Here is a 72,089-nt window from a genome sequence, read left to right on the forward strand (position 1 = left end):
ACTAATCAGAGGGTACAGAAACAGTATCCTAATTAATAAAATCAGAAATGAAAAGGGAGACATAACAACAAAACATATCTTAATATAATTATCCTGTCTGTTGAATATTAACAGTTGAAAATATTAAAATCATGTTTGACAAACATGGAAATATTAATAATTTTTCTCACTGTGCTTGAAATTAGCATTTTTCTTAATGTTTAACTTCGAAGAGCTTTTGCTATTTTGAAATTTCTAAAATATACTTACTGATAAAATAATTTCTCTCTTAGAAACACTGATAATCTTTTTTAAGTAAATTTATAGTTAGACAATATACACAGATATATAATGCATTTTAAATACTTTCTCACTATGTCAGGTGGTATCATATAAGGGCTTTTGAATATATTTCTTTTTTTTTTTCAGAACAATTTCCTTTATAAAACATTGAGAACATGTGTACATATGAAAATACTCAATAAAATATTCACAAACTGATTGAATATATTTCTTAATGATTCATTTTTAATATTTTATGCTCTTTTACTATGCTTAATTCCCAAAGAATATTTTGTGTATGTTTTGAAACAATTTTGTATTCAATATTAGATATAGGATCATCAGTTATGGATAATATTAAATGTTCATTAATAATATTTTTAGGGTATGAAGGATATAAATATAAAAGTTGAACACATTTTTATATATTTTTTGATTCTCAAAATACTCAATATTATTAATGTTTGATGTATAAAATGCATTTAAATAATAAAAAATTTAAGAAAAAAGAGAAAATATTCACAAAACCATTAAAATACATAATTTAAAAAAAGAGCACGCTGTTATCATCTACATGGCTTTGGTGAAAGTTTAATGATAAATGGCATCACAATTTCAGGAGGGCTATCAGGCTTGTTTGCAGCAGCTCTTTCTCAGCAAAGCAAGGTGGTGCATGCCTATAATCCCGCTACTCAGAAGGCAATGGAGGAAGACTGCAAATTTTGAGACCCAGTCTCAAATTTTTGGAAAGAAAGAAAGAGAGAAAGAGAGAAAGAGAGAAAGAGAGAAAGAGAGAAAGAGAGAAAGAGAGAAAGAAGGAAGGAAGGAGGGAGGGAGGGAGGGAGGGAGGGAGGGAGGGAGGGAGGGAGGGAGGGAAGGAAGGAAGGAAGGAAGGAAGGAAGGAAGGAAGGAAGGAAGGAAGGAAGGAAGGAAGGAAGGAAGGAAGGAAGAGCTATGGAGTTCTGTTTTAATTAGGGTTTCCATTGTTGTGAAGAGGCGCCATGACCACAGCAGCTCCTATAAGCATTTAATTGGGACCATCTAACATGTCAGAGGTTTAGTCCATAGTCATTGTGACACTTCCCTGTGAAAACAATTAATACTTTCCACCTAGCCTTGAGAACAACATAATAAGAGAGACCTGCTATCAATCACTTCCCGTCAATATTATACTAGAAATTCACTGTGGAAGAAATAGCTGCCTATCCTACATTGTTTACAGGACATTAAAAAGCATAAAATAACAAGCACTGATAAACTACATTGAAAATAATAACCTACTGTCCTAGTCAATTTGTATAGCTATAGTGAAATCCCAGAGACTGGATAGTTTATAAAGTACATTTTATTTCTCAGAGTTCTGGAAGATGGAGAATCCACACAAGGCATTGGCAGGTTTGGTGTTTGATAAGGATGTAGTCTCTGCTTCTAAGACGGTACCTGTTACTGTACAGAAGGAAGGAACAGTATGTCCTCGCAGGGAAGATGGGACTAAAAGGCAAAAGGAGAGCAAAACACCCTTCGTCATGCTAATTAATCCATGACCTACACAAGTTAGTTCCCCAAGGCCTCCCTCCTTAATGCATTTGCATTAGCAGTTGTATTAACACATGAATTTTGAGGGATACCTTCATGCCACACACTAACCCAAGACAAATTCACTGATATTTAGATAAGACATGTATAGAATTGAAGTTTAAGGAAAGTGGTGGTGTCCTGTAAGCCCTGGATCACACCTGCTACATGAGTACCCTACCACCAAGCTACATCCACAACCCAGATGTGGTGTTTCTTGAAAGAAGTCAGCCCATATCAACTCTGTCAACCAATCCATTCACAACACATGGTGCAGATGTGGCTGTCAACACTTCTGGCCACACTGAGGAAGCAGCATCAAAAGCAACTGGCTGTCCAACATGACCTGTGTGCGGCCATAGTTTAATTCTCTGATTTCAAGATAAAAAAATTTTACACTAACTTCCTCAAAAAAATGAGATTAGCTCACTTTGCCAATATAATGAATGGGTTGCTATTTATGCTAACAAAGAATATGTGTATAATCCTGTTATAAATGCATATCATGAATTTTCAAAATGTTTTGATAATGGTTTTTCACTCTAGTTTCCTTTGTAATCTGACTTCTGTTGGTGGCTTTTTTATAAATGTGTTTTTGTTGCAGTTTCCCTCTTAAACCAGGTAGCTCTGAAATAAGTGAGACTGAACTACTATATTTATTTCACAAGCTTTAAAGGCACAACAACTAAGCAGTATTACTCTAGTTTAATCCTCTAAACTAATCTGACTACCTCCCAGTCAAAATCCCAGTACTTTAGTACTGATCTGGCTCTCTGGACTCCAGGGGTTTTCTCATGGTGTCTTCTGGACTCTCTCCCCTTCCCCGTAGTAGTGAATCCCCCATTCCCCACTCCTCTCTCTCTCTCTCTCATCCCCCCCCCATCTCTGTCACTCCACTTTACTGGCTGGAAGTCCAGCTATAACAACCCTCCAAGTCATTGGCTGATCAGCTTTTATTGACAAATCAGAGAATAAATGGAGAGCAATGTTTACACAACATTGGAGCAGGAGATTCTCAGACTAAGAATTGCAACCAGATATGAAGGCACAGGAATTAGCATTTGAATAATACAAGGATAATCTTTACACAGTGTACAATAACACTATGCCTACATATTTCTTTTACTTGATTCATTTAAATTAGTGTTCTGAAAGTCTTCCTCGGGCTTCATCAGACTACCAAAGGCTGGAGCCAGCTCAAGCAATCTCAAAAGCTTATTTGTGCTGACTTTCTCATCACAGCATTCAGAAGGGCACCTGCTGCCACTTGTTTCAATACAAATGCCCTAATCTGTAATTAGACCATGAGTCTAGGAATCTACCTACATCCCGTTGTGTGCTCCTAATGGGACAGAAACCGCCTTTTTTCTTTTGAGGCAGTGGGAGGCTGGAATCCTTTTTTTTTATGGAAATCTATGATTTGCTGTTAAAGTTTGTTCTCTTTGGAAGTGAGGAGACTGCTTAGTGGTTAAAATGCCTGAACCTAAGAATCTGATATCTGATCCCCAGGTCCAATATCTGACCCATGACTTCCAGACAGGCATGCATGGGCAAGCAGACACACACACATACAAATTGTATTGTCTGCATTAAATTAAGCTGAACTCATTCAATTAGAGCTTTTTGTTGTTGTTGTTGTTGCTTGTTTTTTGTTTTTCAAGACAGAATTTCTCTGTATAGCCCTGGCTGTCCTGGAACTCACTTTGTAGACCAGGCTGGCCTCAAACTCAGAAATCCACCTGCCTCTGCCTCCCAAGTGCTGGGACTAAAGGCGTACGCCACCACGCCCAGACAATTAAAGCTTCTTTTAGCTTTAACATTACATGAGTTGCTCCCTAGAGTGAATAAGACTTTGCTGAATCAGATAATAGTTTTCAAGCACTAGAAGAAGATCCTGGCAGGTGCACTGCCATGGTAGAGACCTTGCCTAATATGCATATGTTCAATCCCCCAATGTTAACACTATCAATTAAAATCAATTAATTTACAAAAACCCACAGAGCAAAGAACCAAGATATGGCTTTAATCCCAGCAACTGGGAGGTAGAGGCAAGAGTCCAAGGTCAATATCAGGAGCATCGGGAACCTGAGACAAGCCTAGACTGCAGAAGACTTTAACTCAAAAAAAAAAAAAAAACTACTAGAGGTCAAATTTTTGTGTTGCTACCAATGTTATGTTGTTGACACTAAACCCCTATAAATTCATGATTTGCTCTTTATTGACCTTCTGTCCATTAGCTGGTTGAGCTACCACGTGTCATAGAGAAATCCGTGGAGAATATTTTGCTTACTTGACTTGAGAAATCCATGACTGACTAGCAGTCTTATATACACTTAGTTTCACCCGCCTGCTGCACTGACTGCTCTCAGGGGCACCTCACGGCCTCTAAAGGAGACCATAGGTTGTGGCTATGATCACTGTACTAGATCTGTCTGCGTGGCGTGGAGGCCAGACAAAGGGGATTTTAAATACCTGGCCAAAAAAAAAAAAAAAAGATCACATTAAGGTGAAATTTTGAGACTTGTCTGGGAATTTAAAGAAGACACTGTCACTACTGTCTGAGCAGTACAGAAATGTCCTGTTGACCTGAAGGAGGCAATCAAGGCAGCCTGGGCACGGCTAGAGGCAGGCAGGAGTAGCTTGGAGAGGAGGGACTTCTGAAAGGTCCTTGAGAGGTAAGGCTGGCTGGGTAGGGTGAAACCTTTAAGGGCTGGATTAGCAAGCTTGAACTTGTTCCAACAAAGAACCAAGATATGGCTTTAATCCCAGCAACTGGGAGGTAGAGGCAAGAGTCCAAGGTCAATATCAGGAGCATCGGGAACCTGAGACAAGCCTAGACTGCAGAAGACTTTAACTCAAAAAAAAAAAAAAAAAAAAAAAAACTACTAGAGGTCAAATTTTTGTGTTGCTACCAATGTTATGTTGTTGACACTAAACCCCTATAAATTCATGATTTGCTCTTTATTGACCTTCTGTCCATTAGCTGGTTGAGCTACCACGTGTCATAGAGAAATCCGTGGAGAATATTTTGCTTACTTGACTTGAGAAATCCATGACTGACTAGCAGTCATTTTAGATCTGCGTGCAAACATAGTTTAGGGATGACAAAGATACAGAAGCCTGGAAACAGCAGAGCAGGAATTTCAGAAAGGGTTACATGACCTAGTTTCAAATATATAGGTGACCGGTGAAACGTTTTTTTTCAGTGAAGTTCTGGCCAGTCAAGCTTGAACCAATGAGTGAAGATCTCCAGCACTCACATTTTAAAAAGCTATGCAGTGGGGCTGGAGAGATGGCTCAGACGTTAAGAACACTGGCAGCTCTTCCAGAGGTCCTGAGTTTGATTCCCACCAACTACATGGTGGCTCACAACCATCTGTAATGGGGATCTGACACACTCTTCTAGTGTGTCTGAAGACAGCATCAGTGTACTCACATACATGAGAAAAATAAATAAATAAATAAATCTTTAAAAGACTGTGCAGTTGTACACCTGTAATCCCAGTACTAGGAGATGGAGATAGGAGGATGCCTGTGGCTTCCTGGACAGCCAACCAGCCAAATCAGCAAGCTCTAAATTCAGTAAGAGACTTATATCCAAAGAAGGCATGGAGAGGATGATTGGGGAAGACATAGGACATCACACAAAAATGTGCACACCCTGGAGGGATCAGTGATGTCACATTTGTCTAATGTATCTCAATACATACAACACAGAGAAGGCATCTCCCCTTCGTGGTGTCCCTGCTAAACCTGTCCTGCTTCAGTCTAATCATGAGGTAACCTCAGACAAGCCCAAACTGAGGCAAAGTATACAAGTATCCAAGTACCAATGCCCTTCAGAAACGTTAGTTTAGGGCTGGCTAGATGGTTCAGTGAATAAAATTGCCTGCCTCCACGCCTGATGATCCTGACCCCTGCGTGTGGTTAAAGAGAAAGAACAGCTTCCTACAAGTTGTCTTCCTCCACAGACATACTAAATAAATGTAATTTTAAAGAAATTTTTTTAATTAGATATTTTCTTTATTTACATTTCAAATGCTATCCCGAAAGTTCCCTATACCCTCCCCACCACCAACACATCCCTACCCACCCACTCCCACTTCTTTTTTTTTTTTTTTTTAGAAGAGGCATCTTTTTTTTAAAGATTTTATTTATTTATTATATGTAAGTACACTGTAGCTGTCTTCAGATCTCATTACAGGTGGTTATGAGCCACCATGTGGTTGCTGGGATTTGAACTCAGGACCTCTGGAACTCACCAGCCCCCCCTTTTTTTTTAATTACGTATTTTCCTCAATTACATCTTAATGCCAAAGTAATACAAGACAAAGGAAGCTGAGAAAGTATGACAGGTTAGAGGAAACTAAAAACGTGAGCAAACTGAATATGCCCATGGATTGCATCCTGACACAGAAAAAGGGAGGTTAGAGGGGTACCTAGTGAACCCCAAATGAAAATTAGAAGTATAGTTAATAGCTTTACATTCGTGTTGTATGAGTTGTATGGGGAGGGGCTCAATCACTAAAGTCCTTGCTGCTCAGACCTGTGTTCGAACCTCGGTGGCTACACAAAAGTCAGGCATGACATCAATCTCCAAGCACATGTGCAAGCACACAGACACACACACACACTCTCCAACACACACACACACAAAGACACACACTCTTCTGTTAAATGTGGGTTTGGTTTATTAGCATTTTTCTCTTTTAAAATAAAAATACAGTAAAACTAAGCAAAACAAATGATGGTCCAGGCTGGTAGGTATTCTCTTCCAGTAAGCCAATTCAAGCCAAATTAAAATATAAAAGCAGGTTTATTGCAGCTCTCGAAGAAGTAGAAGAAGTACAACAGCCACACAGGAGGGGGACAGTCACACAGAGGGAGAAAAGGGGAGGGGGAAGAGAAAGCTAGAGAAAGATGAAAGAGTAGAGAAAGCCAGCCGTCTGGATTATATAGGGAAGAGCCTCTCTGTGAGAGGAAGTCCAGTCCCTGGGTTGGGAAGTTCACTTTAGAGGGCAGGGTAGGCTGGGAGACCCTGGGGGCTAGATTTGCCTTGGTAGGTTAAATAGATTACCTCAGCCACTTGCCCTGGCTCTGAATCCCAACATCAGCTTCCAGAAAGTCTGAAAGGAGCAGGGCAAAACCTTGCAAGGTCTGATCCCCAGAGGGTGTTACAGAATTGGTGTCTTGTTGGCACCAGAATCTATAGTGACTTTCATGCACGGGGATTGACGTTTTCTGAGGCCTAAGCCCCGTATCTGAAAGTACGGTTGTCAAGGATGACACTCCAGCAAATAGAACCTGGAAAGCTATATGCAAACAATAAATCAGAAATTTTTGCTTTATGTCATAATAAAAATAAAAATGGATTGCTGGTCTAAATGTGAAATCCAAACAAGCGAACATTTAGAAGAGCACAGGGGGATGGCCTCCTCCTAGCGTCGTATTTGGCAATGCTTTTAAAAATAAATATTTATTAGAACTTTGAGGGGTCCCGCTTGTGCTTTTATAATAAAGATGCTGTCACATCTATGTAGTTTAAGGCTGTTGGCCTTTTGGCTGGGGCAAAAATAGTCTCTCGGCTTCTACTAACTTAACCTGGCTTCTTTGCCATTGTACCCCACCATGTGGCTGTCACTGTCCCATCTCCCTGCTCCATTCTCATCCATGCTTCTATCTCTCCTCCTCGTCTGCTCAGTTCTGGCCCCAGCCACTAGTTCTTCATTCTACAAAAAGCCTCCTCTATTTCTCATACAAAAAAAAGCAAATAGCATGGTGGAAGAGTTTCCAAAGCATACGCATTCTAAATTGATCGGCAGCAGAACTACACCCAGTCCATATCTTAGTGCTGCCTTTTGGGCCAGATTGAGGGTAATGTAACCTTCCGTGACCTCCCATGGCAGCTTGCTTTTTAACCCAATAGTCTCAGAGAACCCTCTTTTAGGGCAGGTGAGGAAGTGACAAACATTTACACGTAGAAAGTAGGTGAATGGGCCATAGAAATGACTGCAGTGCTGGCTCAGCAAATTAACAATTGAAAATACAGCGGTACACCTTCATTTGATACAATATGTGTGGGTGTAGGTCATCCCAACATTTGTCTCATTAATTTCATGTATTTGTGTGTGCACCTGGATGTATATATTTACAGTGCATGTGTACAGGTGACCAAAGAGGCAAGAATAAATCATCAGATCCCCTGGAAATAGAATTACAGATGGCTGTGAGTCACCCTATGTGGGCATAACTGAACCCAGGTCCCATGAAAAAGCAGCAAGTACTGTTAACCACTGAACCATCTCTCCAGACCCTTGCAATGATTTCTTGGATATGACACCAAAAGTACATTAAGGAAAAGGGAAGAAAAAAATGGGTGTGTGTGGGCAGGGGTGGGGGAGATCAGACTTCTTCTAAACTGAACCTGTTGGAGCTGATATGCAGCTCAGTGGTGGTGCATGTGTTACGAATCCATAAGGTCCTGGGTTTAATCGCCAGCACTAACAAACTAAACAAACAAATAAGTAAGTAAACAGAAGCACTTGTGCATCCACATTGTGTGGTTCAGCAGTGAAAAAGAAGCCAGGTCTTTGTAGCATCCACAATGTACCTGTGTCCAACATGGCAGTGTTGGGGTAGGTTATGGAGAGAGAAGAAAAATGTCTGGAAGCCCAGGAGCCTGGCATGGCTGTCCTCTGAGAGGCCCTACTGATTGAGCAGCTGACTAAGACAGATATTATTGAAGAGATATTTACACCCAAATTGAATTGAAGTTGGGGATCCCCATGATTGAATTAGGGGAAGGATTGAAGAAGCTGAAGGGGAGGGCAACCCTATAGGAAGACCAACCGTTTCAACTAAACCAGACCAAACCCCAAGGAGCTCCCAGAGACTGAGCCATCAACAAGGCAGCATACGCCAGCAGGTCCAAGACCTGTCTTGGCACATATGTAGCAGAGGTCTACCTGGTCTGGCCTCAGTGGGAGAAGATTTGCTTAATCCTTGAGAAACTTGAGACCCCAGGAAAGGAGGAGGCCTGGTACAGTGCAGGGGAAGCACTCTCTCAGAGACAAGGAGGAAGAGGAGGAATGGGATGAGGAACTGTGGGAGGGGGGACTGAGGGAGGGCAATGCCTGGAATGTAAATAAGTAAAATAATAAAAAAAGAAAAGGAAAAGAAAAAAAATGTCTGGAAGCCATATGTGAGATGTAAAGACTGTTGAAACTTTATGAGTTGTGGCTGAACAAAGCAGGTGGACAGTATCCTACCACAAGGGGCCAGATAGAAAGCCACCCCAGAGTTCCAGCAGGCTCTGTGGGATACAAAGGTCCAGTGGTAACCGCTGGACCAAGGCGCACATTCTCAACCCAGTGACAGTGAGCCAGCCTTATCTTCATAGCGTTTTGCTCCACCCTGCTTACTTTAGGAACAAGAGTTTTATAAGTTGGACTACTCAGGCTGTGACATCACTAGCTTAGCATGCCAAGGGATCGCTGACTTAGTATACATGCAGGAAGTAGGTTCTTTTCTAGATAACACTAGTTTGCCCCAAACCCAGTGTCTTGAAAGGGAGTCAGTGGACCTCCAGATAGCCCTTATCAAAATGTTCTTCCTTCATCGTTTCCTTGAGTGGGTAGGAGAACTGGGAATGTTGATGCTCCATTTCCCTGCGTGATCACACACCACTGAACGTTCAATAATATCTTCAAATTATGTATTTGCATATTGTGAATTCCTACAGACTTGAGGATGTAGCTCGGTTGGTAGAGTGATTGTCTGGCATACAGGAAGCCCAGGGTTCAATCCCCACTAGTGTGTGAACTGTACAGTGACACATGCTTTTAACCCCAACACTAGGAAGACAGACGCAAGAGAACAGAGCTCCAGGTCATAGTTGACAGTATAATGAGCTGGGGGACATCTTGAACTGCACGTAACCTTGTCAAAGAAGAAGAAAAAGATTTCTACAGTTAAATTAAAACAGATGCAAAGGACAGGGACAGAAGGACAACAAAATGGCTTCATGGGTCAAGATACTCGCAAGCTTCGTGGCCTGAGTGTGATCGCTAGAACTTACATTGTGAGAAAAATCTGCCCTGAAAATTGTCTTCTGATCTTTACACATGTGTTATATGTGCACACGTATACACACACACACACACAATTAATACATAAATGTAATTTTTTTAATTGGGGCTTTCCCCCCTCCCTTTTTTGAGATAGGGTTTCTCTGTGTAGCCCTGGCTATCCTGTTACTCATTCTGTAGACCAGGCTACCCTCAAACTCAGAGATTTGCCTCACAAGCACTGGGATTAAAGGTTTGTGCCATCACCACCAAACTAATAAAAAATTTTAAAGGAAACATCTACAAGAAAGGGCACAAATGGTCCATAAGTTTCTATTTGTGCTTCCCAGTTAGTTTGACATGCTGAGTATCTTTCAAACCAACTGGGAAACACAAATAGAAACTACAGTGAGATATCACATGTGCCATAAGGTGACTATCATTTAAGACAAAAAAAAAAATAGAGTTGGTGAATATGTGCAGAGTCTTTTCATTGCATGTGAGAACAAGCAACATAGCAGGTCCTTACTTCACCTCCCAACTAAACTATTTCATCAGCCGTGAACCCTGGTCTGATGATTCTGGTTTCACCCCTTATGAATAAGCTGCTATGAATGTGAGCATTCAAATACACACCTAGTGTGAAGTGTTGGCCTTTGAAAGAAAGGAAATGCTGACACACTGAGTCTTGAAGGCATTGCACCAAGTAAAACAAATTCCGTCAGAAAAGAACAACTATGAGGTCCTTAGAATGATCAAATCTATACAAACTGGTAATACAATGTTGATTGCCAGGGGCTGGAAAGGAAGGAAATGGAGAGGTGGTTTTGGTTGGTTGGTAGTTTAGTTTGTGTTGTTGTTGTTGTTGTTGTTGTTGTTGTTGTTGTTGTTGAGACAGGCTTCACTAACTCACTACATGACCAGACTGTTTTCCTGCCTGGACTCCCAAGAACTATAATTACAGGTGATTGCCACCGTGTTGTGTGGGAGTCACTGTTTAATGAGTTTACAATACAATCTTGGAAAGATAAAAATGTTCTGGGAAATGAATAATGGCAAATATCTGTAAACTTAGGACAGTACACGGTAATGCACATCCTGTATATATGATGTATATTTTATTGCAATTGAAAAGCAACTTGGTTGTGGGTGAGATAGGGCCTCACTATGTACCCCAGACTATTCAAGTACTTTCAACTCTCGGTCTTCTGAGTGCTAGGATTACAGGTATGCCCCAATGTAATGTGCGTGCGTGTGTGTGTGTGTGTGTGTGTGTGTGTGTGTGTGTGTGTGTGTGTGTAACAACGCAGACCTGGTGCATTCTGGAGTTGTGTGGGCATTAGATAATTTCTATGATGACCAGAACACACGGGAACCTCACTAACACTCTTTCCTTTCTCAGAACTACTAGCGTGTTGACTATACTTCATTAAAACACAGGAGTTAATCCATTAGACAGGGAATGTGTGCTGTGGCGATTTATATTTAATGATTTGTTCATAACAAATATGGATCCCCACTATTACTGCTAAAAGCTTTACACACACACACCACAAAAGGTAAGGGAGGCAGCGCCCCAGAGTAGCTGTCAGGTTTACCCGCTAGGATCCGCCTTAGCTTTCGGAGCTGGCCCTGTGCCACCGCTGAGAGTCCCAAAGATTGCTTGGCTCCTGAGATTCCAGCTCGAATACGTGGAGCGGTTGCGTCCTCAAACCTAAGTAGCGTCTCCGCCCGGTGTGTTCCGGTCTCACTGAAGCAACCTCCCAGCGCACCTCCCAGGCAGGCTCTGGACCCCTCTCTCTCCCACGTTCGTCTTCCTTTCCTCCCCCCAGCCCTTTCTTTTTCGGCGACCGAGCCACAGAGCAACACAAGCCGCTGTACACTCTTCTAGAGAAATCGGTGTGATAGAGAGTGAGGATCGGGAACGCTGCCTCTGCCGTTGTCACCGCCGCCCGCCCGGGGACTGCGGCACCCAGCTTCTCGGACCTGCTCGCTCACCAGGCAAACAACCTCCTCTCTGTTCCCTGCGGGCTGCGTGTGCTGGGCCAGAGGCTCCCGAGTGCCCCGGGTGCCAGGGTCGCATCGGGTGACTCCAGGAGTGTGTCTGCTGGCGGGAGGGCCTGGGGCTGGAAGAGGCGGGTCTGTCCCCGCCCCGCCCTCCTCTACTCCGCAGTTTAGTAGAGGCCCCGGTGGCCGGTGCTCACCGGGCTCCGGGCCAGTCCACCCGCTCAACGCGCTCTAGCCAGCCATGCGTCCCGCGGCCGCTACGGTACCCAAGTGGCTGCTTCTCGCACTGAGCGCTCTACTACCACTGTGGCCCGCAGCCAGTGCCTGGGAGCTCACGATCCTGCACACAAACGATGTGCACAGCCGGCTAGAGCAGACCAGCGATGACTCCACCAAGTGCCTCAACGCCAGCCTGTGTGTGGGCGGCGTGGCCCGGCTCTTTACCAAGGTGCAGCAGATCCGCAAGGAAGAACCCAACGTGCTGTTTTTGGATGCCGGAGACCAGTACCAGGGCACCATCTGGTTCACCGTTTACAAAGGCCTTGAAGTGGCACACTTCATGAACATCCTGGGCTACGATGCTATGGTAAGGAGAAAGTTCCCGGGGTAGGAGTCCCAGAACCAGAGAGAGAAAGGCTGGAGAACTCGCTAGTGGTCTGGTACAGATAGTGCTCAAAGATGTACAGGTGGAACTCGATTCCGGGAGTTCCAGGAGTTCTTAGGTGGCTCCAGGCCACCTAAGGATACACTAAGTGAGGGCGTCTCTTAGATTATTTTCTTAAACTGATGTTATTGGGGTCCCATAGCGATCTGGGACAATTAGAAGAGGGACCCTACTGCCTACAGGTGCTTCAGCTCGAGCACTGAAAATTATCAAGGGCTGGAGACCCATCCCAGTCTCCTCCACCTCCCCATCTGCTCTGTCTTCCAAAGAATTCTTCATCCTTACTTTACTAAAAGGAAATAGGGTCAAAAATTATTCAGGTCACCAGCCCCCAAGGAGGAAAACACATCCTACTGGCTCTGAAGTCCGGGCACAATGAACTCACCTCCTTAGGTCGATTTACATACAGTTCAGCTACTTTTCTGTGACCTTATACTAGTTATTTATTAGACCTCGGTGGCCAAATCTTCTATGAAATGGGAAGAAGAATGTTGACCTCAAAGCACTGTTATGCACATAATATAATAATATAATAATATAATCTCTGTAACTGTTAGTTCTTGTTGCTCCCAGGCACTGCCTCAAAAGAGCAAGTTTTAAAAAAAAAAAAAAAAAAAAGTCAGAGAGAACCCAAACGCGGAAAAGCTGGGATTTCAGGGGCTCAAGAAAAACCGCTTGGCTGTAGAGATTCCGAAAGAGCCTTACTGGAGAGATAAGGGGGCTGGGGATGCAGCTCAATTGTTAGAGTGCTTTCTTAGAATTCCAAAGGCCCTGGATTTGATCCCTGGCATCGCCCAAACTAGGCTTGCAGGGCAATCCTGGTAAAGGTTGGAAGATTCAAAGTTCAGAGTCATCCTTGGTTACAAAAGAGAGGCCAGTCTAGCATGAGAGAGAGAGAGAGAGAGAGAGAGAGAGAGAGAGAGAGAGAGAGAGAGAGAGAGAGAGAGAGAATTAGTCCTCACTTCCCAACACTCTGTTGGAGGTGACCCCTTGCTTGTTGAGAAGGGATAAAGAATAATCAAATAAAACATAACTGAGATGTAAAAATTAAGTGAGCCACCACTCACATTCAACCCAGTGTGGATGCCTCGGGTAAAAGATTCTGCCCTGTTATGGGGGAAAAAATCAGAGACAAAAAAAAAACAAAAAACAAAAAACATACGGGCTTAGCAAGAGAAATAACAGGGCGGGTTCTCAGAACTCTGTGAAAGCAGAGGGCGTGGAAGGGAAAGTAAGGTGCAGAAGGCAGACTACCCACTGTGTCCAGGAACAGCCCAGAGGTCAGAGAAGGGTGAGAGCTCCCTTCCTACTGAATATTGGCTTAGAGACTCTCAATGCAAGGAAGGCTCTAACAGTCCTTAAGCCTCCAGAGTTGACTGGGGAGGGCCATGCTCAGCAGCAGCTTGGCAGAAGAAATTCTGGCCTCAAGAACTCTGCAGTCTCTCAGCTTTCTTTTTCCACAGCTAGACCTACTCGAAGCTTTGCAAGCGGTCGCCAGCAATACAAACATTTACATATTCGGATTGTTAACTAGCTCGCGTCTCTATTTCCCCTCAGAAGGGTGGATAAACAATGGCTGAGTTTGCTTTGATTTCACATATAAGCCACAACTTTACAGCATTTTCTTTTTCTAACACTTTTTTTCTTCTCATGTGGGTAAATATTCTTTAGTAAAAATGTGTCCCTCTTTAAGACAGGATGGGGCCACAACAATGTACTACAAGTTGGAACCCATCACCCCTGAATGTTTAGAATACTTTTTGTGGGATGGAATTGCTTTCTTACAAATTTCTATCCAAGTCATTGAAGTGGGGCCTGAGGAAAAATAAGCTACACTGGCTGGTGTCAAGAGTGGGAGGAGAGGGGATAACAGAGTCTATAGCTCCACTTTCCGGAGCGGTCTTTAGAACATATGGGTGGGGTGAGTCGTGGGTGGGGTTCAATACACATGATTTGGCCTTTGTGGACCATAGCTTTCATGGCTGTAGCAAATGGTTCCGCTCTGCAGCCTTCGTATCTCACAGAGGGTTTACACTGTCGTGTTGTTTGTATTTTACTAAGCCTTGGGAGCTTAGTGATCTTCTACTATAAAAAATTCCCCGTCTCAGTTCCCTGCTGTGTCTTAATTCTGCGATGCTGGAGACCCAGATCAGCGTGAACAGCTGCTGTAGAGGGGTATCTCCAGTTCCCCATCAATGGAAGCCAGTGTAGCCTCGGAAAAGAGAGCAGGAGCCTCCAAGACATTTTGTACTCTCTAGACCTGCCACACTCCCGAGAGAGTTGTTCTGGTGGCTATGGAGGGCCAGGATGAACTTAAGACCCCCTTGGGTTCTGCTGCTAGGCAGAAACGGAGAGATGACAGAAGCAGCCAGGGAGTGTAGCTGTCTATCCTAGTGGAAAGACTAATGTGCCCTGAGGGATGAGGAGAGAGACACACCAAGCTATTACACAAACCAGCTCAGAGGTCAGGAAAGCACTGTACTGGGTTGGTTTTTTGTTTGTTTTGTTTTGTTTTGTGCCCTCTCTCTCTCTCTCTCTCTCTCTCTCTCTCTCTCTCTCTCTCTCTCTCTCTCTCTCTCTCTTTAGAATCCAGGAGAAAGGCAGACAGGAAACAAACTCGAGGAAGCTCAGCTGCTTGCGGATTCTCTTATTCTTTTCAGCCTGGTTATTTCTGAGCCTCACGTTCCTTAACTGGGAAAGGTAACCCCCAGCCTATGGACATGGTACAATGAGAAATCCCTTGCTCAGTTAAAGCTTAGTTCTCTATATCTTGGGTTTGGGAGGAAGAGGACATGATAGCTGTCATTTATGTGGGTCTGACAGCCTTCCCTCCACCATCTTTTCTAAGTACCACTGTCTAAACTGTTCCTTTTAGAATGTTTTTCCTTCTTAAGTTCTCAGATATCCTAAACTGGTCTCTAACTTGCTGTGTGGTAGAGGATGTCGCTGAACCTCTGATCATCCTGCCTCCACCTCCCAAATGCTACTTCTGTGTTCCTGTCTGGGTTACTTTTCCATTGCTGTGACAAAATGCTATGACTAACTAAGGCAGCTTATTAGAGAAAGCATTTAATTAGGCCTATGATTGCAGAGGGTTAGAGTTCATGATGGCAGAGCAAAGGCGTGGTATCAGGAACAGCTGAGAGCTCACATCTTGATCCACAAGTAGGAGGCAAACAGAGAGGGGTTCACTGGGAATTGTGTGTGTCTTCTGAAGCTCCAAAGCCCTCCTCCAGTGGTACATCTCCTCCAACAAGGCCACACCTTCTAATCCTTCCCAAACAATTCTGCCAACTGTGTTCAGACTACGTGTTCAAACATAAGAGCCTATGGGCTGTTCTCATTCAGTCCACCACAGTAGCCTTGCTTTTATGATTTTCCCACCTCGTTCTACATGTGCAGTGCCCCTGTGTGTGTGTCTAGGTACACAGTGACCTCTTCATACCTCATTCTCTGGTCAATTTGGAGATGGCCTCTAATCAAACCCCCCTGCCTCATGAATTCAACTGTTCTAAATATCTTCTGCTGATTCCATTGTGAGAATTTTCATATTCAAGTGCAAAGTTACTGGTCTCAATATGTATGCTTGGTTCTTCCTTTCACAAAAGATTGCCAGCTGCCTTCCTGAAGGCTTAATAACCACTACCCAGGCAAGAACATTAATCTTTGTATCATTACTCCTTCTTTTAAAAAAAAAAAGATATTTTTATTCTCATGTATGTGTACCAGATGTGTGCTGGTGCCTGTGAAAGCCAGATCCTCTCTGGAAATGGAGTTATTGGAAGCTGTTAGCCATATGATATAAAGGCTGGACACCAAATTCTGTCCCCTACAAGAGTAGCAAGTGCTCGTAACTGTTGAGCCATTTCCCTGGCCCTCATCATTGCCTATCCAGCTTGTCAGTAGCTTGTGTTTTTCTAATAATTGGACATATCGAAAGTTGCTTTTGATAAGTAAGTTTGTGAATATTTTGGGTTTCCTCTTCATCATCTGATGTCATGTTTACAGATTTTTCTTTTTTTCTTTTTTTCCATTGGTTTTGCTTTATTTACAAGCACTCTAACCATTGATGTACAATCAATTTTAGACATAAATTTGATGGTGCTACTATGCCTGTCAACTTTCACCTCTCTGCCTCTTAGAACAAAAACCCTTCATTGGGTATATTCAAATAATGAAAAAATTCCTGTTTGTCTGTCTGTTTTGGCCTGTGTTCTGGAAAGCTTATGGTTCAATTTGCTACTTTAAAGAGCCAATTGCCAAGGCTCTCAGTGGAAAAGCAATCGCTGCTGTCTCTCACCTGTGAGAACTGCCTGTTAGTTTCCTCTCCAGCGTGCAGGTTAATGGGGGCAGAAGCAGCATATCCCTGGGGCTCTTCTCTAAAGCTGGGCGGTCCTGAGAAGTGGTTTAATGCTGTAAGATGCTTCTGTTCAGGGAGGAGCACAGGTATGGAGGCCTGGACCGAAGTGAAACTAAGATAAGATAAAACTGAGATAGACCCCCGCAGACCTAAGAGAAGTTTAAGCTCCTTTGTCATGGTGATCAGGGCAGCCTCAAGCCTCACAGAGGAAAGTGACTGTGGCCCCCTGCTCTTTAAGCACAAAGAGTTTCCAAAGTGGCAGGAAATGTCTTTTGTTATTCATAATGAGCCCCTTTGATAATTGCTGAGACTAGTAGTTTAAGCTAATGAGGTTGCTTTTGAACTGGGGCTCTAGATAGCCTCAGGGTGGAACCCAGGGCCATACCTAATGCTTAGATTGGAGGGTTAGAGAGTTGGACTTTCTGACCTCATCCACCCACCTGCAGGAAAGTAGGGTGGGACTGGAGATTAAGCTCTGACAGCCTCTTAAAAGTAGACTTTGATGAGCTCTGCAGAGTTTCTGTAGGGTGGGGTGCCTGAAAGGGCACAGAGGTTCTGTTTATCCTGTGCTCTGTCTGTTTGTCCTATTCTCCGTGCCTTGCACTGGACATTCGTTCCATTTGGCTATTCCTAGGTATATCCTCCATAATAAAACAGTAATAATAACTTTTGAAGCTCCATGAATTCCTCTAGGTAGTTGTCAAATGAGAGCATGGAGTCATGGAGACCTCTGATTTGTAACTAGTCTATTAGAAGTACAGGTGGCCCAGGCATCTGGACTGGGTGGCAGAGTGGGCACAGTTTGTGTGGTAGAGCCCTGCAACTTGTGGGAATCAGCACTATGTTAACATAGACTGTGTTGGGACTGAACTGTCTGACATCCAGTTAGTGTTACAGAAAATTGGAGAACTGGTTGATGCCAAAGAGCAAAACCAAAGCAAAACAAACAAAGTGATTCAGCTATCCAAAGTTCTTGGTGTGTAAGTTAAATGTGATAACCTGAGTTTGAGCCCCTAAGTTTGTGGTGAGGGGGGAGGAGGAGGCAGAAAAGGGTGGGTCAAGCTTCGTGTGGTGATGGTGGGATGTGGAGCCCAGAATAATGGCCCAAAGTTCACAGGCTGGTTTATCTAGAACACATCACATGGAAGAATCAGGAAGAGTGATCTTCCAGAAGTCGTCTTCTTACCTACACATGTTCACCACAATAGTCATTTGTCCACACACACACACACACATCACATCACAGCAATGATGATAATAATAAATTAACTTAAAAAAAAACTCTCAGCTGCTTAGAGAAATCCTTTAGGAAAGATGAGCAGAAATGTCTGAGAAAACTCAGAAGGAGGAAATGGAAGCAGGCCAGGCAGCAATCTAGAGATGCAATAAAGACTCTACTATGGTCACCTGAAAGGCTAGATCCACTAGAACCAATTTTAATAGGAAAGCAATTTGGAATACGGCTGAGAGGGTGTCTCTACTATTTTTGTTGTTGTTGTTGTTGTTGCTGTAATAAAATATCATGACCAGAAGCAATTCAAGGAAAGATAAGTCTGTTTGGGCTTACAGTATGCAAAGGGAAAGTCCCAGATGGTGGGAAAAGCATGTCACCAGGCAGCTAAAAAGAAAGCTGAGTGAGAGAGAGAGAGAGAGAGAGAGAGAGAGAGAGAGAGAGAGAGAGAGAGAGAGAGAGAACTAAAGTGAGGGGCAAGGCTATAAACTCCTCAAACCCCTGCCCCAGTGAAGGCTCCTTGTCTTAAATGTTCTGTCCTGCAACCTTCCCAAGCAACACCACAAACTAGGGGCCAAGTGATCAAATATGTGAACCTATGGAGGTTGTTTTTTATTTGAAATGCCACTGGGGACCTTGGGAGTGACACTGGCTAGCCTAAGTTCTCTCCCTATTATTTAGCATCTAAGGACAGTTATCAGGCTGTTTTATTTTTTATCTGTATTTACTTTTCCTGTATGAATGTTTTGCCTTGCATGTGTGTCTGCTCGGCGGGTGTGTGCCTGGTCCCTGTGGAGGTCAGAAGAGAGTATCAGATCCCCCAGGACAGGAGCTACAGGTGCCTATTAGCTACCCTGTGGGTGATGGAAATGGAAGCAGGCGTCTGTACAAGAGCAGCCAGTGCACTTAACTGCTGAGCAATCTCTCCATCCCCTTACCTGGTTGGTTAATGAAACACCTGTATCCATAACCACATATTTAGCCTATGAGATCCTCCCCATTTGGCAATGCTCCTCCATGGAGAGGGGTCTTTGCTCATATGCTGTAGTTGGGAATGGCTCAGAAGAGGGTCTTGTCTTAGTTATGGCTTCCCATAACTTTGTTGCTGTGACAAAATACCATGACCAAACAAAAGAAACTTTGGGAAGAAAGGACTTATTCCATCTTACACTTCCAGGTAACAGTCCATTCCTGAGGGGAGTCAAGGCAGGAACTCAAGTAGGGCAGGAACCTGAAGGTGAGAACTGAAGCATGAACCATGGAGTAGGGATGCTAATTGGCTTGCTAGTCCTGGGCTACTCAGGCTTGCCTATAGGCTATCTGAATGGAGGCATTTTCTCAACTGAGGTTTCTCTTCCTGGATAACTTCAGTTTCTGTCAAATTGGCCAAAACAAACAAACAAAAACAAAACCACCTGAACAGGATAGGTATAAAGCAAAGATGTCTAGGAGGGCTTGGGCCCGTGGCATCGGGATATTGGGTAGGTATCCTTTGATACTCCTACATAGGGCCATTTGTTCTTCTATTTAAGCTCCTCCCTGTGCTCATGTGCTCTCTGTTACTATTATAATATACCTGAGATTGGATGTTCTACAAGGAAAAGAGGAAACACTGTAACTCATATTTCTGATGTCTGGGAATTTCAAGGCCAGGCTGTTTCATCCTCCTTGCTGATGGGAACTCACAGGATTCTGAGGCAATGCTAGGCCTCACATGAGGAGAGGGACTCATGCAAGATAACACAGCCAAAGTGGTTTTTTGTAACAGAGCCACTCTTGGGATAACCCAGTAATCCATTCACCCATTCAGCTATAGGACTCAACACCTCCTAAAGACTCTACTTCTTGATACCACACAGTGGAGATGAAAGTTCAATTTGAGTTTTGGTGGGAACAGTCAAGCCACAGACACGTTTGATAATGGAGTCTGCTACTTCAAGCTCTAAACTCCAGATGTTGAGCATGCCAGGCAAGCACCCAGCTTCGACAATCATTCTGGTTTTATGTCTCCGTTCTTACACTTGTCGGCTGTGTGAATTTGGAAGCGGGTCCTCCGTCTATAAACTAGGTTTAGAGAGTGTGGTCTCCTGCATGTGGGTTCTCAGCACCTGAGCTCCTGCCCAGTCCTCTGTCTCTTCCTATTCTGCTAGTGTAACTCAGTGTGTCTTTGAACTTAATTTTACATTTAAAGGTAAGTTTGTTTCTGCCTCACAGGTCTCACAGATACTTGGGGATGAGACAATCATTTCCTAGTGGAGAGAGAGCTTGAGCCTCTTCTCTCAGGCACCTCCTTTTGGCCCCAGTCTTCAAGTGAAGATGTCCAGAGAGCTCTGCAGAAAACTGCTCTCCAGGTTTGAGAAATGATGCACAGGGGAACAGGAAAGGCAGCGGCCTATTTCCAGACTGTTGCTTTGAAGTTATTTATTCTGCCCACAGATCTTCATGGAATGCCACTGAGTGCCAGCTGGGTGCTGAGAATGATGTACAGGGGGTGAAACTTAGTGCTTAGAACTTGTTTCCAGTGGGTAGTGCCCACTGAGGCTCTTTTAGCCACAGAGCAGGACTGGGTTAGAGCTACTAAAGCATTAAATGGAGAGTAAGGGGCCAGCAAGATGGCTCGCTGGTAAGAGCACTTACCAAAAAGGAGGAGGAGGAGGAGGAAGAGGAGGAGGAAAAGGAGGAGGAGGAGGAGGAGGAAAAGGAGGAAGAGGAGGAGGAAAAGGAGGAAGAGGAGGAGGAAAAGGAGGAAGAGGAGGAAAAGGAGGAGGAGGAGGAGGAAGAAAAGAAGAACCCTAACAACCCAAGTTCAAGCCCCAGGAAGATGAAGAGAACTGACTCCACACAGTGGTCTTCTGACCTGGTTACATATCTCCACATACACAACACATCACACATCACACACACACACACAGAGAGAGAGAGAGAGAGAGAGAGAGAGAGAGAGAGAGAGAGAGAATTTATTTATTTATTTATTTAATTTATTTTGTTACAAAGTCATCTTGCTTATTCTTATCTGCATCACTGACTCTCAGGGTTCACATTTCCCAACACCGCTTCCCTCCATGCAGTAATTTATGTGCGGTCTCACTTGTGGGCCTGGGAAGGGTGGGGACTTGGCTCTGGGTGGGGAGGACATTGGTACTTCACATGGGCCAGTGGGTGGTGGCCTGTCCCCATGAGAGGCATGGATGGATGGGAGGGTAGCCACTGGGTTTGCCTCTACTTGTCTTTCCTGCTAAGTAGGTTACTTTTTCACTCTCCTGGGTGCTTGGGTGGGGACCATGCAGAGAGAGAGCATTTATATTCAAGTACTTACCAGGTCTCTCTTATTAAGGGCACTCCCAAAGTGTTTGGAGGGAATGCACATAAGCAATGTTAGCTTAAAAGCTTGAAAGAGTTAGTTCTAGATGACAGTTTGATCCCTGTCCGGAACTCCCTTCCCATGCTAAGAGCCAGACCCACATAACTGTTTTGTTTAAGAAATAAAAGTGGGTCTGCAGGATGGATGGCTCTGTGGGTAGAGGTGCTTGCTCCTAAGTCTAAAGACCTGAGTTTGTTCCCTGGAGCCCAAATGGTGGAAGAAGAGAACTGACTCCCACAAGTTATCCTCTGACCCTCATGCCTGTGCCCACACATAAATTACAAACACAATGAATTTAAAATGATATTTTTACTATATATTTGGGTGTTTTTTGAAACAGTGTCTCTCTGTAGCCCTGGCTAGCCTGGCTGGCCTCCCTTTGTATACCAAGGTGGCCCTGAATTTACAGAAACCTACCTGCCTCTGCTTCTGGAGTCCCGGAATTAAAGCCTTACACCAACCAGTATGACCAGCTAATTTTTTTAAAAAAACTAACTATTACTTAGAGCCCAGGCTGCAGGAGTTGTTGTAGGGGGATTTTTGAGTTAGAGTCTTGCTTCTCATGCCTCAGGCATGGGGGATCCTCAGCACTGGCCACAGCCTCTACTTCCTTGTCATCTGAGTCCCAGGCTAGGGTGGGACATGGTGGGTGACACTGGCTCTGGATGGCTGAAGGAGGAGGCAGAAGCAGTCTCTAACTTCATCTTGTCCTGTCTTGGCCTCTAGATTTATGAACTGAGACTTGAAAAAGAACTCAACACACATGATTTTGGTGGCCTTCTGAACTTCACCCACAAATACAGCTGAGTGCTGTGTATGTCCCTTCAGCACTTGTTTGCTTTAGCCCCATACGTAGATTTTAAAGTTTTCTATATGGGCTACAGAAATGGCTCAGCAGTTAAGAGCACTTGTGGCTCTTGCAGAGGACCCTGGTTCAATTCTCAGTATACCCTCATGGTGGCTCACAGCTGCCTGTAACTCCAGTTCCAGGGAATCAGATGCAGTTTCCAGACACACATGCGATGGATGTTCATACATGAAAACAAAACACTCATATGCATAAAATACAATTAATCCATTACAATTTCCCTAGATGCTTCTATTCCCTATATAAATAATTGCTTCTATATATAATGTGCATGTTGATCAGCTGGTATTCTCTGTGTCCTGAGAAATAAACCTGTCTGGATCCAATTAATTGGTCAATTAATTCTAAACATGACTATGAGTCATACATAGTTTTCCTGTGTAAAAAGTCTGTACATATTCAAATGACACAGACAGTATGAGGTTCTGTTTTTTGATTTTTGGTTGTTTTTTTTTATTGTTAATCTTGATTCTTTTTAATCTTTTTTATTTATTCTTCTTTCATTTATTACAACCCAACTGCAGTTGCCCCTCCCCCAGCCTCTCCCTACCCCAGATCCTTTCACTTCCCTTCAGAAAAGAACAGGCTTTCCAGGGACATCAACCAAAAAGGTATAACAAGCTATAAAACCAGGCATATTTTCACATCAAGGCTGAATGAAGCAACCTAGAAAGAGGGAAAGAGTCCCAAAGGTGGGCAAAAAAGTCATAGGTAGTCTGTGCTCCCACTGTTAGGAATCCCACAGGAACATTGAGCTACACAACCATAACATATATGCAGAGGACCTGGGTCAGACACATACAGTCTCCCTGAGAGTCCCAGTCCCAGCTGAATCTGTGGGTCTGGTTCTTGTGGTGTCCTTGATCCCTCTGGCTCTTCCTTGTTCTGTACGTTTTCTTTCTTTGAACCACTCAACTGGTGTTGACAATGCAAGTAAGCTGACCTCACCCCAGGATCCTTTCTGGGGAAGGATTCATTGTGATGTTACACTCACCTACAGGGCCCAACATCCCCTTGCTCATGGCTGTGGAAATGGAGGGTAGACTTGGTCCATGATATCAGATATGGATCAGTAGAACAAAACATGCTTCAGACGGCTGCTGTGGAGGGTCCCTGAGTGATTTGCAACTGAATCCCATTGTATAATAGACCAGTATGTCTCCTTAAATCTTACATTGTAGGTCTTACACTCACTAAATAAATATGCCTCCACTCTCCGATAGAGAAAGAGCAATTAACGTTATTACAAGTGTCTACTAGATTACAAGAGGTTCTTTTCTTCTGCATCAAGCATATTCTACTGCTCTTAAATCAGCTCTTCTTGCCTTGCTTTTTGTCTGGCATGATTAAGCCTTCTTTCTTCACTTGGGACATTTTCATTCTCTTCCTCTTGTTTTCAGTCCCCTATTCGTTTATAGCATTAAGGCTATTTGCTTGTGGGCCTGTACTCCCTTAGGTGAAGCTCACCCTCTGATACGCTGCATCATGTACCTGAATCTTCATACATGTGTGTAGTGGGAATTTGGCTATATTGCTTTGTGTTGTTGATGGATCACATGCATGAACCTGCCCGGGAACTATCTTTGGATCCACCTACAGCCAGTGGCCACTTACCCAAAATCTCACATGGCTGGTTGGCTTTATCTCCTGCTGATCTGTGTCCCATTCTACTTCCCCAAGTCATGGTGATTTATCCCTGTTCCTCTTTGCACCCTTGCCAGAGCAACTCTAAGGGTCCTGTCCCATCTTCCTTTGCCCAGCTATTGGCCGCTGGAATCTTTATTGATTGATTGAAAACCAACTGGAGACAAGGACCTTTAGTGTTTGGCCATGCAGATTCCCGATTGAATCAAAACAGAACCAATCTCCAAAGGTGTTTCCCACATGTTTGATGGTTGAGTGGATGTATAGATGGATGGATGGTAGGTGGATAGATGGATGGAAGATACTTGGTTAAGTGGGCAGGTGGATAGATGAGGAAGTAATGGATGGATGGTGACTGGATGAATGGACAGGCAGGTAGATGGATGTGTGGATGGTGCGTGGATGGATGGATGTGTAGGTGGTTGGTATTCAGGTGGGTGGATGTGTAGACATGCCAATCTATGCTTGTTTCCAGTTTGCCCTTCAGGTATCCTTAGGAAAAAGATGATGCCATTACTTGGCATCCCAGAACCTTGTAAAACACTAGCAAGAAGCTAAGAAATGCCTACCTCTCCTGTTCATGCAGATTGGCAGCAGTTGTGCATACAAAGGCTCTGTTGTGGCTTAAGCCTCAGTACCAATTCTCAGATTTCAGGTCTTCCACTTGCTAGTTGTAGGAATCAGAGTCTCAGTTTCCTTATCTATTATAAAAAGGGGAAATAATAGCACCTATCTCATAGCACTGTCAAATAAAATGACCTTGTGTGTGAACAGGCCTAGTGCGTCACACAAAAGCACGAACCTTCTTGTACCATACTCTGTGTCTTGTTTTCCTTCTTCCTTGCATAAATTCCCTATGTTTTACCTTTATTGATACTTTTGTATTCTTCTATGAACAAAATCAAGGCTAAGACATGCCCATTATCCAATTCATATAAAGGTGGACTTTGATAGACCAGTTAACTTTAAATTCCCAATAAAAATGGATTTTTCTTACAAGGTTCCATCTCCTTCCAAATTCCCCTTTGTGAAATTCTCTTGTGTTTATATGCTCACACCCCAGAGAACAGTGAACACTTTGTTGTTGTTGTTTTGAGATAAGATGGAGGTGTGTAGCCCAGCACAGCCTCAAACTCTAGGTGCTGGAATTATAATTATGTATGGCCATGCTCTGCTGTACTCTGTGTGTGTGTGTGTGTGTGTTCCATTCATAGACAAGTGCCACAAAGATATTAACAAACACACAGAGGTAATTTGTAAATTCAAACATAAGAAACAAAAATACAAGAACCTGACAATTGTCTATCAAAGAGCTGGAAGGTATGAAAACAGTTGGCTAGATTTTTCACCAGTTGCCTAGCAACTTGGTTTCTCTCCCTATAAAACTAAGGCATCATGTACCTACTATTTACAAAGGGTTTTTTTTTTTTTTCATATCCTGCCTTCTGGAAAGTTTTAATGGCTCATACACCATGACAGAGTAAAATAGAACTCATTTAAAAGGAGAAGATAGAGCTAATGGTCTTATTCATCATTCAGTAGACATGGCATGACTCACCTGGTATCCCAGAGGGCACAAAGACAGCTGATGTGTGAACACACTGCCATAATGCACAGATGTGCATGAGGTCTGGTGGACACAGTTCAAGAGCTTCTCGGGGCATCTGGGGGATTTAGCGTCCCTAGATGTTAGGGCACCTGGAAGTTTAACAGAATGGATCATACAGCTAAGGACATCACCAGGAGGGCAGGGAGGGTCTGCCTGGTATCCAAGGAGTTAGGAATGCTTATTTCCTTGGAAAGCAGGAAGTCAGGTGGTTTCAACTCAGAGGCAAGAGGTACCTAGGTAGGCTATTTGGGGCACAGCTCACTCTGGTGGCCTGCACTGCATGGATGAAGCCACGGGCCTGCAGAAGGAGGACTAGCTAGAAGACCTCAGAGTGGACTATATGTGGAGCAATTTGGCACCACAGATGGTGGGCATGGTGGAAGTAGAGAGCTCAGAGAGGAAGGGCATCTGTGAAAGCAGCATTGCTTTGGGCCACTGGGATAGAACAAAGATGTGATAGAGCTGTCTAGTGTCATTCTGGTTCTCTGGGTGTTTCCCACACCTGGGGCCATATGTCCTCTGGAGTGGTTCTTTCACAGGCTCAATGTTCTGTTGGTGGGTGACTTAGCTGGGACATCCTTAGTCAAGTGGATGGTTGGGAGCAGAGGAAGAGGGGACAGAGCAAGTTCACATTTTCTGGTACATTGGAATAAAAATTCTACAGTGGAGCTAGGGCTGTAGCTCAAGCAACGGAGCACTTAGCTAAAATGCAGGACGCCCTGAGGATCATCTCCAGCACTGCAGAAACCAAGCATGGTCACACATGCAATCCAGCACTTGTGAGGTAGGGGCAGGAGGATCAGCAAGTTCAGGGTCATCCTTGGCTACTTAGCATGTGGGAGTCCGATCTATACTACATAAGACTGTCAATCAAAGGAAAAACAAAACAAAACAAAATCTCCATCCAGCAGTCAAGGCAAAATGACCACCATGCAATAAAGCTGACCCAAGAGCTCCTGGGAACAGACCACCATGATCAAACCACCCCAGAGTTTTTAGCTATGTAGTGACTGGAGAAATTTTTACCTTTGGGGGACTATGTGGCTTCCCTTGCTTTTGCTGCTGTTATTTTGTGACTGTGATGTTCATTCCCCAAAGGCTTTCAAAGCAGAACTCTGCATGGTAGCTGGGGCCTGGGACTGTTTCTCCCAAATGAGACACCCCCTTCCCCTGGGCAACTGAACCAATAACTGAAGTCTTAGAGTTCGCTTGTTTGAGACATAGCTTTACTATGTAGCCCTGGCTGACCTTGAACTTGTTATATAGACCAGACTGACCTCAAGCTCATACAGACCTGCTTGTTTCTGCCTCCCAGGTGTTGGGAACAAAGGAATGCACCACCGTGCCCATCCTTGGAATTAATGTATTTATTCTTTCTTTTTCCTTTTCCCCACCAGCTGTTTATTTGGTTCCTCACTCACTCGTAGATGCTTATTGATTATTTCCTCACTGTTAGACACTTTTCATAGACTGTAGAGACAAAGCAGTGCACCCGGTTATTGGATAATATGGAGAGAGATTGTTTTGATCCATTGGCTGCAACAGGAGGAATCAGAAAATAGAAGTTCTTGCTAAACCATATCAGAGAATGGAGGATCATTTAGTGGACAATCAGGGGTCACTGACCTCTGTGTCTCCTTCCTCAATCTGCAGACAATATGGAGCTCTTCCAGCCACCCATTTATTCAGCACAAACTAGAGGGTTTGTATATGAGTGATGTTTGTATATGAGCCACTGGCACATTGCCTCAGAGCCAGTGTGGGTAGCATCTGCATCTGAGTGTTGCTACCAAATATGGTTCAGAGAGAAAAGTCAGAAGGATTCTGCCCTTGTTTAAAATTATGCCTCTAGCATTCGTTGCTGGGTAAAAGTACATTGTGTTATTCATAAATAGATTCCACGCTCATAATTACTATCTTCATGAAGCAATGAAAGATGACATATCTGGTTGGTTGACAGCTGTTCCCTTCATTTCTGGGTTAAGGGAGATTCTGAGGCTTGTTCTAAATTCATCAGAAAAGTTCTATCCAGTCAGTTAATTGGCATCTGCCACAGACAAGGAAAGGGGGGTGGCACATTATTTTATCTGGTATTTTTTTAATATGTCAACTTGTGTGGGTTTGAGCTACTTTCCTTCTGTTTCATTGGTATCCAGAAGTTAATAATTTACTAGTTAGGATTCTTTCAACCTCTAGTATATTGGAAATAAGTGAATTTTGGATGTGGTAACTTCATAATTATCTATAATTTTTTTTTACTTTTCCTCAGAGGGAAAGTGGCCACGGCCTACAACAGAATGCATGTGAATTTCAAGCCAAACTTTAAGCACAAGTTTTTTTCATCTCCCCTAATTACAGGGTACTCTTAATAGCTCAAGCAAGAAACTTGACATCAGAAGCCTTAAAATAGCTTCATTCCTCTGTTGGTAACTCACACAACATCCTGAGCCTTACCTACAACCAACAGAAGCTTTCTCCAAGGCCGAAGGGTTTTTTGTAAGTCACCCTCAGCCTTTGTAAATACTACATACCTACCGAAAGCAGAAGAAACCTTGCAGTATTCCTCAGAGTCCGTGTAGTGGTCATGGAAGCCTGAGTCACAGAGGAACTGAGTCCCCTGTTCCCAACATTTTCATTTGTTTTTGGTTTTAAGAGGCAAGCAGGGCGGTAGTGGCACACACCTTTAATCCCAGCACTTGGGAGGCAGAGGCAGGCGGATTTTTGAGTTCGAGGCCAGCCTGATCTACAAAGTGAGTTCCAGGACAGCCAGAGCTACACAGAGAAACCCTGTCTTGAAAAACTAAACCAAAACAAAACAAAACGAGGCAAGCAGTTTGAGGTGTTGGAATTTCAAACATCCCAGGTGTCCCAGTCAGTGTTCTATTGCTGATAAGAGACACCACGACCATGGTGAATCTTATAAGGAAACACATTTAATTGGGACTTTCTTACAGTTTCAGAGGTTTAGTCCAATATCATGAGGGGAGTGTGGTGGCATGCAGGTAGACACGGTGTTAGAGAAGGAGCTAAGAGTTCTACACCCAGATCCATAGGTAGCAGATACAAGAGGGAGCCACTGTTCCTGGTTTGGTTCTTGAAACCTCAAAGCTCACCCCTCCCCAGTGACACACCTCCTCCAACAAGGCCACACCTCCTAATCCCTCGTAAGCACTGCCACTTGCAGATGACCAAGCATTCAAGTAATTCAGCCATGGGGGCTATTCCTATCCAAACCAGCACACCAGGCTAGATGGGGAATATGCAACACATCTTTCTGTAAGGCTATCTTTCTTTTCTTTTGGGGTGTTTTCCTCAAAAGAAATGGGGCCGGGCAGGGGGGGGGAGGAACCAGGACTGGACCAGTTACTAACATCACAAGGCTATGGTTTTATTATTGGAAGTACAGGAGGGTAATTTGCTGAGCTTATCTCTCTTATTTAATGAATGTACAAGGTTGTCATAGGGTTCTGATTGATTAATGAATTGGATGAACAAATAAGCAAAGTCCAATCTGAAGAGAAGCCTGTAGAATGAACATGGTTGACTAGAGCACTGTAGTTAAGGAAGGGGTGATGGAATGGTGTGGATTAAAAGAGCCAAGGTCATCTTGAGCTATCTTTAGTCTCTTTTAATAGCAATTTACTATCAACCTCTATATTTGACCTCACATCCTTTTGACTGCTATAAGTCCTGGAAGCTATTTGACTATAAATCTGTTCACTGTCTTACAAAGCAAAAAAGGAAATGTGGTTCTGAGTCACGGCAGGTCTTTGCCTAAGATGATGGTTAAACCGTTAGTGGCAATGTCACAGTGTTAATGGGAAGCCTCACTGTGTCAATCTGAAGTTAAAACTCTGTTTTAAAGAAAATGAGAAAATTGTTTATTTTGAGCAAATAATATGTGTGACCAAGGCCTTGGGAACACATATTCAAGTTATCCTGAGTGGCATGTCCCATATGGAAGAGCCTTTGTGACACTTTATAGTCATGGAACAAATTAAAGTCATAAATCAGTGTGTTTACAAAGTAGATGGAAAGTGGCCTTTAGGAAGTTGGCTATAGCTGATTGGGGAAAAAAAAATCTCTTCTGCAGGATTAAGAATTAATGCTGGAGCTGGAGATGTAGCTTAGTTAGAAGAGTATTTCTCTAGCTAAAGGAAGTCCTTACTTACATTCCCAGACCCACATAAGCTGGCCACGACCTGTAATCCCACTACTTCAGAGGTAGAGTCAGAAAGAATCAGAAGTTCAAAGACATTCTCGACTATGAAGCAACTTCAAGGTCAGCATGAGGTACAAGAGACCCTGCCTTAAAAGAAAAGAAAATATATATATATATATATATATATATATATATATATATATCATTAGGATTAGAAATGTCAGGACGATAAATTCCAGGAGTTTTTATCAACAGGATGTGAGGTCAGATATAGAGGTTTGTAGTCAGGAGCTATTAAAAGACTAGAGATAGCCCAAAATGACCTTGGCTCTTGATTTGCAACATTCCATCACCCCATAATCACAATGTTCTACTCAGCCAAGGTCAAACAGTCCATGGGTCCTTCAGTGTAGAATGGGGCTTCAGAGAGCTTCAGTTTGTAAAAGACATCTTCCAGAAAGGACCATCACAGGGGAGAATAAAAATCATGAATTCTGCCAATGGCAGATCCAAGATATTTGGAGGAAAAAAAAACAAAAACAAAAATCTGTGTCCATACTGGGGTCTAACAACTATTATATAGCCGTTGTATTGTGCGAGGTCATTTAATCAGCCTAAGGATGATTCAAAACTCATGGAAACATGTGTATAAGCCATAGGCAAATACCATGCCATTTTCTACCATGAGACATTGTGGTATGTCAAGGAACCTGGAAGCATTTCCCCGAGTACAGTGAGGGGTGACTGTCTCCTCCTTTACACCACTCCACCATTTATTGCTCCATGTTTTTCTCTTGGGCAGCTCTTTCCCAAGGCCTGTTGGTAATACAAATGATAATGAGGAGTAAGCAAGTCCCATCCACTTAACAGGCTCCTGTAGTGCCTGTCACTGCAAGCCAGCAGGGTGGGGAATTGTGAGAAGCATGTTCCGCCTGAAGAGACGACATATTACTAAATCCTCCTAACTGCACAAGGAATAAGGCAGCAGGACAAATCTCAAGTGGGGAAAAGGAAATATAAAGTATTTACAAAGGGGGGAGACTGGAGAGATGGCTCAGCGGTTAAGAGCACTGACTGCTCTTCCAGAGGTCCTGAGTTCAAATCCTAGCAACCACATGGTGGCTCACAACCATCTGTAATGAGATCTGATGCCCTCCCTCTTTTGGTGTGTCTGAGAACAGCTATCGTGTGCTGACAAAGGGAATTTTCTACATGTACATTTGTAGGAACAGTGTGAACTGTCAGAGGAGGAAAACGGGCACTTTGTGAATGGTCCTCCTGGCCATCTACACCCCCCAACAGTGCATCCTGCTGTGATCCAAGGATCTATCATCAAAGAAACTGACCACCCAAAGGGCAGGGGAGAGGGGAGAGGCCTGCTGGGGCTCACGGAGAGGGCATCTCCATCAGACTGGGATTCTCAGAGCATCCCTCCTGGGAGCATTATTAGGTGTTTATGTACCTAATAAAGGACAGTAAGGGACAACAGGGAACAGCAAGGTTCTTCTGCTGGATCTGTGTGTATGACTGTTGACATTCATCTCACCAGACACAAAGTGACAGATTGTGTGACCTTTCACTTAACAACGTCTCAGCTTTTGTTCATCTGTAAAGTTAGTGGTTATAGTAGCATAGCAAACAGCTCATTTTGATTGTTTTTAAGTTCTCTTTTCCTCATTTCCTCATTTCCTCATTTCCTCATTACGGTATGCAGGAATTGCATAACAAAGACTGGCATGTTTTAGTTACCGCTTTCATTTGATTCATCCAGAGGATGAATTCAGAGGATCTCCACATCTCTGGTCATGAGTGGGAGAGGCAACCGTGCGTCCTTTCACAGAGTACATGGGGGTGGGGGTGTACAGGGTGTGGGCGGGGAGATAATGCCAGAACTGAGGCTGAAAGAGATGAGACCAGTACACAAAGAAGAGCTTTGTGGGCCTGCCAAGGCTATGGGTAGCATCCTAAACTGTTCGTGCCTCTGTGGGTCCTTCAGATGGAGAGTGGTGCGGTCTAACCTAGAATTCAGAAAGACTGCTCTGGCAGCAATACAAAGGATGGCTAAGGGAAAGAGAATGGCGAGACCATAGCAGGTATTTAAAATACTGAAAACTCGGTGGCCAGCCAGCCTAGCCAAAAGCAGAGAGACCATCTCTCATGCCAATAAGCTGGAGAAGCAGAGAGGAAGGTGCCTGGCCTTGTCCAGCTCTGGCCTTCCCGTGTGTGTGCACAGGCACACATCTCCACAGTCACCTGCAAGCAGCAAATCCCCACACCCCAGCCATACACATCCTCATCAGCACAGCAGCGTGGAAGAAGGGAAGGAGGAGGGGAAGACGAGAAGGAGGGAGGGAAGGCAGTGGGCGGGGGAGAGGCAGAAGTTACACTTTCTGAGTTAGAAGTCAGAAAGGCAGCAGGCTTAGCAATGATGCTCTGTAGGCAACTGTGTGGAGAGAGGGCTTCTGGGGTGTCTAATGACATGCCTCATTAAAGGGCAACCATCCCTCTCATTTTTTAGACACGTTTCCAGGTGTATCATGCTTCTGGGACTTAGGACTGTTTGAGGGGCTTTTTTTCAGACCAGGTGATTGGCAGAACCATTTTTGATTGATTTAAGGGAAGAGACAATAGAAAATCTCTATGATCTTAGAGCCTTTTGGGTAGCTTGGAATGTTATGCTTTTAGCCAGGGTCAAAGGTACAACTCAAATTCCATTCTCCTGACTAAACATCATATAATAGTATAGATTCAAAAAGCAGATAAAAAGAAAAGAAAATCAAAAAAACTTAGACCTGGGTATGGTGGTGCCCACCTTTAGTCCTAATAATAAGGTGGCAGAAACAGTTGGATCTCTGTGTTCAAGGCTAGCTACCCTAGTCTGCATAGAGAGTTCCAGGCCAGCTAGAGGTGCATAGTAAGACCCTATTACAAAAATAAATGAATGAATAAATAAATAAAAGTAAACTACTACAGTAGTTGTGCTTGGTTAGTTCTTGCCAACTTAACACAAACGAGAACCACCTGGGAAGAGGTTCTTCAAGCGAGGACTCACTCCCAGCAGGCTGGACTGTGCACATGTGGGGCATTTTCCTGACTGGTGATTGATGTGAGAGAGCCCAGCCCACTGTAGGCGGTGTCACCCATGGGCAGGTGGGCCTGGGTGACATAAGACAAGCAAGGCAGTAAACAGCACTCCTCTGTGTCCTCTCCGTCAGATTTTGGTCTGGGGTTTCTGCCCCGACTTTGCTCAGTGATACACTGTCAACCGGAAGAAGCAAATCCTTTCCTCTCCATGTTGTGCTGTGGTCATTGTGTTTATTACAACAAATAAAAAAGAGAAAAAGACAAGAAAACAAAGTAAAGCAAGCCACGCTTTTGCCAAGAAAACAGCCCTCCCAAAATGTGCTTCACCCAAATACTGCCCTCTCCCTTCTGTGTGGTAATTGCGACAATGTCTCCCTCCTTGCACATGGTATTTCAGATTCTAAGGGATGGGGTAATTTGTCATACTTTTCCTTCCTCAAAGTTAGTGTTACCAGGCACGCATGTGGTAGCTTCCTCAACGGCTGACTAGCTACCCTGAGAGGGCAGAAGGCCACAGGAGTAGGGAAGGCCTTATGCCAGTGCTTCTGGCTTGGTTGACTCAGATTGTCCTTCTAGGAAGAACAATGTCCCCCAGAACTGCCATTTTGGGGAAAGGGAGCCTTTGGATGTGACACTTGAGGCCACAGGCCCAGGTGACAAGTCACAGAGATAGGTTTTCGGGTCTGGAAAGCTTGTGTTCTGTTGAAACACCAAGGGAAAATGGGCACATGACAACTGTCACACAGACCAAAAGAACCCCACAGACGTTTGAAGTTTGGAGCTGAAGATGAGGGTGACTAAAGCTATGTGGTCCTCTATCAAGAGCATTGGTGTCCATGAACAGGAATGCCCTCCTCAAGGGATACAAAATCAAGATAGATGCCCACAGCCTGTACTCAAGTCAGGGTGGGACGGAACAAGATATTGAAGAAGCAACAAACAAAAACTTGAACGTTCACCACACCCTAAGGATAGAACAGCACTGATGAGTTGGTTAGTCTTCCGTGGAAAACTGTGGATCCATGTGTTGCTGTTGTGTACGTCTGTTCCCAGCATTCTAGAAGCTAATGCAAGACTCAATTCGAGGCCATCCTGAGCTACACAGTGAGACCCTGTCTCAAAAAAACCCCAAAACAAGAAACATCTACCAAATACAAAACTCTGTACTTAAGATTATTATAGGGCTGGAGAGATGGCTCAGTGGTTAAAAGCACTTCTTCCAGAGGTCCTGAGTTCAATTCCCAGCAAGCACATGGTGGCTCATAATCATCTGTGATGAGATATGATACCCTCTTCTGGAGTATCTGAAGATAGCTACATTGTACTCATATAAATAAAATAAATAAATCTTTTAAAAAAAAGATTATTATATAACAAAGGGTAATTTATTTTACCATAGGAAGAAAACTTGATGTTTTAAGACTAGAAGAAAGAAAAACAAATGTCTGAGACTGAGAGACCCTTTAGACCTGGATCAGCTTTTAGAGAAGTTAACTAGCTAGGAGGAGGAGGAGACTGGGTATAGCATCAGAGGTGGGGAAAGGTGCAAGTTCAGCAACCATGAACTTGCCAGGGGAGACAGGGTGGGACTGTGGATAGCTGCGTGCTTCCTGGAGGGTTCACACACAGCCCTTTGAGTGACAGGTGCTCAGTCAGCGCCAGTGTGCCAAGTGAGGAAACAAGGTGAACAGGACAAAAAGGCCAACATAACTTGAGAGCACTCAGTTTAGCCCGGAGACAGACAACAAATGACCCCACAATATAGCTCTGGAATGTTCTGGTGTCACATGACTGGTGATCATGTCCCACCAAAGTTTTCTAGGTCTTTGTCTTCTTATTAAAACGTTCTAATAAAGGAACTCGGGGAAAATAAAGGAACAACAAGGAAATAGCATTCAGATTTCTCCCTAAAAGTTCACTTACGGGACAGTTTGCCCTATTCAACATGTGTCCCAAACTAGCTCAGGCCAGATTGCCTCCCTACCCTCATACCTAGACATAACTGGAGTATGACTGAATAGAAATTGTTTGATGGTTGTTCAGGAGAGAAGGAACTTAACTCCATTGTCTGAAGAGAATGGTATGTGCAGCTCAGGGAAGGTGGGGTCCTAGGTTGTCAAGTGCATTGTTTGCAGGGTGGTGTGGGCACATAGTATGTGCAGTACCAGGCTGCCAAGTGCAGTGTTAGAAGAGATGTATGTGCATTGCACAAGCCAGGTTCATTACTAAACTATTTGTTGTGCTTACTTACCTGCCTCACTGGGAAGAGGAGATGAGGTGGAGGAGAATGTACCATGGCCCTGGTTAGCTTCAACGACCTAGAGCCAGTGCTGCCAGACCTCTCTCAGATGAGGAAAGTGAAGCAGACTGAGGTTACACTGATAACCTTAGTGGATTTAGGTACTGAGGAAGTAAAATAACCTTAGCAGCCAAACCAAGTGGGCGACTGCCCAGAGCTGGGGTTATGCAGAAGGCCACACAAGGAAAGGGTAGACAGGGCTTTCTGAAGAAATCTGCTGTGACTCTGAGGGTGGGAATATCATACAGATGGTACTCAACGCCACCCTGCTTTACCTGAAGTACTGTGCACAGAATGAATCTAGAATCTGCTGAGGTATCTTGGTCACCTCACCAGAAAGTCCTTCCTTAGTATAAGCTGCTGGGGATGGGGCTGTCTGAGAGCTTCCTTTTAGAGTCTCTGACTTGGAGAACTACAGAAAAGAATTCTAGGACAAGGCAAGTGTATAGTTTACAAGTGTAAAGCAGGGCTGTAGTAGATTAGTTTATGAGGAAAGTTCCATAAAAATGTAAGCATGGGAGAGAGCAGGTGCTTAGGAGGAGGGTACACACTCTTGGGTTCGGGGTGCTCAAAATAAGAGATGTCCTTGTCATTGCAACAGCCACACATACTGGTTTTGGTGGCTTCTGAAGCTGCAGCTTCAAAGGTAGCTAAGGAAACTTTTCCCTTTTTTGGTAAATGAGACCATAGGGTGGTTCTTATGTGCACTGGCTAGGATTACAGCTGACATGGTAAAACTCGAGATCACAGGGGCTATAGGGGAACATTAAGCTATCTTTACTGTAAACAAAGTTTTAGTTTTAGTTGGGAGACTTCCAGAAAATACCTAGGAAAGGATAAAAGCAAGCCTTAAGCACAGTTCATTGCTATTTTAACATTTCCATTTGATAACAAAAATTTTCCTATATAAAAGGCCTATTGTCCCTCTGTCTGCAACCTTCACAGCCAACTTTGTTCATTGGGCTGAAATTCTTGATTCTCAGCTGGCAGAAGGGTTCCTCCAGACGCCAAAGCAAGTGACTTCTTTCTCTTTCCACGTACCCGTAATGTTCTCATGGCTTTCTATCCTGCTCGGGGTACAGGGGTGGTCTGGGGCTGACCAGAGCAGGAAGCCAATGCCCACTCTAACAGAGACTTCTGTCAGTCCTGATTCGCCTGGATGAACTGGAGAAGTCCTTGAGTATAGCAGTTGTGAGGACTCGAGATGTGACCCAAGAGAAGCAATAAAAGGGGGTCCTGGGGGTGTCTGCATTCTGGTCTGGGCCTGACCTGTGGGCTAACTCCCGAAAACAATGGAGATGAGCTGGGTAGGGCCTGGTAAAGGTGGTCTGTGAGGAATCTGGCTGGAGGGGGCTGGGACAGGGATTCCCAAATGCACACATTCACAGCAGCTTCACTGGATGAGGCGCCCAGGGCAACAATGCTGTACATACCTGTATGTGACACATACGTGTCTCTGGGCTCAGCCGAAGGGCCCCCTTTGGAGGTAAGGAGAACACTAGAACATGTATGTGGTCAGGTGTCATAGAGCCCAGCCCATTTTGGTGCCACTGGCTAACATGATATACTTTAAAATATGCTTTTATTGGAAAATTCCAGATATTTAATTCTTTTTTTTTCTTTTCTGTTTTACTTAGACACTGGGAAATCATGAATTTGATAACGGTGTGGAAGGACTGATTGATCCCCTCCTCAGAAATGTCAAATTTCCAATTCTGAGCGCAAACATTAAGGCACGGGGGCCTCTAGCACATCAGATATCTGGACTTTTTCTGCCATCTAAAGTTCTCTCTGTCGGCGGTGAGGTTGTGGGGATTGTTGGATACACTTCAAAGGAAACTCCTTTCCTCTCAAATCCAGGTATCTTCTACTTTCACGGTCCTTATAGCTTGGGAATAGATGTGGGAAAGCTTGGCCGGCCATATTTTTATGGTCTGTGGCAGATGAAGGATGGTGGTTAGTAAGCCAAGGTGGCAGATTCTGTGTTGTTCTCAGTTATCCTCTGAAGGGCATCGCTGTCTCTGCTCGGTGAACTTCTCTGTTGACTAAACAGTGTCTCTGTTTAATTCTGTGTGTTCAAAACTGTAAGTGAAGCCTGGCACAAGCAGCCCCCAGAGATCTCTGGTCCCCAGTAAAACAGTTCTCCTAATTGTAGTGCTCTGAGCACGTACACATGAATAACATCAATTCCTAGCACATTTAGTTTGAAATCCCCACCCCACCCCTGCTGTGTGCGTGCATGCATTCTAAAATATATCCCATGAGAGCTATACATGTGGCGTCCAGACCTGAAGCTTTTCTCAGAACTGTTTTGTTGCTGGGCAGGATCCAAAGGAGGGGATAGCAACATTCTATCCACATTCTTCCTCCTGCCCCTACCCGCCCCTACCCGCCCCTACCCGCCCCTACCCGCCCCTCCCCTGGGATGCTCTGTGCCTCACACAGTTCTAGGCGCTAGAAATGCCAATCAAGAAGTCTGTTTCTCCCTGTGCTCACATTTTCAGTGAGAGAATAAGTAAATGAGGCTGTGTCAGAAGATAGAATGAAGAGGAATGAGACAGGAGGGGAAGGGGCTGCATAGCAGAAGGAGGGGTGCATCTTGCTATTCTAGAGAAATACCCAAGGAAGGCTGATAGTAAAGGGGGCTGTGATGGTTAGTATGAATGGTCAACCTCACGAGAGTCACCTAGGAGACAAGTCCCCAGGAATGCTTGTGAGGTGTTGTCTTAATTAAGGTGGGACAATCCACCATAAAGAAAGACGGCACCATTCCCTAGGGTTGGGTCCTGGGTTGCATAAAAGAAAAGGACAAGCTCTTATGACTCTCTGCTTTCTAACCGTGGATGTCATGTGACCAGCTGCTTCAAGCTCCTGCCATCAGGACTTCCCCGCAAGTGATGGACTCAGCGCTGAGGGCTATCCAGGGAACCCCAAGCTTATCGGGGTTACAGACAAGAATCAGATCATCCCTGCCATTCCTGTGACAGACAACGGTAGCAGAGCATTGACGTTTTCAGTGCAGACTTAATCTACTTCAGCCCTGGCAAGCCAGCTGCTAACTTTCCAGCTGCTCTTTTGTAGCCTCCATGGCCACAGAGCTTTCATGCTGGGATTTATCATCCATATTTTGCATCTGCGGAGTTAGCATGGAGTCAGGACTCAGTAATTCCATCAGGGAAGCGGAGCCCTGTGCACGAATGGTCGATGGCTGTGTCTTCGATAGTCTGCTGTTTGGAGAAACTCTCAATTTTTACACTGGACTTTGCAGACTTCCCTCTTGAAACCTCTTTATGGGACTTTTGCATTTGGGACACTTTCATTTTAGTGCCATTTTAACCTGAGAGCATCTAGGTCAACTGGAGGACTGCCTTGCAATAGAGTGCTGGGTGAGACTTCAGGACGCCATGTCGGTGGTTCCCCCCCCCCCCCCGTCCCCTGTGACCACTGAAGACTTGCTAAGTTTGGGCTCTAGGCTTGGAGGCCTTGTTTATGTCTCAGCATAGGATTCCCAGGGCCTATGCTACCCAGAGCCCTAGGCATTCATTATTAGCACTGGGTGAGCTCCATGAGGTTCGCTCCCCTTCCTAGGGCAGGCCATGTTTAGATGAGGCCTCTATGATGCAATGCAGCAATCAGTTCTACTCCAGTGCTGCCACACCCTGCCTGCAAATGAGCAGTTATCATCTACCATGCTAAAATTAGTTTCCAAGGGCCAGCGAGATGGCTCTGGGGGTAATGAAGGGGACTTTCCACCTCACCTAATACCTGGAGTTCAATCCCTGGAACCTACATGGTAGGAGGAGAGATCTGACATCCATAAGTATGTCACAGCATATGCAAGCCAAAACAAATAAATAAATAAAATGTAAAAGCCTCCTTTTGAAATTGGCTTTCAAAACCCTGCATGGTTGACATCTTAGGGCTGAAGACATTTCAGGTTTCCAGGCAAAGCAATGACGCTGGCAGCCGTTGTAGAGACCATGCCTTTGTGCTCAGACATGTTTTTCATGGTTAGTGTGAAGGCCTAACCGTTAAAGGAGCCGGAAGCAAACCATAGCTGAAGTCTCTTTGTAGTATGAGATTCAGTTTGTGCAAATCATCGACGGCCCAGTGAGATGGTTCAACAGGAGGTGATGCCTGCTGCATGGCCTGAGTTTGACCCCCAGGACCCACATGGTGGACAAAGAGAACCAACTCCTGAAAATTGTCCTCTGACCTCCACGCATGTATTGTAGTATGTATGTGCAAACAAAAAATAAATGTTACTGTGGTGGTTTGTACATGCTTGGCCCAGGGAGTGGCACCATTAGGAGGTGTGACCTTGCTGGAGTAGGTGTGTCACTGTGGATGTGGGCTTAAGACCCTCACCCTAGCTACCTGTAAGTCAGTTTTCTGCTAGCAGCTTTCAGATGAAGACGTAGAACTCTCAGCTCCTCCTACACCATGCCTGCCTGGATGCTGCCATGTTCCCACCTTGATGATAATGGCCTGAACCTCTGAGCCTGTAGCCAGCCCCAATTAAATGTTGTCCTTATAAGAGTTGCCATGGTCATGGTATCTGTGCCCAGCAGTAAAACCCTAAGACAGTTATATATATATATATATATATATATATATATATATATATATATATGTTATATATGCGTGTAATATAGTTTGTATGTACCATCTACAACCTTAACCCAATGCAATATTAGGTGAATGCAACCAAGAACATTGATTTAAATTTTTCTTGACCGCTCAAGCTTTCGTACCAGATGTATCCATACATTTTGCTGTTAGTAAGTGAAGAGAGCTTTAACAAGAGATTGTATTAGTGTGATGGTATATAAATAGTACAGTGACATTCTTTTAATATTCATTTCATTAATATTCTCTAGGGACAAATTTAGTCTTTGAAGATGAAATCTCTGCATTGCAGCCTGAAGTAGATAAACTAAAGACGCTAAATGTGAATAAGATCATCGCCCTGGGGCACTCTGGTTTTGAGATGGACAAACTTATCGCTCAGAAGGTGCGAGGTGTGGACATCGTGGTGGGAGGACACTCCAACACCTTTCTCTACACAGGTAATTGTTTTGATGCGTTCTGCAAGCTAGGATGTTCATTCAGTGTGCAGTATATGATGTATTAGCTGTAATATGCAGGATTATGTGTTATACTTTGCATTGGATGAGGACAGGTAATCTTGCTGGGAGACGTTTCAAGAATTCATTCATGTCATGATTAAAAGTCAACACTACAAGCACATAGCACACATAATGAAATTTTAAAAATTACTGATCTCCAGACAAAGGTCAGCCAGCGGTAGAATTTTTAAAAGATGAATATATTTTTTTAGATATTTTCAGTGATCCTTGGACCTGAATCCAGGCCTTTCTGTATTTTAAACATATATAGTTCCAGCTTTTGGTTTTCTAAGACAGAGTTTCACTATCTAGCCCTGATTGGCCCCAGTCCTGTGATTCTCCCACCTCTCAGGAGAATGGTAGGACTATACACATACACCTCTGTATCTGCTTTGGAAAGTTTCATCATCATCATCATTTTCATAGAACTTCTTAGAATTTTTAAATGCTGAATACATGCTATATTTGGAATCAGGAAGTGAGATACAGTACAAATTATAGAAAGAAAAGAAACACGATATTGAGTCAAAGTCCTCATTCCTAACTCACTTGAATGACCTTGAACAGGCAAGTCACCTGACCCTCTGGGCACATTGGCTTTCTAATAAGGAGTCTATCGAAGTTTTGAAGATTAAGAGTCTGGGAACAGTTGACTTCACTGGTTTGGCCTTGGGTGAATGTCCCCCTGGCTCTTCATCATATCACAACATGGGAGAGAATCAGGAAGGGACATGTACAGGGAGCCCAGGTGTGTGTGTGGTGACCCTCCTGTTACAACCACTCCCTCACACGGAACTAACTGTGGTCTCAAAAGAACTAATCTCATCTGAGGGTGCTAGCTCCAGATGTCACCTCACATTAGATACTCCTTGAAGGTTTCACTGTCCCTCAGTGTCACCACAGTGAGGACTAATAAGCTGCTAACACAGGAACACAGACTAGACAAACCACATCCAAGACACAACAGTTTCAGGTGGGTCTTCATACTTGCCTGGTCTTATTACAATTCTACAGCAACCCTGTGGATATGACCTATTCAAACCCTGGGGGCTTTGTAGCTCTTCCCCAAGGGAGTTTTAGAAGGCTACAACACACAGCAGAAACCAGTTGGTGCTCCTGCCACTTCACCCTTTACGTTAGCTTGAGCCACAGTAAGCATGACATTTCACAAGAGGATCTAACAGGTATACGTGTACAGACTTGTGCACTCTCAGAGAAATGTATAAAGTAAACCTAAAATCCCCAAAGCACCCAGACTATCCTGCTTGTATTGTTGTTGTTGTTCAGTTTCTTTTCTTGTTATTTTGTTTCTTTTTACCTTAAGACGGGATCTTATATTGTTTGTTTCATTTTTATGGAGACAGAGTCTCACTTTGCTTTGTAGTCCTGGCTGACAAGGAACGTTTATGTGTTGACTTAACCTTGACTGTAAGGTCCCCCTTCTACTAGTATGACAGGAAGCACTAATGTCACAAGAATACCATCACACACACACACACACACACACACACACACAGAGCCACCCCTTACTCAGATGATGCAATCACCCACCCCACCCCTTGTCACTTTGATGCTTCTTTACCATCTGTGCCACTTTGTGGCATCATTTGGGCACCCACAGGCTGCTGCACTGTGTGGCTACTGATTATGGCGCCCTGCTAGCCCAAGAAGCTGGCCGGAATGGTGATTACCCTTTTGCTCTTACAACTATTGCCCCAGCCAGCAAGTCCTGCAACATGAGAGATCTGAGGGTGAGCTGTAGCTTGCTCATCTGTAACTCCTGAATCCAGTCTCTTAAACACTGACCTGAGTCTAAGTCATTTGTTTCACATTTCATAATAGATTACCAAGATTAAACTTGCTCCCATGAAAATGTGTTTTGGCTCTCTTTTGAGGACTAAATTTAGCAATTAAAGGACATGATATGAAATGAGACCTACTTATGTATTTAAACAAATTTTTGCCAGCCTTAAAAAAAAAAAAAAAAAGAAAGATTTTCAGACAGGCTGATAAGAAAACTCAGCAGATAAAGGTGCTTGCTGTACTAGCCTAGAGACCTGAGTCTGAACCCATCTAAGGGCAGAAGGAGAGAAACTGAAGCCCAAAAGTTAGTTGTCCTCTGACCTCATGTGTACCACAGCATATCCTCATATTTATTCTCTCTGTCTCTCTGTCTCTCTCTGTCTCTCTCTGTCTCTCTCTCTCTCTCTCTCTCTCTCTCTCTCTCTCACACACACACACACACACACAAAACACACACACACACTGAAAAAAACTTAAGCAATCTTTCACTAAACCATTTTATGAAATTACCAAGAAGCAACAAAAGAGAGAAAGAGAGAAAGAGAGAAGAAGAAGAAAAGAAAGGAAAGGAAAAGAAAGGAAAAGAAAGGAAAAGAAAAGAAAAGGAAAGGAAAGGAAAGGAAAGGAAAGGAAAGGAAAGGAAAGGAAAGGAAAGGAAAGGAAAGGAAAGGAAAGGAAAGGAAAGGAAAGGAAAGAAAAGAAAAGAAAAGAAAAGAAAAGAAAAGAAAAGAAAAGAAAAGAAAAGAAAAGAAAAAGAAATTACCAAGAAGCTAAATTAAGTCTGTTAAACATTACTTAGTAAATGTAGTAAAAAGAACACAGCTTGTGGAAGCATAGATCCTTTTGTGTCCAGATCTCACTGTCTGATCTGGAACTTACTCTGTAGCCCAGGCTAGACTCAAATCATGGCAGCCTTTCTATGTAAGCCTCTCTAGAGCTGGGAATAGCGTCATGAGCCATCATGCTCAGCTAGAAATTTAAAGTTTAAGAAATGTCTCAGCATGTGACATGCACACAGCCCAAAGGAAAACGTCCCTGAAGCACCTGAATAGCACCTGATAGACTCTGGTCTTTTATTTAGTCTTTTGTGCATGTTACTGCCCAGTAAATTAGTTCCCTTCTTGTCTTGTTTGTTATTTATTTGTAATCCACATTCTAAAAACCTCCAAGTTAAATGTAGCATAACTACTAGTGCATGATACCCCTCCAGTGGAGGAACTCTGTCCAGGTTCTTTCCACTAACCCTGGCATGGCTGGATGTCACACTAAAAGAGCAGAAGCCTTCCCAGTCAGGCTTGCAAAATGTAAGAGCTGCAGGAATGAGGCCCAAGAGGCAAATGGTGTCTCTGAAGGAGTTAAATCCCAGAGTCACAAAAAAACGGTCTATGATAAAAAGTAGGAAAGTAAGTTCAAGTCAGAGCCTGCAGCAGGCATGCCAAGGGACTGCCCTGTCTTTATGACTCTTGAAGAGACTCCTAGGGGGCTGCTTCCAGTCTGCCTGTCAATAGCTGGACTGGACATTTGGTTCTTCTCTTGCAGTTTCTAATCTGCAGTTCAGTAAAGGGCTCAGTCCTGGGAATGTGTGACCTCTTCCTTTCTGACATACTGCTTCCTAGAAGGACAAACATGCATGGAAATTAACTATTTACTCTTCAAGATTTTAAGAAGTTTTTTTTTCCCCCTCTTTCCTTTTTTTTTTTTTTTTTTTTTTTTTTTGGTAGAACAACATATAATGTCTGCAAGCTACTACTACGGTAAAGTGTGGGGCTCATACCACCTGCCCCTATCTTACCACTGTACCAATAGCTTCTCAGCACCCTCCCATATCACCAAGTGGTTAGTACCCAATTTCCTATCTGTCTCTGCACACCAGCTCCTGCCGCCATCCTGTGAGGAAGTGCATCTGTGTAGACAACAGATCCAGTACCCTGGGCTCACAGAATCCTTCTCCAATGCCCTGAATGACTGTCACCTCCACTCCTCCTCAGCCACTTCACTTCTCAGACAAGGCTGAGACTTGGTCCTTGGCAGACAGCTTCAGAACTCCACTCTTGGGCCCCCATGTCCCATCCCATTCTTGAACCTTTCTGGTTTCTAGAGCTTCTTCACTGTGTGTTTCTTTTGAAGCCAGCCTTCAGAGGTGCAGAAACTTCATGTCTCCTGACCAGTCTGGCTGCTTTCACATTCTTCTCTTGTTAGCCTGGGTGGCTAACACATGCGGCACGGGTGTACAGTATTACTAAATGGATGTTACTAAGTACAGCATTTTTTTTTTTTTTTGAGGCAGTGTCTCGCTGTGTGGACCAGGCTGGCTTCAGACACACCTCTGTCTTCAGATCCACCTGCCTCTGCCTCCCAAGTGCTATCATTAAAGGCGTGCACCAGTAAGCTGGAGTTTATACAGCTCTTTTAAAATATTTGACTGGTCAGGTTTTAAAAACAAATTACTTTATTTCCAGTATGATTGATTCTAGACCTAAGCACACATTTACTAAGTATGAACTTCACATTATCCATATATTTAAGGAACAGAAATTATGTTAAGACTATGAATTAAATTTTGTTAATAATTTAATAAATTAAATTATGTTAAGACTAAGAATTAAAATTTGTGGGAATTCACAAAATAAATTATAGAGTAGCTGAACTAAAACTGCCATGTGTTCTTGACCTAGGACAGGGTTAGAAGACTCACTGCTGTATTAGAGTAACAAGGAAAGAGAGAAGCCACTACTGGTAGTCCCTTCAGTCAGTGGGGTATGTGCTCCCTACCGCACCTTTTTACAGATCAGGTTCTATACCTGGCCTAGAAGCTGCTAGATCGCCAAGGATGACTTTGAACTTGTGTCCTCGTGCTTCCATCTCCTGGATGCTGGGGTTTCAGGCATGTGTCGCCACATCTAGTTTGAGAGCTGGTTCTCTCTTTCTACTGTGGGTTCCTGGGATAGAACTCTGGCTTGTGTCCCAAGCATTCTCCCCACTGGGCCATCTCACCAACGCAAGAAACTTATTTTAAAGTAATTAGTTGGTATGTATATATTTTTACCATTTATCATAGACAAAAGTAAATTTGCATATTAGTAAGATAGATCTGCTTATTTTTATGTAGAGACTTAAGTCTTGGCTGAATATTTGATACTTCAGCATCGTCAGTGCTTTTTCAGAGTTGATCAATACTGTCACTTCCAAGTGCACATATGTGCTCAGAACCAAGGCTACCGTGAAGTCTTAAGTTCCAGGACAGCCAAGGCTATACAGAGAAACCCTGTCTCAAAAAAAAAAAAAAAAAAAAAAAAAGCTGCAGTATGTGGTAATTACTCTGAGATGAAAATCCATCCTGGGCAGGGGTAGAGTGTTTGGTCACTGTATGACCAGGAACCTGCCATTCAGTCACAATACCCTCCCTTACGACTGTGGGTCATGACCCACAGTTTTAAAAGCTAGGTTTCAAGGTGGATGTGGCACAAGGCAGTAATTCAAGTACCTGAGAGGTAGAAGCAGAAACAAAACAAAACAAAAAACCAGGGCCAAGCATAGAGATAAACACTTTTAATCCCAGAACTTGGGAAGCAGAAGCAGGCAACTGTCTGAGGCCAGCCTGGTCTACAGTATAGTGGCCATCCAGAAATAAACACTGAGACCCTCTGCCCCAGCACACACACACACACACACGCACACACGCACACACGCACACACGCACACACGCACACGCACACGCATACACACACAAGCCCCACGAAAAGAAAGCTGGGCTTTGGATAATCGTGCCTTTCCAAAACCACCCTAACATTTGTCACATGCACAGGACAGAGAGTCACTCTCCAAGGAACTGTTTCCAGGCGCTTGATAAGAACTGGTGACATTCAGGGTTTCCTGTGTACACTGGAGAACCAGCCAAAGGGCAGAGGTCTGACCAGTGGCCTTGGCAGTGATCTCCCTGGGTGTTTCTTGGGTCAGACAAGGACTTTCCTCATCCCAGCGACCACTCGCTCTCGTCCTTTTACATAGGCTATGCCCGGCCCAGCTTCAGCACCGCACGCGTCCTTTAGAGCAAAGCCACATTTTGCACGCACGCAGCAGTAGTTCGTGGAAGCTAGTCCTCAAATGACTGCTTTCCAAGATGAAACGAGTCTATTGAAAAGCCCAGCTCTGAAGTTGGGATCCAATCCCAAGTAGGGTTGTTATAAGGGAAGTTGGTCAACTCCTGAGAACTCACGGGCCCCAGACCCCTAGTACTGAGCTTCTCACAGGCTGGAGGTGTGCTGCCTTAGCTCTGCTGGTTGGAGGTCTTACGTGCAGGATTTCATTTTTCTTTCACTGGAATCTGGCTTGAGATTGTGAAAAGGGCTTGATACTCTTCCAGACTCAGTCTGTTCCCTGGTTCAGTCAGTACTAACAATTTACATCATCTCTTTGAGCCCAAGCTTGCATTAACAAAAAGTGATAGTGGTGTAGCTTCCTCAAAAAAAAAAAAAAAAAAATAGGGATTAAGAGAGGTAAAAATCTGAGCAGAAGTGGACTTGGAAATACATGTCCAAGAAAAATAACTCAGTGCAGCAGAAAGTAATAATGTTTAGTTCTTTGGCTGGAAAGCAAGGAACTGTGTGGAAAATGTGAAGGTCTGGATTGTTTTCCCCGCTGGAGGTTTTATGGGGTTGCCAAATGTATGGGGAGTGAGTGGGGGGAGGGGGGTGATGGGAACTCAGCCTGGGTGGGGGAGGAGATTAGCAGCCAGACCCACTATTACCTCAGCCACAAAGGAAGCTGCTGTTCCTGACTAGGTCTGTGTGAGATAACCTTGATGTATCTTTTGTTCTCAGAAAAGGAACATCAAGACCTTTTTGAACTAGAGAGTAGGTGCATGCTGAGCTAATTAGGGCATCTGACAGGGATGGCAGGTTCCTAACTTCTAACATTCTGTTTAAGTTATTGCAGTGGAAGGAAGAAAAAAAAATAAAAATAAAAAAAAAAATAAAAATACCCAAGGCTAGAAGTCTGGCTTGCCACTCCCTTTAATTTCCAAGAAAGTGCGGGATGCCAGATTTCTGCAATTTGTTAATCTTTTTTCCACTTGGCTGGGGTATTCTCTGCCACACTGTGGACAGCTAGGGGAATTACAACTTTCCAAACACTGCCCAGAAGAGGATGTCTTGGCAAAGCATGGTAGAGGCTTCCCTAAACACCTAGTCCCCTGCAGTGAAGGGCAAGCCTGTCCTTGCCTGAGGAAGCACAGTCGCCTTAGGAATAACTCAGTCATTCCTCCTTGGTCCTCATTAACAACTATAGGCCCATGAGTGTGTGTGCAAGGTTTCTAGAGGATGCCTTCATCTTATAAGGGGAAGAGGCATGAAGTACAAATGGTGTACCTACTATGCCTGGCCGGCACACACTGAGGATCTTAAAACACTGAATTGTCTGGACAACCCCGTAGAATGAGAACTGTTAGTTAATTCACTCACTTGAGGTTCCCTTCCTATATTGCTTAGCAGGCACTGTAGCACACCTGTAATCCTAGCCCTTGGGAAGCAGAGGCAGAAGGGTTTTATCCAGAAACAGAAATACATCAAAATGGCTTAGTTTTCATTCAGCCAGGGGGAAGGGAGAGTGAGTCTGCATGAAAGAGGGATCATCTTGGCAGTGTTCTATTTCCGTTTGACCCACATCAGACTACCAGGCACAATGCCCCAGACTTAGAAACAGCTTAGTAAATGCCCACTGAATGGAGAATGGCAGGACTTATATGCCAAAAGGGCATTTGGAGTCAGTGACAAATGCCCCACAGGGCTCTGAAAGACCAGCCATGTACAGCAGCAGATGGTGAATCTCCAAGGCAAAATCTGCTGCCATTCAGCCAGTGGCCTGCCATATGCAAAGGCCGACCTGATCAAATTTGCTTCTTTTATTTCAGGAAATCCACCTTCCAAAGAAGTGCCTGCGGGGAAGTACCCATTCATCGTCACCTCCGACGATGGACGGCAGGTGCCAGTGGTACAGGCCTATGCCTTTGGCAAATACCTGGGCTATCTGAAGGTTGAGTTTGATGATAAAGGCAATGTGATCACTTCCTATGGAAATCCCATTCTTCTCAACAGCAGCATTCCTGAAGGTGAGATCTGGGGAGAGTCTACCAAATGAAGTTACACAGCGGCTACATCTTCCTCCCTCTTCTGTTTGTTTTCTTTCAGGAAATGACTGTGAGTGACACTTGTGAAGAATTTAGCCTCCCCCTTGCATTTACTCTTTGCTCATAAAGAAATGCCACACTCTCAAATCCTCATGGTTTTTTTTTTCCCAAGTCTGCTCAGTGCACTACAGCTTCTTCTGCTTTGCAAAAGCTGAGTCCTGTGAGGCAGAAGCCACAGTCAGCTCCTATCTAGAGAAGAGCAGAGAACCGAGAAAAAAAAAGCAATTCAAATAGGACAGAGTAGCACTCAAAATCTGGCCCACCTAACAAGAGGCAGTGACAGTGTGGTATGGGCCTCAGCGTCTTCATTCATGAAGCAAGCAAATACTGCTTTTTTCCGTGTTTGTTTGTTTGTTTGTTTGTTTTGAGGCAGCCTCTCCATTTATAGCCTAGGCTGGGGGTATATTGTACCCCCATGTCTGTTGTCTTAGTCAGGGTTTCTATTCCTGCACAAACATCATGACCAAGAAGCAGTTGGGGAGGAAAGGGTTTATTCGGCTTACACTTCCACATTGCTGTTCATCACCAAGGAAGTTAGGACTGGAACTCAAGCAGGTCAGGAAGCAGGAGCTGATGCAGAGGCCATGGAGGGATGTTCTTTATTGGCTTACCTCCCCTGGCTTGCTCAGCCTGCTCTCTTATAGAACCCAAGACTACCAGCCCAGAGATGGCACCACCCACAAGGGGCCTTTCCCCCTTGATCACTAATTGAGAAAATGCCTTACAGTTGGATCTCATGGAGGCATTTCCTCAACTGAAGCTCCTTTCTCTGTGATAACTCCAGCTGTGTCAAGTTGACACAAAACTAGCCAGTACATCTGTCAAGAAGTACCTTGTTTCTTGAGACTCAGAATAAAAGAATATTGTTATGCCATCTGTTTTCATACGATGCATGGACCCACTGTCACAATCTCTTCTGCTAGCCCTTTGCTGTTTACCATCATCAGCTCAGAAGGATGGGCAGTGAGGCCCTACTGTGTGCAGGAGAGTCTGTGCTCACAACCTAGGCTTCTCAGCAGCTGGAGAGGAAGCAAGCTGGGAACCACACCCTCAGCAGATCCTCTGTACTTGTCCAGCCTGTCAAACCTCATGGCAAGACCATGGTGCCGTCCTAGGTGGGCTCACGGGGGCTCATCCAGATATTGATGTTGAGCTGCTCAAAGCATCTTCAAGGTAAAATACACCCAGGTATTAATGTCAGAAAACAAAATAAACATTCCTAAGGGATTTCATAGCCACAACCAAAATGCACAGATGTGACCAATGCAAAGCTCCAGCAGGGAAGCCTGGCAACGCTCCATTTCTCTAGAACCTACCCACTAGGAGATCTGCCTGAATTACAGGCCTTCCTCTCTCTCACTTGCACCTTTCTGATGTCCTTTCTTTCTAGATGCGACCATCAAAGCAGACATTAACCAATGGAGGATAAAATTAGATAATTATTCTACCCAGGAACTCGGGAGAACAATCGTCTACCTGGATGGCTCCACTCAGACGTGCCGCTTCAGGGAATGCAACATGGGAAACCTGATCTGTGATGCCATGGTGAGATGTCTTCAGGGGCTGCATCTAGGGAGGGAGGAAAGGAAGATGGGGAGAAGATGCAACAAGGGGCAGAATTAGGGACTTTGGCACATTTAGTGCCCAGACAGAAGCATGACTGGTTTCATACCGAATACCTTGACAAGGAGGCCCAAAACACTTAGGAGAGTATCACTTTATTCCTCTACAAAGACAAAACCCTTTTAAAATATGTCTTTCTTAGATGTCCAAATTTGAGGTGTTTCTTTCTGTAAGATGATCTGAAGACAGGAAGTGCACCAGATGTTAGCATAGTACATCTGCTTGGACCTGATTTGGCAGGGCAGGTTTTCCCTGGTTTGTCCTCTGGGCTCTAAAGAACATGAGCCTATGTAACTTGTACTTCTTTTCCAAGCAAAGAAGGAAAATACACAGTTATGGTAAAGTCCCTGGCTATAGCAAAATCATTCGTGAAGAACATTTTTTCTGGGGCCAACTAGCCAAAGTGGCTTTGTGGGCTGTGTGGAACCAAGGTCTCTAGGGCAGACTGCAACCTTCCAACATGAGGTCCAGGGTGGCTCTTGAGCATCATGAGATCAGTAATGAGAAACCACCAGACAGAAACATCTAGAGAAAAATCTAGAAACAAACACTACAAGATGCTACCCTATGAAGGGTTGAGGTAAATATAACTTTTAGTCCTTGTTTTAAAATTAGAAAGAATGCATTTTGGGGCTGTAGAGTTGGCTCAGAGCTTAAGAGTACTTGAACCTTCAATTCCCAGCCCTCACAGTGGCTCAGTTTAACTCCAGTTCCAGGGGAACTGATGCCCTCTTCTGACTGCCACAGGCACACATGTGGTGAACATACATATATGCAGGCAAAATATTCATACACTTAAAACATAAAATAAGCCGGGTGTGGTGGCGCACGCCTTTAATCCCAGCACTCAGGAGGTAGAGACAGGCGGATTTCTGAGTTCGAGGCCAGCCTGGTCTACAAAGTGAGTGCCAGGACAGCCAGGGCTACACAGAGAAACCCTGTCTCGAAAAACAAAAACAAAAACAAACAAACAAACAAAAAAAAACAAAACCATAAAATAAACCTAAAAATAAAAGGTTTAAGACTATATGTAGTGGTACATGCCTTTAATCCCAATGTTCAAGAGGCAAAGACAGGTGGATTTCTCTAAATCTGAGGCCAGCCTGGCTTATACAACAAGGACATCAAGAGCTACATAGAGAGACCCAGCCTCAAAACAAACAAAAGCATGTGCTTTCACTTGCTGTAACGGAACATGTGTTTTGTAAAGGAAAAGTTAAGAATGAGCCTGATTTGATTGCCAGTACCTGGCATAAAGTAGATAATGAACAGGCTAGAACGCCCTGCTGTCCTGGAGCAATCTTGACACCAGCGGAGAGGGCCTTCTGCTATGTGCCCTAGCTGAGGGATAGGTTTGAGTAGTCAATAAAGAGTCCTCTTTCCTAAAAGACTGACATGGGTCTGGTCACAATATACTTTTGCTCCTGTTTGATTGACGGCTAATAGATGATAGGCTAATAACTGTTTATGATTAATAATGTATACAATGAGTTTTAGTTGCAGTTGGGAAATCTCTGGGCACATGGGAGTAGGGGAAGAATACTTTGTTTTCTCAGTAAAGGTAATCAGATTCCTGGAAATGATACCAAGAAAGAAGACCCACGTAACTCAATTTCCACTATTGTAGATTAACAACAACCTCAGACACCCAGATGAAATGTTTTGGAACCACGTGTCCATGTGCATTTTAAACGGAGGTGGCATCCGGTCCCCCATTGATGAGAAGAACAATGGTATGTACCTGGGCCCAGATTCCTTAGCTGTCTATGTTGTCTCTTCCCCAGCCTTGCCCACAGCACCCTCTGCTGCCAACCGCAAACCAAAATGCTGGTCCTATAAGTTTGTGTCAGCGTTAATCAAGCCCAGTGCTTGGACAAAGGAATACACATGAATTCTCATATATAGTCACACAGATGCAAGCACCAAGCTTAGTCAAACCCAAGCTTTCTCTAAATTTCTGGCTTGCAAAGCTATTGTTTCTGTTTTATTAAAAAGTACTGGACATTTTTACTTCTGGAATAAGAAAGATCAATGCATTAATTTTCTATGCCTTTTATTAATTTTATATATCTACATATCCGAGGTCCTATTTATTATACATTAAAACAAATCCACTGGACAGAAACTGAAGTTCTTCTGCAATCTTCCCTAACATACTGTCAAACCCCTTTAGTATAGGACCCCAAGATCATTTTAGACAATAGGGCAGGTGGCTGGAACACACTGCCTGTGTAGAACTACGTAATGTTTAACCAAGTACTGAAGATTCAGCCCAAACCAGGCAATCTGAAGCTGAGGACAATGGACTTGGTCCTTTGTGAGCTCAACCCCCTTGCCCAGTAGTGAACAGCAGGGCAGAAGCTTTCAGTATGTTCCCTCCCAAAACTAAACACAGGTGCTGTGACTTCCCTCCCCTCTTTCTTCCCTCAGCCCAAAGGGTCTCTGGGTATGCATATTCTGAAGCTTTTTTTCCCTTCCTGCTTCACTTCTAACCACCTAAGGTACCATCACCTGGGAGAACCTGGCTGCTGTGCTGCCCTTTGGAGGGACATTTGACCTCGTCCAATTAAAAGGGTCCACCCTGAAGAAGGCTTTTGAGCACAGCGTGCATCGCTATGGCCAGTCCACCGGAGAGTTCCTGCAAGTGGGTGGTAAGTGACACATCTTGTGGGGCACACTGTCCATTGAGATGAGGACATCTCATCTCCCTAGTCACCCCTCTACAGCTGGGCTGCTTTGGATTTTCTCCCAGTCAACCCCATCTTTCAATGACAACTGACTCCTGGAGTCCCTGAGGTTAGGCTGAGGTCAAAGGTCCAAGCCTCTGCAAATGAGTAGTATTTGCCAACCTTCATTTGGACATCAGAAAAGGTATCTATCCATGGGAGGTGACCTCCTAAACACTAGTCAGATAGGCTGACATGAGGGCTTTCTGCAGGAATCTTACTTGTGGGTGGATGCAAGAAACATTCTTTTTGTTTGTTTGTTTGTTTGTTTTCTCTGTATAGTCTGTCTCTTGAGTCCTGGGATTAAAGACATTCACCACCAGCACATAGCACACGTAACATTCTTAAACAAAAACAAAAGCTCTCTCCGTTATTGTTAACCGCCTGTGGCTGTGTTAGGGTTCAAAGGAACTAAGGGAGAAAAAAAGACTCAATCTACTCTGATCCTGCTAGGAGGAAGGCACCAAGCCCAGACCTGTTTTCTCTTGACTGCAGTGAGGACTGAATGGATATCAGCGTTTCTCCTACTGCTAAAGGCCTCTTCATTTTGAGGGGTGGGAGTAAGGAGTGCTGGAGATTAAACAGATACTAGGTAGACATTTTCTAGTTTGCCTCATGCATGCTGGGGAAATGGTTTTTAACACTGCTGTCCTAGCTCCTATAGGCTTTTGAAATGATTTTCTCAGGAGTTAATCCCACCATCCAAAGTGAGTCTGTAATGTAATAACCTCATTTTACTCCAAAATCATTTTTCTGGTCTCATTTTCTCACTCTATTAATCTTGCTTTGTTCATTTTGAGATGTGATCTTACATAGTAGAGAATGACCTCAAACTCACTATGTAGCCAAAGTTGGCCTTTAACTCTTGCTCCTCCTGCTTCCATCTCCCAAAGGCTGGTAATACAGTTATGTACCACTGTGCCTGGCTTCATTTTTTTTTTTTAATTTATTTAATATCCACTCCAGACTAGACTCAAACTACGTAGTGTTGCGATTCTCCTGCTTCTGGGTTGGGTATTCCAAGACTGCACCTCCCCGGCTTCATTTTCATTTTAGTTCATGGAATCCAATGCTGGGTGCAGCTGTCTGGCAGGAGACCTGGCCTGTTGTCTGTGGGGTAACCATGACTTATAGACATTTTTCCAGGGCAGAGATAAGGGCCTGTGGTCTAGCCAAGTACCAAATACACGTATCTGTGGTCTAGCCAAGTACCAAATACACGTATCTGTGTAAAACACCAAATCCCAAATTACCACATTCAGTCTTCAAAGCTGTTGCAAATGCTCCATTGCAATGATGCACGCACGCCTTGATTTCCAAACCCTGTGAGTCATCACTGGACCAATTAATTCAGGATTTTAAAGAGGAAAAATACAGGGTTTCTCCCAGCAAAATCACCCTTGCCTTTCTGAGGGTCGATTCTCCTGGAGAACTCAAGGATGAATCTGCGGGTAGCTACACCATCACCATATTCCCAATGAAATTTCACTCGAACCGTAACCTAAAGTAGCACAGCCTAGGGTCCCAGTTTTAGATCTTGGCCAAAATCTCTTTCATAGGCAAAAGCCCCTTTGGACTCAGCAAAAACATGCACTCGTTTCTCTTCTAGGAATCCATGTGGTGTATGATATTAACCGAAAGCCCTGGAATAGAGTGGTCCAATTAGAAGTTCTCTGCACCAAGTGTCGAGTGCCCATCTATGAGCCTCTTGAAATGGATAAAGTGTATAAAGTGACCCTCCCAAGCTATCTGGCCAACGGTGGAGATGGATTCCAGATGATAAAAGATGAATTACTGAAACATGACTCTGGTAAGCACAAGTGTCTCTTCCTCTCCTGTTCCCAAAGGTATTCAGCACAAAAGCACTGGGCAGAGAAGAGCCAGGCAGAGGAGACCCTATGCGTTTGTTGCTGGTTCCATTCTGCTTTGGGGATCACTAACAGCAGCGCAGCACTGAGAAGCATCATGCCATCCCTTCCCCAGCACACATGATCCCATCTATCCAACTCCAGGGAAGACATGCTTTGTTAGAGACACGGTCTTTCTGGGTAGTCATGGCTGGCCTGGAACTCATAGAAATTCTCCTGCCTCTGCTTCCCAAGCATTGGGATGAAAGGTGTGTGCTATCACACCTGGTCCATGTTTTATTGTTTTTTTAAAACAAACAAACAAACAAACAAACAAACAAACAAACAAACAGTAAACTACTGTGTATTAACAGTGTCAGGTATTAAACAGCTTCAATGAATGAATCCAAATAGCATGATTTAAAAAATAGTAAGATTCTTTTAGGTCACTGTGCATTTGTCTCAGCAAATCTTATTTCTTTATCCACCCTCTTCTGGAAATGAAACCTCCAGTGTCCCATCATCAAGTATGTGAAGATAATGTTGAACAGACAGCATGAGAAAGAAAGCCACTTTTATTTCTCAACTAATTCTTGGCCCAGGTCCCCAGCACCCTTGGCAATGGAGTGTATTACAGCTGTGATGCCAACAGCCTCTTAGAAACCTTAGAGCGGAGGCGACTGCGCTCGTCCCTATCACCCAGTGCTGAAGCTCCTGTCTGGAACATGAAAGTGCAATCAGATTTTTTGAACTTAAAACTACCAGCATTTTTGTCTTCCGAGATGTCTTCTCTTTTTCAATTTCAAGGTCTTTAGTGACTTAATTTCCCTTCTTACTGTTAATAGATCATTTTTCTAGAGTTAGAATAATACATATATATAATTTTTTTCCAGGTGATGAAGATATCAGCGTGGTTTCTGAATACATCTCAAAAATGAAAGTAGTTTACCCAGCCGTTGAAGGGCGGATCAAGTTCTCTGCAGCAAGTCATTACCAGGGAAGCTTTCCTTTAGTAATTCTTTCATTTTGGGCAGTGATCCTTATTTTGTACCAATAACAGGAAGTCTCCTTGTCCTTGATGTCAAACTACATTTTTCTTCCAGTGATATTCATATCTGCCTCTGGAGACCTGGCTTTGTAACAGCACTCATCATCCTCAAGGCTCCTGGCAGATGCTCTTCACAAGGAAGAGACTGTAACATCATTTGTTGGGGCCAGCAACTCAGTGAGCAGATAGAAAGTCACAGTGAACCAACAGGGTCCTTCTGGCAGGTAGTGGGTAAGGGAAACAACTAGGTGTAGTTTGCATAGCCACATAACACATCTGGTTACCATTTCCCTTCCTATTCATTTCTAATCCATCAAACAATTGATGTTTACATACAACTTCATCATTGCCAGCTCTGGTGGCACATACCTGTGGTCACAGCACTTGGCAGGGAGGAGAGGATGGCTGCAAGTTCTAGGCCAGCCTGACATATGTAGAGTTTCAGGCCAGTCAGCTAGATATCAAGACTCTCACACACAAACAAACATTATAATTTACAAGTAGATTTTTGTAGACAAGTCTTATGATAAGCTAGGCAGAAAGGGTCGGCTTGTTCAAGGTCAGACATCTCCAAATAATACATCTAAGATCTGTACCTGAGTCTTTTTACCTCAAGTCCAACCTCTCTCCTACTGTCAAGTCTCCTCTCTTCCTGCGGTTGGCCTCAGACAAATCTGTTTCTGCCTTCCATAGTACCCTTTCTTTTGGGCTCCTATTGTCTCTCAGGTTTGAGAGAGTAGCTACTGGACAGGATTCTTCCCTACAACACCATGTGCCTTTGGTGAGTCATAGACAAACTGTATACAGCAGATAATAGATTAGTCCAGGGACTGCAAAAGGCAGTCAGGGACAGGCAGGAAAGGGAAAGGAGAATATGACCAGGACTTATAGAAGAAAGAGTGGATATTCAGATGGGTTCCATAAACACTAGTTAAGGAGCAGAACATGACTCCAAAGCACAACACTGGTTCTTATTAACTCCTGTGGGACTCCAAAAGCCCTGCCTCTCTTTCTCCTTCCTTCTTCCTCACATGGAGGTGCCATGAGAGAACTTCCTAAAATAAACTGTAATTCTAAACCTGCATCTGTCCTGTCCAAGATGCCAACACGGCTCTCATTCTAGTCACACGTGTACAATCCAATGTTCTGGAAGGCAAGAGTGAGTTTAAGAAGTGGTATACATAAATGTTTGAAGTCACTGAGACTCAAATCCCACACAACCACTGTCAGGCATACTCAGGTCAAAACATGAGAAGACCAGCAGGACAGTGAGCCCTATGGGAGGTCCAAGAGATACCCAGACTGATGAAATGATCTATGCCCACAGAACACCAGACCAAGACAGTCCTGTGACCAAGTGAGCATAGTCAGCACTGTACAGTAGTTAAGAATCCTTAACTATAAACCAGCAGCTAGATGTCTGGACAGGGAACATGTTGGTTTCCTAGTGTTTACGAATATTAAGGACTCTTGACCCAAACCATTTTAAAATTCCAATCCTTTTATGAAATTTGTTGCAGTGAAACAATGCCTTCAGTTCTTTTTGAATGTGTAGATTAGTTATAAACAGAAATGTCAGCAAGACTGTAAAAAATGAAGAAAGGTGCATATGAGGTATATTTTTATGCTTGGCCAGTAAATAAGGAGAAATCTTATTATAGCATAATTTTTAAAGAACATTTTTATAATTTTTCTAAATATGTGTATATTTTATGCAGCAGTATTGAGAAATGACCTTGGACTATCTTGTAATTGTAAATTCCAAACAATAAAACTGAAGATATACTCCTTTGTCTTTGGTCTTACTTCTTCTCTTAACACTTGTACCCTCAGGGATACAGCAAAGATAAATTTCACTTCAAAACTGAGAAGAACAATGCATATAATATTTTAAGCAGAAGAGAAAAGTCTCCTCTCTATCTATCTCTCTCCCTCTCTCCATCCCTCCCTGGAAGACTGAAGTCTCAACTTTGCTTCATCTGATCTTACTTTACTCCTCAGTGAAAATCATCCAGACGCTGGATAAAACACTAGAGGTGGGGTTGTTCAAACATGAGATTCCAGACGATCATGACAAGGCAGGTAAATAAAATCAACATCAGTCTTTGTTTTTAACTTCCTTGAACTTTTGTTTAAATGTGTGTTACTGTTCTGCACTGAGCTTAAGTGGCATCCAAATTTTCTTGCTCAACCTAAAACCACACTTAACATTTTTATTTTAGCTAACAAAATGTGGATTATTTATGGTGTATAACATGATGTTTTAAGATGTGTACCAACACTGTGGAATGGCTGTGTCAAGCTAATTAGCAATGCCTTCTCTGTGCTTGCTCTTAATTTCTCAGTGGCTATATTTCTACAAGAGTCCTTTTCCCTATTCCTCTTTTGTAATCCCTCTTTGGTATTCCCTTCCTCTTCTTGATATACCTCTCTATTGTGATTTATAAATCTAAAAGTGTGATACTGGGCTGAAGAGCCAGCTCAGTGCTTAAGAGCACCTGACGCTTTTGCAGAGGACCCAGGTTCAAATCCCAGCTCACAACCATATGTGATTTAGGGCCATGTTCTTGCCTTTGAGCACCAGGCATGCAAGTGGTACACAGACAAATATGCAGTCAAAACACACACACAAGCATCAAAGATTACCATTATGATGGTAAGCTGAGGTTGGCTTACACAATCACCTATGTATAGCAGCAGTCAGCAGGAGACATACACTGTGGTGTACCAACACGTCTTTCACTCTGGCAGTGAACTATACAAAAACTGAGAGATCACAACAGGCCACATTCCTACCTCCAAATTCCTGTCATCTCTGTCTCAGCAGCATTTTCCCATAACACATCTTCTGTCTGCCACATTCTTTGTGCCTGGTATTGCTGGGATCAGACAGGAAGCTCGGGGATGAGTAAGACATAGCTCTGTGCCCACAGCTTAGTAAAGAGAGAAATTCAAGCTTCTCTCTGTCTAGGAGGCATTCACACTCTTACTTTGGTAGGTTCTATGCCTCTTCTGGTCCATCTACTTATAGTACAAAAGCTACTTTACAAGACTCTAGCCACAGAAGGAAATATCTAACCTACTGACTATAGTGCCTCTCATCTTGATTGAAATTATTGATCCATGGATAAGAATTGTTACCCAAACCAAGACAGTAAGAAGCCTGCAGTGACCTTTTTAATGTATATGTAAATGTAAGACAAGCTTTTCCCTGCCACCTGTACAGTGATTCCATAGTTGTCTTTTCTGTCTCCCCTACATAAAGGTACTTGAAAAACAGTAGTCAACAGGTCTGAAGCTGAGACAAAAATGATGTGGAAACCCCATATGATTCAAGAGCTGCAAAGCTCATACTGAAGTCAGCTCTATTACCAACCCTCTGTGGCTGGATTACATAAGGATACACTTTGTATTCTCTCAAAACAAGACTGCCAGCTCTGTCATCTGCAACCAAGAGCCCAAACCAGCTCCAATTACAAGAGAACATGCAAAAGCGTCCCCTGCACACACACAAAAGTGGGCTTAAGAGGTAGTCAAACCTCAGCATTCTAGATGTTAAGTAAAACCTCTCAAATCCCTCGGGGAAAAGTACAGTTTCCTTCTCATACACTAAAATGTATCAGAAAAGCTAGAAAACAACTAAATAGGTCACACAGTGCTTGGAGCTTGGTGCTCATTCCCTTGCAGATTTAATTTCAATGTCTCTCATTTTACCAGACTTCTGTGCTACCCTTTAAATCTTGGGCTGGAGAGTTCACGCAGCTGTTAAAAGCAATGGCTGCTCTTGCAAAGGACCAGGGTTCAATTTCCACTCATATGGTAGCTCACAAGCATCTGCAACTCCAGCCCCAGGAGATCCAATGCCCTCTCCAACCTCCTCAGGCACCAGGCATACACATAGTGTACATACACATAAAATAAATCTTAAAAATCATACTAATTAAATCTTTTCAAGTATGGATGCTAACAATAATATATGTAAATAAATATATATGTTGGTACAGTGTAATGTGTAGAAAAGAGAACAGGAAAGGCGAAGTATTAGAGGCCAAGAAAGGATTGAATATAGGCAAAAGAAATGTGTTATGGAAGTGGATATAAAGCTAATTGTTTTTCTAAGTCTAACTTTGTCAAAAGGATTTCATTTCTGGTGCTAGATAAGTACATGGAAATATATTTGATACTGAACGTATAAGATCCGATGTAAAGCACCATAGCTGCCGTCCCAGTATCTATCAGTGTGTGTCTTTTTTTTACAGCATTTTTTATAATAAAGTGTATTTAAAGAACTTTTAAAATGAAGTCTTTTGAAATATTATGGCACATTCATATTAATTCCAGTACTCATGAGTTCAAGGGCAGCCTTGGGCTATGCAGCAGGTTCTAGTCTATCATAAAACTCTGTCTCAAAACCCAAACCATGAACCATGCAAATAAAGTACCTTGGCAACATCCTTTTCAATGGTGAGCCCTTGGGCCTTGCCTCCATGTCCACAACGATGCACATTTCTGCATGCTGCACTGTGCCATGGCATGCATGTTGAGGTCAGAGGACAAGCCGGAGGGGTCTGTTCTCTCCTTCCGCCATGTGGATTCCAGGGATCAAACTCAGGTCCCCAGGCTTAGCAGCAAAGTGACTTTCCTTACAGAGCAATCTTCTCAGGCTCTCCTTTACTTTTCTTATGATCATCAATCCTGTTGCAGTATGGTCCCACCCAAATGACTCTTTTAACCTAAGTTTCCTCCTGAAAGGCTCTGCTTCCAAATATAGTCACTGTGAGATTTATAGTTTTAACATAGGAATTTGGAAAAGACACAATTCAGACTGTAACAATGAGTGAGGCCTACTTATAGAAAATGTGATATATAATATATATATATATAAATGTTATATGTGTACATATATATAACATATATATACATTAGTCATACAAAGTTAAATAAGTCAGTCATATTATAAAAGGAGAAAGAATAATTCCTATATCTGCAAGATGTTTTGTATATAGCATCACATTGCATTTCCATGGTAACTGTGTTGCCTTGTCTTGTAGGCGATGTTAAGCCAGAGAACTATCAAGGTGGAAGTTACACTTGCTTCTCTCTAGTCTTTATGCCCTTGTTATTGGTGAAAATAAAGCATTTGTTTCCAAATCAGCTACAGTCTGGGCCCCTTCAGAAGCCTGTTCCCCTAGTGTATTTCAAATGCTTTACTCTGCCCATTCTTCCCCTCCTGTTTTTATGTGTGTCTTAATGTATGAGCTTCACGAAGAACATGCTTTAATTGTGTTGCTACAAACAGAATTACCTGAGGGAGCTATCTGATTGGAAGAATACAATAAAGGTAATACTAGCTGGAAAACCCTTTTAAAGTTATTAAGCACACTATACGATTATCTTTTATGTGCTCTAATTTAAATACAGGTGGAAGATCTTTAAAACTGTTGAAAGCAAACATTTAATCTTTGTTTATTGACTTGCTAAAAATATTCAATTTTATAATAAGAAGTATAAACAGAATATGTCCACTGCTGTTAGTAGACTATATATTTATGATTTCAGATGTAGTCATCATTAGAATAAACAAGTATGTCTTGCTAAATGCTGTCAAAAAATGTGTTGTGCAAAACTGGAAAACCTGGATGAAATGGACAAATTTCTAGACAGATACCAGGTACCAAAGTTAAATCAGGATCAGATTAATGACCTAAACAGTCCTATATACCCTAAAGAAACAGAAGCAGTCATTAATAGTATCCCAACCAAAACATAAAACAAAAAAAAAGCCCAGGACCAGATGGGTTTAGTGCAGAGTTCTATCAGACCTTCAAAGAAGATCTAATTCCAGTTCTTCTCAAACTATTCCACAAAATAGAAACAGAAGGTACTCTACCCAATTCATTCTATGAAGCCACAATTACTCTGATACCTAAACCACAGAAAGACCCAACAAAGATAGAGAACTTCAGACCAATTTCCCTTATGAATATCGATGCAAAAATACTCAATAAAATTCTCGCTAACCAAATCCAAGAACACATCAAAACAATCATCCATCCTGGCCAAGTAGGTTTCATTCAAGGGATGCAGGGATGGTTTAATATACAGAAATACATCAAAGTAATCCACTATATAAACAAACTCAAAGACAAAAACCACATGATCGTCTCGTTAGGTGCTGAGAAAGCATTTGACAAAATCCAACACCCATTCATGATAAAAGTCTTGGAAAGATCAGGAATTCAAGGCCCATACCTAAACATGATAAAAGCAATCTACGGCAAACCAGTAGCCAACATCAAAGTAAATGGTGAGAAGCTGGAAGCAATCCCACTAAAATCAGGGACTAGACAAGGCTGTCCACTTTCTCCCTACCTATTCAATATAGTACTTGAAGTCCTAGCCAGAGCAATTCGACAACAAAAGGAGATCAAGGGTATACAAATTGGAAAGGAAGAAGTCAAAATATCACTATTTGCAGATGATATGATAGTATATATAAGTGACCCTAAAAATTCCACCAGAGAACTCCTAAACCTGATAAACAGCTTCAGTGAAGTAGCTGGATATAAAATTAACTCAAGCTTCTTTTTCTTTGGGAAAACACCAAATGGCGCATGACGCCGGTGCAGCGGGAGGGCCCGGAGGACCCAGGGGCCCAGGATTAGGAGGCCGCGGTGGCTTCCGCGGAGGATTCGGCAGCGGTCTTAGGGGCCAAGGATGTGGCCGAGGCTGTGGCCGTGGTCAAGGTCGCGGGGCTCGTGGAGGTAAAGCTGAAGACACGGAGTGGATCCCTGTCACCAAGCTGGGCCGCCTGGTTAAGGACATGAAGATCAAGTCCTTGGAGGAGATCTACCTGTTCTCCCTGACCATTAAGGAGTCTGAGATCATAGACTTCTTCCTGGGTGCATCCCTAAAGGATGAGGTTCTGAAAATCATGCCAGTGCAGAAGCAGACTCGGGCTGGCCAGTGGACCAGGTTTAAGGCTTTCGTCGCTATTGGGGACTACAATGGTCACGTTGGTCTTGGTGTTAAGTGCTCCAAGGAGGTTGCCACTGCCATCCGAGGGGCCATCATCTTGGCCAAGCTTTCCATCATCCCTGTTCGGAGAGGCTACTGGGGGAAACAAGATTGGCAAGCCCCACACTGTTCCATGCAAGGTGACAGGCCGCTGTGGCTCTGTGCTGGTGCGTCTCATCCCTGCCCCCAGAGGCACTGGCATTGTCTCTGCTCCTGTGCCCAAGAAGCTCCTGATGATGGCCGGTATAGATGACTGCTACACTTCAGCCAGAGGCTGCACTGCCACCCTGGACAACTTTGCTAAGGCCACCTTTGATGCCATCTCCAAGACTTACAGTTACCTGACCCCCGACCTCTGGAAAGAGACTGTCTTCACCAAGTCTCCTTATCAAGAATTCACTGATCATCTTGTGAAAACCCACACCAGAGTCTCTGTTCAGAGGACCCAGGCTCCAGCTGTGGCTACTACATAAGGATTTTGTACAAGAAAAATAAAAGAATTAAGTCTGAAAAAAAAAAATTAACTCAAACAAGTCAATGGCCTTTCTCTACACAAAGGATAAAGAGGCTGAGAAAAACATTAGGGAAACAACACCCTTCACAATAGTCACAAATAATATAAAATATCTTGGCGTGACTCTAACTAAGGAAGTAAAAGATCTGAATTATAAGAACTTCAAGACTCTGAAGAAAGAAATCAAAGAAGATCTCAGAAGATGGAAAGATCTCCCATGCTCATGGGTTGGCAGGATCAATATAGTAAAAATGGCGCTGGGCGTGGTGACCCACGCCTTTAATCCCAGCATTCGGGAGGCAGAGGCAGGCGGATTTCTGAGTTCCAGGCCAGCCTGGTCTACAGAGTGAGCTCCAGGATAGCCCGGGCCACACAAAGAAACCTTGTCTCGAAAAACCAAAAAAAAAAAAAAAAAATTGGCTATCTTGCCAATCTACAGATTCAATGCAACCCCCATCAAAATTCCAACTCAATTCTTCAACGAATTAGAAAGGGCAATTTGCAAATTCATCTGGAATAACAAAAAACCTAGGATAGCAAAAACTCTTCTTAATAATAAAAGAACCTCTGGTGGAATCACCATGCCTGACCTAAAGCTGTACTACAGAGCAATTGTGATAAAAACTGCATGGTACAGGTATAGCGACAGACAAGTAGACCAATGGAATAGAATTGAAGACCCAGAAATGAACCCACACACCTATGGTTACTTGATCTTTGACAAAGGAGCAAAATCCATCCAGTGGAAAAAAGACAGCATTTTCAACAAATGGTGCTGGCACAACTGGCGGTTATCATGTAGAAGAATTCGGATTGATCCATTCCTATCTCCTTGTACTAAGGTGGATCAAGGAACTCCACATAAAACCAGAGATACTGAAACTTATAGAGGAGAAAGTGGGGAAAAGCCTCGAAGAGATGGGCACAGGGGGAAAATTCCTGAATAGAACAGCAATGGCTTGTGCTGTAAGATCAAAAATCAACAAATGGGACCTCATAAAATTACAAAGCTTCTGTAAGGCAAAAGACACTGTCAATAAGACAAAAAGGCCACCAACAGATTGGGAAAGGATTTTTACCAATCCTAAACCCGATAGGGGGCTAATATCCAATATATATAAAGAACTCAAGAAGGTGGACTCCAGAAAATCAAATAACCCCATTAAAAAATGGGGCTCAGAGCTAAACAAAGAATTCTCAACTGAGGAATACGGAAGGGCTAAGAAGCACCTGAAAAAATGTTCAGTATCCTTAATCATCAGGGAAATGCAAATCAAAACAACCCTGAGATTCCACCTCACACCAGTCAGAATGGCTAAGATCAAATGTTCAGGTGACAGCCAGATGATGGCAAGGATGTGGAGAAAGAGGAACACTCCTCCATTGTTGGTGGGATTGCATGCTTGTACAACCACTCTGGAAATCAGTCTGGCAGTTCCTCAGAAAATTGGATATAGTACTACCGGAGGATTCTGCAATACCTCTCCTGGGCATATATCCAGAAGATGTTCCAACTGGTAAGAAAGACACATGCTCCACTGTGTTCATAGCAGCCTTATTTATAATAGCCAGAAGCTGGAAAGAACCCAGATGTCCCTCAACAGAGGAATGGATACAGAAAATGTGGTACATTTACACAGTGGAGTACTACTCAGCTATTGAAAACAATGAATTTATGAAATTCCTAGGCAAATGGATAGACCTGGAAGGTATTGTAAGACCCCCGAAGCTGGGCCTCTGCTCAAGTCCCGGGATGAGCTGGCCAGCACTCCAGTGTCCCGAGAGAAAACCACACCTGATGTAAACTGCAAGAGGTTTTATTATCAGCTAGCTGAGGATGAAGTCCCTCCGCCAGGGGAGTTCGACCCCGAGCGGTGATAGTAGGGGGCTTTTAACAGCTAGCAGAGGAATTGGGAGGATTTGGGAGGAGAATTGGCTACAGCTCCTTTCTGGTGAGGGGGGGCAGGGGAGTGAGCTGCAGCCTCCTCTCCGGTGTCTATATCCATCCGGTGTCTATCTCCATGTCCTTGGCACAGGAAGGCAGGCATCTCTGGTTGTACAGTATAGAAACAAAAAGGTCTTTTGCTGGCTATAGAGAACAAAGAGCTTTTTTCTAGCTGTATTTTTAAAGATCAGGGAAAACAAGCTTGGGGAACATCCAGGGGCTTTACCTTCCAGGGAGAAACGCTCTAAGTCGGGGTCTCACAGTATCATCCTGAGTGAGGTAACCCAAACACAAAAGAACTCACATGACATGTACTCACTGATAAGTGGATATTAGCCCAGAAACTTAGAATACCCAAGATACAAGATACAATCTGCAAAACACATGAAACTCAAGAAGAACGAAGACGAAAATGTGGACACTTTGCCCCTTCTTAGAATTGGGAACAAAACACCCATGGAAGGAGTTACAGAGACAAAGTTTGGAGCTGAGATGAAAGGATGGACCATCTAGAGACTGCCATACCTGGGGATCCATCCCATAATCAGCCTCCAAACGCTGACACCATTGCATACACTAGCAAGATTTTGCTGAAAGGACCCTGATATAGCTGTCGCTTGTGAGGCTATGCCAGTGCCTGGCAAACACAGAAGTGGATGCTCACAGTCAGCTATTGGATGGGACACAGGGTCCCCAATGGAGGAGCTAGAGAAAGTACCAAAGGAGCTAAAGGGGTCTGCAACCCTATAGGTGGAACAACAATATGAACTAACCTGTACCCCTGGATCTCCTGTCTCTAGCTGCATATGTAGCAGAAGATGGCCTAGTCGGCCATCACTGGGAAGAGGAGCCCCTTAGTCTTGCAAACTTTATATGCCTCAGTACAGGGGAATACCAGGGCCAAGAAGTGGGAGTGGGTGGGTAGGGGAGTGGGGAGAGGGAGGATATGGGGGACTTTTGGTATAGCATTTGAAATGTAAATGAAGAAAATACCTAATTAAAAAAAAGAAAAAGTGTGTTGTGTATGTATATACATGAGCCAGCATGGCTAGACACACAAACGAGAAACTTTGAACCTTGGCCCACTTGCTTCTTCACACTAAATACAATTGCATTTGACACAAAAGAATACAAAGAATGTGGGGCTTACTTGTTTGCCTTCATTCAAAAACAGCAGCACAGGGCTGCAGAATGGTCCAGTAGACAAAGTGCTTGCCACGCAAGAATGATGGCCAAAGTTTAATTCCCAGCGTCTACATAAAAGTCAGAAGGTTTGTGGGCATGCCTATAATCCCAGCACTCCGGAGGCAGAGACTGGAGAGGGCATGAGCAGCAAACTAAAAGCTCCCGGGGCAGCAAGAGAGCCTGCCTCAGTAAACAAAGTAGACAGTCACAGAGAAAGACACCCAGTACCAACCTCAGGTCACCAAACACACGTGCACACGTGGGCAAGAGCATCCACACACATGTACTCAAACACACACAAACACATGCATAGTGCACATACAGAGAGGGAGAGAGACTCAAAAAGTCCTAGCAATAAGTTGTATATGTTTTAGTAAAATCAAGACAGTAAATACAAAACAAAAGGCTGTAATACCTAAACCACTTTTTATTGCTATTCGTTTGTTAGTCTTTATTAAAACAAAAAATATATTCCAAACACTAAAGTACATGATATTTATAAAAATATACAAAATGAAAAGTACATTTCTATTATTCTGGTACATTATTCTATACCAAGTGTTTACATCCAGGATGTCATGGAGGTAGCTTCCTTTTGTACCTAAAGTAAAAATAAATCCATTTAATAGGAGACAATAGCACAAGGTTTATTTTTAATTCCTAACAGCTCTACTATAGTAATACTCTATGTGAAGGTGCACGTGTGTGTGTGCGCACACATACACACATGCACACAGTAATCCACACCCTTCCTGACACCAACAGCAATTAATAGCAATGTTTTGTCACTGACCTAATAAAAGCCTCAGAACTAAAAGCTTTCTGGTATTCATTCTAAAGCAATTTAACATAAATATTAACATTTCCACCCTCCTTTAAAAATACTTTTAATACTACTAAAATTTGAAGTTTACAATCAATAGATGAACAGCCAAAATCTGGTTTACCTACTCTACAGAAGTGAGGTTTCATTACAATGCCACAACCTTGAACAACAGTTCCTGGTTTTGTTTTTCATCTAAGTAAATGGATTAGTCGAAAAGTAAAGGAGCTAGAGAAATGGTTCAGCAGCTAACAGCTCCTGCTGTGCAATTATGAGAACAAGAAATCTGATTCCACCACCCATGTGACAAGCCAAACACTTATAACCACAGTTCATCACAGCTCCTAAGATGACAGACAGGAGAACTGCTATGACTTTTTTATTAACACACACACACACACACACACACACACACACACACACACACACACACGGTTGCCCACGACTGGACAGTAAGCTCCTATTTATGAGGATACCACACACTTCGATTACAGTCCACAGAGAACTCAGTGTGGAACTAAGGAACTTCCTCCCTGCTGGCGAGGTTTCGAAGTTCCAAAAGGTCCTACACAGGCTGCTAGGGAAGAAGAGCGATCAGTGGTGAACTAACCAACAACTGCTGAACCCTGCAAGCAACAATGTGAACCTGCCAGGCAAGACATGACCTTAGGACACTAGCAAGGCTGTTATGGGGCTAAAACACCTTTTTCTGATTTGATTTGAGGGATGCTCCATAGTAGTGAATTCATGTCTGATACTGTAAATCCAGTCAGTAACCAGTGGGTGAAGAAATCATAGGCCCTAGGAGGTATTTGGCAAAAAGCTTGTTGCCGAAGTACCTTCTAAATATTTGTATTTATACCATAGACCAGCCCTGCTCTCAGCCTTACTCAGAGGAGCTACTCTTTGCTGTGGGCAGTAGTTACAGCATAGACTCCTCGCTGGTCAAAGTGCTAAGAGTGAGTGACTATGAAAGTCCAGCCCCAAAGGGGACATTTGTATCAACTCCCAAGTCCTAAGGCTCAGGACACATCTAAGAAGAGGGAATGCCAGTGCCTTACGATGGGGAGGTGTGCTGTGACATGCTGTGACACTCATAGACTCACAGTAGCTGTGGGCACTGGACACAATGAAAACAGTCACACTTAAGACTCTGGCCTCTAGTCGGCCATCACTGGGAAGAGAGGTCCCTTGGTCTTGCAAACTTTATATGCCCCAGTACAGGGGAACACCAGGGCCAAGAAGTGGGAGTGGATGGGTAGGGGAGCAGGGCAGGGGACTTTCGGGATAGCATTTGAAATGTAAATGAAGAAAATAGCTAATAAAAATTGGAAAACAAAAACAAAAACAAAAAAACCTCTGGTCTCAATCCCCAACATCTCAAAAGTAATAAATAAATAAATAAATAACAGCCCGAGTTCAGTCCCTGACACCACATAGTAGAAGGAGAGAACCAATCCGGCAGGTTTTCCTGTGAACTTCATACTTGCATCATGGTGTGTTTATATATGTATTCAGATGGATGCACACATACACAACCATCAATTAAAAAAAACTAGCTGTCTCTTGTGAGACTATGCCAGGGCCTAGCAAACACAGAAGTGGATGATCATAGTCAGCTATTGGATGGATCACACGGCCCCCAATGGAGGAGCTAGAGAAATTACCCAAGGAGCTAAAGAGATCTGCAACCCTATAGGTGGAACAACAATATGAACTAACCAGTACCCCGGAGCTCTTGTCTCTAGCTGCATATGTATCAAAAGATGGCCTAGTCGGCCATCACTGGAAAGAGAGGCCCATTGGACTTGCAAACTTTATATGCCCCAGTACAGGGGAACCCCAGGGCCAAAAAGGGGGAGTGGGTGGGTAGGGGATTGGGGGGGTGGGTATGGGGGACTTTTGGGATAGCATTGAAAATGTAAACGAGGAAAATACCTAATAAAAAAATAAATTAAAAAAAAAAAAAAAGAAAGAAAGGTTGATAGAAAACCTATAATCAGGCAGAACTATAATCAGGCCCAGTAGGTAAAGGTTCTTCTGGAAACCTGGTTCCCTGAGTTGACTCTCAGGAACTTATTATGCAAAGGTAAAAATACAATTGCATCTATAAAGTTGTCCTCTGATCATCACACATATGCTTTCCTCCCCAACAAGCAAATTATCAGAAATAAATACTTTCTAATGAAAAAAATACAATCTTATTCCTACAGATATTTTAAGGAGTAAAGCTACTATGTAAATATTCTACCTCTATTAAGCACCCAAGCATCTCACTGATATCTGCTTGAACCTCAGTAACCCTAGAAGGCTTATTATATAGGGATCATCCAGGTCCTCACTATTGAGGACTCCTGTGCCCATGGTCACCAGGTATTTTTCTACACAAAGCTGCAGTCTCTCTTAATTTAATATCAAATTTGTGGAAATAATAAAAAGATAAATCAAATGGGAAAAAAAAAAAAGAGTCTGATGTGTGTCCTGAATTATTTGCTTGGTAGCATGCTGTGTCCATTGCGACAGAAGGGTATCGCTTCTTGCAATTCAGATATCTGTTTGCATCCTATGGATAACTTGTTTTTCTATGTTTTAAAGGGACTGATAATGAGTGGTAAGGTATAAAAGGGTGGCATGCTTTTGTATTTAGCAATGTGACATCCAGAGTCCACACATCCTTGGGTGTACCTGGCATTCTTTGTTTGCATGTTAACTAGGCACGCTCCTATCTCTTCACCTATAGTTATTAGGCTGTACTGTATATTATCTGGAGTTCTATGCAACACTTACATAATATAAAATATAACCAGGCCAATGTGAACTTAAGAATTGATCATCTAAGGTGAAATTTATTTTTGAAAAAATAAAAATATTAAAAAAATAATAAATAAATAAAAACTTAAAAACCACACACACAGCAGAACTTCTAGGATACATGATGGGGGGTGGGGGGGGCTCAAGAGCCTCACTCCTGAGAAATGACTGGCAGTTGATGGCTGTATATCTGAGAGGAGAGAGAGTGGTCCTTTTTAAGAGTGTAGCCACTGGTAGGCTGTTCATGCTCCAGTGGATGCCCCCACACCTATGCACATAAAGGCCACACTAATTGGACTCAGTGGGTTATTTTTAAGCAAAGCAAACTGGGAGGGAAATTATAGAGAGTGGGTCCAGAGGGAGTTAGGCCATTAAAGGGTAGATGGATAAGTACACGGTATACGTGCATGAAATGTTCAAAGAACAAAATTTTAAATTGTATTTAGAAAGAAGAAAAATTCAACATCCTCAATATTAAATATAGTAAGAACACCATGCTCTAACTCCAAATCATTTTGTGTTCTTGGACTCAGAGATCCATGTTGAAAAACATCAAGTCTCTGATTTATACAGCAGATAACATTGCAGATGATAATCTGAACAGCTAGGCCCATTCTGATGATAAGATTACTCACACATTCAGCTGAAAGCACAGTAAAGGGCCCTTATCTGCTTGTATGGTAAGGAGGAACTAAGAACTTGAAGGCAGAGACTGGCCGGGGTCTGCTACCTCAAATCTAGTCTATGTCTGGACAGACGTGTTAGATGAGGACAATACAAAAAGCCACTTGTGTCAAGCTGTTCGGCTTTCAAATGGTTGCAGTCACAATGGCTTACTACCATTTTTATCTCTGGTTAAATGTCCATATACTTCCCAAAGGAGAATGAAGAAATTCCTGCTTTCCAGTTACCTTATTTAGCTCTGGGAACAGCTCCTGTATCACAATGTCCAACAACACATAGGTCAGCTGCAGCACAAAGACATAATGTAAGGAACTAAATGTAAGGAACTAGACAGAAAAGTTACAGGCACAGGAGCCAGGACCACGGTAAATCTCTACGCAAGTCAGCGGGAAACGTAACAGCAATGTAACACAAGCAAAAAGATGTCTCTAACACCACCGACAATGCTCCATCCTTACATGCATACTAGAGACCTTTGTGAATAAAATAACTGGCATTATTATGCTTCACCCATTCTATGTAAATTGTTTTGAACAAATTTTAAATAAACAAGTATGAAATTGATATTATATTAACATTTCAACAAAATATATAGCGACTATATACATAAAAATGTTAACTGGTATTCTTTGACTTGAATTAGCAAAATGTTTATACTATGTCAGAAATTTTCTAAACATCCAAAATTTTCTAGTAGAAGATAGATTAACTTTCAGCAGCCATGCATATCACAAAGAAGTAAGAGAACCAGCAAAAGCAGTACATATAGATTTTCCCATCTGAACGTTTAGATTATTTCAATGATGGGCTAGATGTCGTGTAGTGACTCACACAGGTAATAAACCAGACATCCTGCTGCTCAGCAGCCACACCAACGCTCGCGGCCTCCCTTACCTGCTTGTTGAGCACTGGCTGCTGCAAGCCATCAAACAGGAGTCTGATGCTTTCGTACTTGGTTTCTTCACCGATACACTTGACTATCAGATCTAAACAGGAAAGCCACATATGAAACAGCTCACGGTGACTCACCACCAACCGCCTCTTAAAAGTCACACACCTCCTCTGTTCACAGACACCACATAAAAGCTCCAAGTCAGTATTTCTCAAACCAGTTTCTACAAGAGCCTCCTAGACAAGTCTTATGGTCAAGTCAGAAAAAAAAAAAGAAAGCAGTGGTTACTATTAATCCCCTTTCAGAAGTCCACAATGCACAGGATATACTATAGTGTATAAACCAACTACCACTGAGAGATAAAAGAGACTTAGAAAACATATTTTATTACACATCAGGGTAAAACAAAGCCAGTTTTTAAACTATGTATTTTGAATGATGTGTTTGTGAAGAGAGATGTGCACCTGAGTGCAAGTGCCCACAGAGGTCAGAGAGGTGGGAGTTACAGGCAACTGTAAGTCACTAATGTGATGTTCTCTGCAACAACAGCATGTGCTCAACAACCGAGCACCCCAAACAACAGGATTTAAACTCCCTATTTATGTAGGCACATAAAAACATACAGAAAAGACATCTATGACCAGATATGCTGGACAGCTCTAACCTC

General features: G+C 43.3%; 2 protein-coding genes and 1 pseudogene across 4 annotated transcripts in view; 2 read left to right on the forward strand and 1 right to left on the reverse strand.

The window, feature by feature from the left end:
* Window positions 1-11,559: 11,559 nt before the first annotated feature.
* Nt5e (5'-nucleotidase ecto) lies at window positions 11,560-57,325 on the forward strand. Its single transcript, XM_085827824.1, has 9 exons — window positions 11,560-12,495; window positions 36,829-37,051; window positions 40,072-40,260; window positions 48,032-48,229; window positions 49,698-49,852; window positions 51,558-51,663; window positions 52,432-52,581; window positions 54,266-54,466; window positions 55,397-57,325. Exons 1-9 carry the CDS (start codon window positions 12,151-12,153, stop codon window positions 55,558-55,560), a joined length of 1,731 nt encoding a protein of 576 aa, XP_085683950.1. The 5' UTR covers window positions 11,560-12,150; the 3' UTR covers window positions 55,561-57,325.
* Window positions 57,326-62,158: 4,833 nt separating this feature from the next.
* On the forward strand, window positions 62,159-63,088 carry LOC147002086 (small ribosomal subunit protein uS5 pseudogene; annotated as a pseudogene).
* Window positions 63,089-66,619: 3,531 nt separating this feature from the next.
* Snx14 (sorting nexin 14) overlaps window positions 66,620-72,089 on the reverse strand; it is a 68,938-nt gene continuing 63,468 nt past the window's right edge. For 2 of the 3 annotated variants that reach the window (XM_085827826.1, XM_085827825.1), the window contains 3 exons: window positions 71,425-71,516; window positions 70,758-70,814; window positions 66,620-66,813 (listed from right to left, as the gene is read on the reverse strand). In XM_085827826.1, coding sequence (XP_085683952.1) covers window positions 66,775-66,813; window positions 70,758-70,814; window positions 71,425-71,516 — 188 coding nt within the window. In that variant the 3' untranslated portion in view covers window positions 66,620-66,774. The remainder of the gene's footprint in view (window positions 66,814-70,757; window positions 70,815-71,424; window positions 71,517-72,089) is intronic. The other variant, XM_085827827.1, reaches the window with a different exon arrangement.

Source organism: Mus caroli, unplaced genomic scaffold (genome assembly GCF_978045245.1).
Source record: "Mus caroli unplaced genomic scaffold, Mus_caroli_1 scaffold_11, whole genome shotgun sequence".
NCBI lineage: Eukaryota > Metazoa > Chordata > Mammalia > Rodentia > Muridae > Mus > Mus caroli.

Bases quoted from the DNA above. Each gene is read 5' to 3' on its own strand.
- Nt5e (XM_085827824.1), top strand. From the start codon at position 12,151: ATGCGTCCCGCGGCCGCTACGGTACCCAAGTGGCTGCTTCTCGCACTG. The intron at 12,496-36,828 runs GTAAGGAGAAAG...TGTTTTACTTAG, and splicing joins TCCTGGGCTACGATGCTATG to ACACTGGGAAATCATGAATT. The intron at 49,853-51,557 runs GTGAGATGTCTT...CCACTATTGTAG, and splicing joins ACCTGATCTGTGATGCCATG to ATTAACAACAACCTCAGACA.